The sequence below is a fragment of the Sinohyriopsis cumingii genome, chromosome 14, assembly GCF_028554795.1.
Source record: "Sinohyriopsis cumingii isolate HCF-2022 chromosome 14, ASM2855479v2, whole genome shotgun sequence".
Taxonomy (NCBI): domain Eukaryota; kingdom Metazoa; phylum Mollusca; class Bivalvia; order Unionida; family Unionidae; genus Sinohyriopsis; species Sinohyriopsis cumingii.
The window spans coordinates 128,108,748-128,180,836 of NC_142974.1; the positions used below are offsets into that span (position 1 = coordinate 128,108,748).

The following is a 72,089-nucleotide window of genomic DNA, read 5'->3' on the forward strand; positions in this document are numbered from 1 at the left end:
CGTCTCCTCTTTGACGGAATCAGCTCCCATCGAGTTTGAAATCAAAGGACAACCCGAAGATTACATCGATCTGAATAGCATTTACCTGTATTTGAAAGTGAAAGTGATCAAAACGGACAACACTAATCCAGGAGGCGATGCTAGAGTAGCTCCTGTCAACAATTTCATGCATTCCTTATTTAGCGAAGTGGACTTGTACTTGAATAACAAACTGGTCAGCAGCAGCATGGATACTTACCCATATCGTGCCTACTTGGAAAATCTCTTGACGTAGGGAAAAGAAGCCAAGAATACTCATCTGGATGCTTGCGTGGTATGGAAACCTGACACGGCAGGTGTAGGCACGTTTAGCGACACAGTCCTGACAGAAGATGACAATCCTCACAATGTGGGGTTTAACGACCGTCGTAAGAAAATTCTGCAAGGGCGAAGTTTAGAACTGATGGATCGTTTGCATTTGGACATGTGGTTACAAGAAAAGTATTTGCTCAACGGGGTGGATATCCGTCTGAGACTGAATCGTAGCAGTGCCACTTTCCATTTGATGGCCCATGCCAACGAATACAAAACTATCATTCAAGAAGCCCGACTTTACGTACGTCGTGTGGAAGTGTTACCTAAAGTGGGAAACGACGTCAGTCAGACGTTGAGCAGAACGACTGCCAAGTATCCGATACGACGCGTAGAAGTGAAAACGTTCACCATTCCTGCTGGACAGCGATCTATGATCGAAGATCATCTGTTCCAAGGACAGTTACCCAAACGTTTGATTGTTGGTATCGTCAGGAATTCAGCCTTCAACGGAACCCACGATCAAAATCCTTTTGAGTTTCAACATTACAATGTGTCCAAGATCGAAGTCAGTCGCGACGGCAAGACCTTGTGTACCCGACCCTTTGAGCCCAACTTTGGTGTCGCAAAGAATTATTTGAGATCGTACTTGTCCCTGTACGAAGCCACGGGACAGTTAGGAACCAACACTAGTCACGGTATTTCGTACGACGATTATGCAGGAGGCTATGCTTTGTGAGGTTTTGATTTCACTCCAGACCAAGGCAGCGACGAGGGACATTTCCACCCTATAAAATCAGGCCAGATTCGTGTGGAACTTCAGTTTGCAAATCCACCTCCAGATCACACAGTGAACGTCATCCTGTATGCAGAATTTGACAATACCATAGAAATCAACAGTTTGAGAGAAGTCGTTCTAGATTACTAGAAGTCATGGAAGACTGTTATCCCTCTTTACCTAGTGGAGAAACTTTGGACATGAAATGTGAGGAGACTGTGGAAGAAGAAGTGATCATAATGAAGTCGAGATGGCCAGAACAAGAAGCCCATTTAGTCTCCTGTTTTGCCAAACACTTGGTCGATAAAATGACAGAATTGATCAAGAAAAATTGCTATGGATGTCAAAACGATCATCCCAGTCAAATTCAACACGATAAATGCCTAAGAAAAATTGGACGAGTATCTGGACGAAGCTTGGAGTCTCATCTCAAACAAAGACGTGTTGCACCAGTGGTATAAAGACTTGCGTGAACATTCTTGTCCACCATTAACCACTCAAGAGATCCATCGTATCGAAGCTCTCCTGAATCAGAGTGAGGAAACAGAACGAATAACCGTTTATTCGTCAGACATTTTGAAGCAAAAAGTCAGGATCGAATTGATCACTTATCATTACCTGTGAAGAAGAAAAAAAACACAAATCAATGGATACCTGGGAACTTTATTACCTTTTGAACCATAGTTCGTATACGGCTTCTTGGAATCCTGTCGTCTGTGCTAAAGATGAACTCCCTCATCGCAAACCTAAAGACCATCAAGCTTACGTGATCAACACGGACGAAAGTCATCTCCCAGGAACCCACTGGGTAGCCGTCTACTTTCCTCAAGAAGGATGTGTGGAATATTTCGATTCGTACGGATTGCCCCCTTTGGAAGACGATATCATCGACTTTATGAGAAGAAATGCTCAAACCACCCGATTCAATAACGTGAAATTACAAGGCACAGATTCCTTGGTGTGTGGACAGTACTGTGTGTATTTTCTGCATCATCGCAGCCTGGGCTATTCCTTAGAACATTTAGTGACTCATTTTGATCCTCGTTCTTCTGCTAGAAACGATGTGAAAGTAGATCGATGGTTTTGTGACCATTATGCTTATCTTTTGTCTCAAGCTAGGAAACGTAGTGTCCATCAATGGCCTAATGATTTCCAACAGTGGAAATCACAATTTCATTCACAACGTTGTCAGCCCTGTTTAAAGTAGATTGTCCATTGAGAAAAAAAGTTTGTGATTTGAAAAAATTATTTGATGTTATAGTGTTGGATTATTGTTAAAAATGTTAGAGTTGTTGTTAAGTGTTAAGTGATTTTTGAATAAAAAATGTTGTGTTTTGAAAAAATGCCTTTGTCTTTTGTTTAGCTATAAGAATGTTGAATTGATGCTCTTTCATTTCTTACTATCCCTCTCATGACAATCACTGAACGTTGCGAATCGAAAATCGTGTGGGGATGTTTTCCTTCACGTCCGCGCTTTCACTTTAAGAACCGGGGTTGTTTCCAGTCTAGCCATCCATTGTCGACTCATCCTCCTAAGAAGATGTGCTCCAAACTAGCTAAGCTCAATGAAGCCTACGTGAATTTGCATAGGGTCAGACACAGTCTGATACCGAAGCCAGAAGAAATAGAGAATGTGAGAATGTTAAAAATCACTGAAGACCTGATAGAAGAGCTCTTCAGAGAAGAAGTGAACAGAGAAAAAGAAGAATGGACGGAGAAGTACAGACTTCAGAGACAGCAGCAACAGCAGCAACAACAGCAACAGCAGCAACAACCTGAAGCTGACAGAGGCTTTGTCGATTGCCGTATCGACACCAAAGAGTTCTTCTTCTCTTTCCGAAGAAGCAGACCTATCGCCAGAAAGTCTATCCTCAGAGGACATCGCATTCTTAGAAACTAAAAAAGAATGCCATAGCAAAACAAAAAAACAGCCCTTTTCAGGGCTACCCAATACTCTAGAAAAGAATTAACGATCGATTTGCCAATGTGTGTAGGTAGAGTAGTGTGAAAATAAACACTAACTCTTTATTAATAGTGGAAGTGTATGTGTTTGTGTGTTTGTAAGTGATAAAGTAGGTTGGTGTGGATAGTAGATTAAAATGATGTTTTTTGCTGTTTGAGGTGTATATTTGGGGTTAGATTGGATTGCCTTGTGTATGTGGATAGTCTATTGAAGTGATTTATAAAAATTTTAAATAGTAATGGGTAGCATAAAAAGTGAGTGAGTGTTTCTTTTAGGTCCGCGCGTTGTTGTTTTTTTTGGTCATGATCTAGGTAAGATGAATTTTATGTTATTAGGGGGATGTTTTCCTTCACGTACGCGCTTTCAGTATAAATTGAAACTCGTTCGGCAGTCAAGCTACCCTTGTTGATTGATCAACACCAAAAATGAACACGAGACTTGAGAAACTGTTGGAGCTTCATGTGCATCTGGAATATGCCAGGCGCATATTAAATGAACTGGCCGCGGAAGCCATTGTCGAGGAGGGAAGGATAAGAGAGGAGGAAAGAAGAAACAAAGAAGAGGGGAAGAGAAGATATAAAGAAGAAGAAGAAAGAAGATATAAAGAGGAAAGAAGAAACAAAGAAGAGGAGGAGGAAAAGGAGAGAAGAAATTTCAAAATCCCAGAGAGTGAAAATTGGGATTCTGAAGCAACATATCCTGCCTCTGCTCTCTCCCCTCAAAAGGTAAAAAGTAACTGGGGGATAAGATGTGTATGTGGCGCCAGGCCTGGAAGGTGCCACCATTAACCAGGTGCCCATGAAGTTCCAAACAAAACAGCCCTTTTCAGGGCTACCCAATACTCTAGAAAAGAAATAACTATTAATTTGCCAATGTATGTAGGTAGAGTAGTGTGAAAATAAACACTAACTCTTTATTAATAGTGGAAGTGTATGTGTTTGTGTGTTTGTAAGAGCTCAGGTATGTTGGTGTGAATAGTAGATTATGGGTTTCTTAGCAAATGTGGAGAGTATAGTTAGGGTTATATTATATGAAATGAGAAAAGTGGGATGTTTTCCTTCACGTCCGCGCGATGTTAGGTCATCATCTAGGTAAGATCCATTTTATGTTTTAGGGGATGTTTTCCTTCACGTTCGCGCTTTTCGTATAAGAACCCACAGTATTCGTCGTTCAAACCATTCTGCAAAGAATACAAAGAAGATGGCGTCAAACCAAATGGACAAATTACAAACCTTGCAAGACGTTTTAGACAACTTAGGAATAATGGAACAGATGCTATTAAGACTGGTTGAAGACCATTATTCCTATAGTCCCCATCGTGTAAAGATGGAAATTAACAATTTAAGGAAAGCAAAGGACAAGATTAGTGGTGTAATGAAAGAGATCAAGGAGGAGAAGGAGGATGAAGAGGAAAAGATAAGAATAAGAACATGGAACGAAAAAATTGAAAAAGAAGAGGAAAATGAGAAGAGGAAGAAAGAAGAAGAGGAGGAAGAGAAGAAAGAAGAGAAGGAGAAAAAAAAGAAGAGAAAGAGTGTTGGAGATAAAATAAGAAGTTGGTGGAGGAAAAGAAGAAATTAGAAGCAGAAGAAGAAGAAAACCCAAAGGCCCTTTTCAGGGCCAGCCATATTTCTCGAAAAGAGATAGTCTTTGAATTGCCTACCCCTTTTTTAAAATTTAAATTTAAATTTAAATTTTAAAAAAACTTTTTTTTTAAAAAAAAAATCCCATGTTAAATTCCCCTTGTACGTATAGTATCCCACAATTTATTCCCATGTTAAATTCCCTTGTACGTATAGTATCCCACGATTTATTCCCATGTTAATTCCCCTTGTACGTATAGTGTCCCACGATTTTTCTCCATGTTAAATTTCCATTGTACGTAAAGTGTCCCAAGGGTGTTTTTAATGCTAATTCCCATTGTACGTAAAGTGTCCCCCTTCACTACTGGTGTGTGTAGGAAAGTATGGAGGAGAGGGGTCAAGCTTTGCCAGATTTTTGCGTACGTACTAAATGGATGGCCTCTAAAGCCTAGCTGTGACACCTCCAAGAAGACTTGATAATATTAGCCTTGGTTTGAAGCAGTTTGCATAACCACCAAAAGCAAAGCCTTACAATATCTAGCACATTTCAGATTAAAAGGAATAACTGAATCAGTAGAAGATTATAAATTCTGTAGAAATATGTATAAATCTCTTACAAGAAGCAAACACAAGTAATACAGTATTAATTAAAACAAACATTAGGCTTTTGTCTATAATATACTCTAAAATAACCTTTTATGGCGCCTCATAAAGTATCCAAGTACTGGTAAGCAAAGCAGTATCACGTCTTTAACTTGGTATGAATTTTTTTCAGAATTGTTTAATTTTTCCAGTTCTGTTGATCTGATACAGGAAAATGAAAACATTCAACTAATTCATGAGACTTTATACAGAACAATCACTGAAGAGGAAGTTCGCCTTGCATTAGAGTAAACTGAGACATGACAAATAGATTCATTATCCAGCGATTTCTTTGTATATATGGGCAACATGATTGCTGTGTAACTTATTTATTTCTCATAATTTTCTTTCTTCATTCAGAGGTGTGCACTGTATTTTGACCTGATGATGCATGTATGGTATTTAGTTGGCTACAAACAAAACATTTTGTTGCGAAAGAACATGCACAAAGCGAATATTTAGCCAGGGTATTGCAGTTACGTCAGCATCGTGAAATTACAAAATGTTTCTCCCTCATCATCAAACGGTGTTTACTGTTCAAGAAACGAGACTACTTTTAAGGTCACGTGAACATACTGAACCCCGAAGCTGAATTAAAGGCAATAATAATCCCTGTTTAAATGCCCTAAAGATATGAACAGCGGATGGGGCGGGACCAGTTAGTAAGTGCTTATTGAAAATTAAAGGGCTTTTGTTCAGTATTGCAGTAGCAATAACGTTCTCCTAGACATCCATCATATCAATAGTGATTTTATTAAGGTTTTCACTGTACCAGGTTCATTTAGAAGTGCCACCCATACGCAATAGCAAAAAGGTGATGGACAGCAGGAAAAGAAATATCGTAAATCATGAATAATATTTTTACCAACTTATTTTTAGCTACTTGGTCCAAATAATATGAAATCAAAATCAAAGGATTGAATAAACCCTTTGAAAATGTAATCATGTTTGTTTCATATATGTCTGAAAATAAAATCTTGATAAATCTAAAAAGTATTTTTATACAAATTTTAGCATAAATGCTTATTAATACGTACGTTACAGATACATATGTGATAAAGATATACTAAACAATGGAACACGTGATGATAGCTGGCCAACTTAGCATGCTGAAAGGTGTCATGCTGCTGTCTTTCAATTCTCGTTATAAAAAAACAAACCTCAAGTGCAAAGAGGACAAGCCAGTAAAGTTGTATTGTACTCTATGTACTAAAGCCCACCTACAGGTAAGCAATTCCAATTAAAACTTTTGACTGACACTTACATTTTTATTGGAAAGGAATCGGTGAAAAAGAAAGAGTTGATATCATACCTTAAAATACAGTGACCTCTTTGTTTATAAGCGATGTAATCACTGTGTCTAAAGTACTGATACATATGTTACAGAGCATAACGTATGTATTAAGACTTAATCCAGAACAAAAGTGATTATTATTATAAAATATGAGTACAATTTAGATCTTCAGTTTAGCTCTACTATACAATTATTCTTAAAAACGCCATTAATTTTGGATACATTTTTTAAAAGTGACTATGAATGACATGAGTATATTCGGTAACTATTGATTGAAGGACTAGCATAAAAAAAACCTAATTTTTAGTGCGAAGGTAAGTTACAGACAAACTAGGAAAATAATTCAATGCAAAGGTAAATTAGAAACAAACATGAGTGTAAATATTTATAATAAAAAATTAATTTCAGCTATACTCAATAATTCACATGATAATTTTGTAATGTATTATTGATACTTACGTTATTAGTCCCCTACCGGTGAAACTGGTGGGACTCTAGGTTGGCAGTGACTCATTTTTGTTTAATGTTATGTGTTTAGGCTCTAATAAACAGTTACTAGAAAAAAGTGAAGACAACAAGCTTTGTAAAATTTAACAAATAATTTATTTCCATGAAGAAAAACCCCAAGGTAAATATGAAAAAATGGAACTTAGGGTTTTAAGAATCAAATCCGAAAATAATCCAAGAAGAATCAAAGAATTAAAAATTAGAAGTCCTAAAAAATATAATGTTCTAAAGAAATTTGAGTTCGAGTCCCGTCGAAAATTCAAAACAGAAGGCGATGGCGATACTGTAACTACTATAGTGCTGTTGTGTCTACAGTTCTTTGTTATTCCTCATCCAATAATATTCTGATGTTTTAATTTTGAATAAAATTTAAGAAATGTCTTTCTTCACGAATTCTGTATGAGCACTAAAATATTTCCATGAAAACGAATTAATCTTTTAGAATCCAAATAATTTGAATAAAAAGTAAAATGTAACTCAGAATTGGTCAGAACAAAACGAACACCTTGACATCAAGTGTTTTCAAGCCCAAACTGACTGGATTCTCTATGAACATTGGTATTATACATGACTACAACCGGAATTTCGAAATAGAAGCTGTTTACATCTAAAGTCACATATTCCAGTATGACCTTGACAAAAACCAATCATTTTATTCTAAGAACAAGATAAAAAAAGAAAGTTGTTTACTTGACTCACTGGTTTCTGAATCAAGGTCAGGAACTAGGTCAGCTTTATGTGTTTGCAACAAACATTCAGGTCAAACTAATTTGTGGAAAATGCCAACTCCAGTAATCAAGATTACATTCCTTTAACATGTAATAAACCATTTAAAACGTACAGACAATTCAATGAAATCAAATATACATACACTTGTTGAGTTTAGAATGTCCAAAACAAAAAAAGAAATAACAAAAGGCCTACAGGGACCGCCAGAAGGCTAAAGGTCCAGAGTTCCGCCGAAAAGAGAGAGCTAGGCAAAGGCAATAGTATGTGCCATCGTCACAAGTAATTAAGAAGAAAAGGGAGAAGAGAAGCGTGAAAAACAAATTAAGAAACAGACTTTCACGGCTGAGAAAAGAGAAGGAGAAGAAAGCAACGAAAGCTTAAGTGAACAGACCAGTGGATATGACAGTGATATTGTACCAAGAAATAAAGAGCAGAATGATCACCTAATAGTAAGAATACCATTTATTACTAAAAGTAACAGGGCCTTGAGTGGTTTAAAGCGTGCACCGTTCCGGATCACTGTCATCTCACCTTTGTCTGCGTGGGTTCGAGCCCAAGGCTCGGGTACGTGGGAAAGCCTGCCAGTAGCTTCTCGTGGGTCGGTGGTTCTTCCCTGTGTTTTACGGGGTTCTTCCTCCACCATTTATACTGGCCGCCAAATATAGCCTATCATGTGCTGAAAAATGGCGTTAAACCCTAGAACAACAACAACAACAGGAAAAGGTTTGCAGATGATTAGGCGTAGGGCTCTTACGTGTTCCCACAAAAATATAAATGTTCTGAAATCTGACGTTTCAAACCTGAGACGTAAGATAAAGACAAATGATAAGAAAATTAAGTGACTAAGTAAAAAAACTCAGACTGTTAACAGCTCCTGAGGAATTAACACCAAGCAAACGAGCCGTTGCAGATGTTGAAAATTCATATCTGACCCCAAGAAGATGGAATCTTTTAAGAAGAAAACTCCTTGTATGCAATGCAGTTTTGTCTGTAATAAAGTCGTCAAAGCAGTTGTTTGAACTTTAAAATATTTCCATGTTTTACACTACGACACATACGTTACGATTCTACGTTACAAAATCATTGTATAAAATACATTAGCTATTTTGTTTTGTTTTAAACATTTCATGAATTCACTTAATTAAGCATACAATTTTTAATCATTTTATCTTCCTATAAAATATAAAATAAGTCATAATGATTACAGCTTTTCAAAACTGTGCACAGAATAGGCCGACGTATCGCGAATCATTAAAACACGGAAGTACCCCGTGTGTCTAAAATTAATATTACTTTGAACAGGATATTCTGGTCACAATTGCCTCTTTTCAAATGGTATACATTGCAGTATTTTATTTTCCTCAATAGGTCGAATTCGGTGAGCGTTTTGCTTCAAAACTAGAGAAGGAAACCTTACTTGCGCAGAAATGCCCGACTGTCACGGCATTTTATAAATCCGTTTATTTATTAAATAGTTGTACTTGGGTTTCGTTTTTTGGTGTACAACGATACCCGAACATGATTTATACATATTCTACAATATTTTGAAACGGTGAGTTTGGGTCATCCTAAGCCGCACGTGCGAAGCGCTTCGATGGGAAAAAAGAATACTTCCAGCGCACAGACGATGTATGGCTGCCTCGTCTGTGTATAAATGCCTCACCGTAAGACTAAAATCTTCACATTACGGAACGTCTTGTCAGTGAGCGGTCTACTTAAGGACTTGCACATCTGCAGCTGTAGAGGTATGTGAGTTATTTATTAATTTCTTGTTCATAAGCTATAACTATTGTACTGCCACTTTGTTTTTTCTTTTGTTGTATATTTTCCATTTAGCGTCGGCTTACATAGTATAATGAAAATATTTTCTACTTTTGTTTGTGCACTTTTAAGAAACGTTTATTACCGTATGATTCTTATCGGGCACGGGTAGGTTCACTTCTCAACCTGTTTATTGTTTTGTAACTATTGTGCCGATAATGTAATTTGTATAGCTTACCGTGTATAACGTCATTACGCTTTATCGTAAATGACCGTGTCATGCATAGTACACAGATGTATTTTCAGCTGATTGGAGTCGACATGGTGCTAGCTGTAGGAATAACGGTACCAAATGCGCAAGTCCAGGTGGGCGTGGCTTAAGGTGTAGGGAACATTGTATTTTGAAATAAACAACAAAACTAGATGTGATTGGTGCATTATGCAAGAGTTGTACTTTCTGTTAGGCTTCAAAAAAAGTTGTGCCTCCTGGCAACATGTGAGATTATGTTAATTCCTATCTAGATGATATTTTTGTATTTTTTATGATTTTTAAAAAAATGTGATACACGTGTCTGAAACTGTGTCTGTTATGACTAGATAACTCTTACCCCTGTCTAGTTCCAGCAGAGTTATCTCTCTTAAATGCAATGGAGTACCTGGTTTTGTCCTTGTCAAATTGACAATCTAACACTGCTCTCGAGAAACGTGTGTGACATGCACGCTAAAGAAAGATAGAAAATATATTTATTTCTCCAAACATTAGCATTAATGTCTATGGAAAAACAATTGGTACCGTGATACCTGTAGAGCTAACCTTAGAAGTTGACTATAGAAGTTGTAAAGCTGAATCATAGCAGCCGTAAAGCTGAGTGAACAGTGTTGCTGGTCGAGTAACAGGTGGTCGGGCATTGTTGACCGATTGGTGGGTGCTGATTGCTTGATTGACCAAGGAATTGAATTGTGGTTGGTGACTATATGGAATACTGACTGCTTGATTGACCTGTATGACTGGTTGCCAAGTGTGCTGGTGACGGAGTATGTAATTACATACATGTAATATTTAGCGGTGGGCTAATTTTTGGCTTTGTAATAGCCAGTGTTTTGGGATTGTAAAGATATTTTGTTTATATGTCCCTTTGTTTTCATCACTTTAATCTTTGAGTAAACTACATAATATTCCATTATTTGAGTGAATTCATTTTTACTATTTGAGTAAAACGCATAAAATAAATTTTGTCGTGTGAAAATAATGAATAATTCACCCTTGTCCTTGTACTGTGTAAGATCATTTATTTGTATTTTCATTTGTTGCAGTATTAGGTTCGTGCGCATTATGTTATTTGTCCAATGCTTGGATCTTATACACGCACGTATTAATCATAATTCTTTTCTCATTCAAGCCATTCATCATTAAATATTATATTTGTATCACCATCAAAATTGTTCTGCTATAAATCTGAAATCCAACCGGGTTATCTTGTTACATCGAGAACATTGTAATAATAATATAAACTGTTTCCCATCCCCGACAAACAGCGCAGTTTTATAGAAACTTAAAATATAAAACTAAAAAGGAAATAACTTGCTTTGGCCAGAAGCCACAAACAATAATTATATTTTACAGTTTATTGTGCATTGGACTTTAATTTGTCATTAGAATTGTTTCCACATATAGTACATCCATACTGTAGGTATACGGGGCGCATATAAGCTAGACAATGGTTAACACGGGCATTTCATTTTGATATCAATTTGTATATAAATCTTATTCAGGCAACTTTGAAATATAATATAATACATCCATCTAAAATAATGTGCAAAGTATCCATTCTTTTCTTTTTCTTTGAACTATTTTAGTCCAAACAATTGAATACAGTGTATATGTCCCTTTGTAAGAATCATTTTGTGTACAGATTTGGGAAGGGTCGTGGTTGATGCGTACAAGAAAACGACATGTGTGCTGCAATAAAGAATAGCTGAAATGTAGCATGTTCAGCTAATGAACAATTTACATTCATGAGATAAATAAAACAAAACCGATTATTTTTCCTCATCCCGAACGCCACTTATTGTACCAATCGTTACAGAGCTGCATATCCTTTTCGGCACATTCCCTCAATAAAAAATATACAGATAAGGCACGAAAATATGCATGGTTTAATCTGAGTTGTCTTTTTCTTTCTTCTTCATTTTCGCTCATAAACTTTTTTGATATGTAACAGAATATCGAAATTCCGAAGTCGGCTGCACATCAGTCATTTTGTTTACATTAAATACAGTATACGTGACCATTTTATTTAAGGACACACAGTGCTAATTATATGGAAGAGCTGTGAACCAGTCTAGAAATGCGTGAACAAATAATAGAGTATTTACGGATTTGGTGGTCCATAATTTGTAAATAATGAAACGTAAAATATTAGCAAAAATATCTTTTTAGAGCTTATCCTATCTGTAATTTAAAAAATAGACAAAATTCTATTGATACAATTTTAGTATTTTTACAGACTTAGCTTATGAACATTCACTAGTGAAAGTACCTGATTCATTTGGTGCCGAATCGATAACATGTGTTTCATGCACGTGTAGATGGTTAAAAAAAATCCCCGGCTCACATAGTGTTCTCCACACAGAAGGTTACACCAAGGATAGTTGTACATGGACAAATATAGATCTGATCTTTAGCATCCAGAAATTTTTTGTTATGGAATTTTGAATATGATTGTATTTCCATATGGTTACTATGAGAGTTGAATTAGTACAGTGAGTCCTTAAGGACACACGGTACTAATGATATAGAAAATTGGTAACCAGCCTGGAAATGTGTGAACGTAAGATAGAGTATATATAGGTTTGGCTGACCAGGATTGATTAATAATGTAAGTTACCTTTTTGGAAAAAGAATCTTTGAGAGCTTGTCCTAGTTGAAAATGAAAAAAATAAAGACATTGTTAATATGATGGAATTTCAGTCCTTTAACAGTCTTGAGTTTGGAACACACATTACTAAAATTAGCACCTAACTCTTTGGTGTGGAATTGAAAACACATGTTTCAAACACATGCAGGTCCAGAAAATGCCGCGGCTCATATCCTTTCTTCTACAGAGAAGTTAACATCCAGGTTTCATCTATACTGATAAATATAGGTTTGATCATGAGCACCCAACAATTTTAGGTTATTGAATTTTTAATATCACGGTGTTTGCATTGGTTTACTATGGGAACTGAATTAGTACCGTGAGTCCTATAGACAGCCACAGCAACGCAATGACTCCACATATGCAAGTGCAATTAACTTTACTATAAACACAAGCATATGGTTATATTTGTGGATAACAAACAAAATTAATACCTTATGTAAACCAAAGAGTGACTTTCAGTGGGATATTAAACACATATTCAGATATATTAACTGTTGCAAAGAAGGCGGGGAACAGTGTGTATATTTGACTATGTTAGGTGGAGTGTTTTGCATTTTGGTTTTTATCTAAGCAATACATATATAAATTGTATAAAATTTACCATTTATAGAGTAATTATAGTAAGCAATATGATATTTCCTAGTTGTGTTTTGAAACATAATGCGTAAGATATGATTACTTAGGTCTCTTCCACCATGCTTAATGGTGATGACCTCTCATGACTTTTGCATCCCAATAATTTGTTTCAATGAATATTTTGAAAGTTCATATTTTGCTTTTTAATGGACTTATATCTACCTTACTTTTGTTTTAAATTATATGTCTTCTGGGAGGAATTTTGGTAATTTTTGTGATTTAAATATCTTTTTCTGTAATGATATATGTACATATAGATTGTCACCTTGAGCTTTTACTTATTAATTGCATAATATGACAAGGCTGGTAATATATTTCAGCATTAAATTAAAGAGCGATACATAGTGATATTAAAAAAGATCATTCTTCTTAGACAGCTTAATTTTAATTTAAAAAATTCTGATTTTCTTATACAAAGCTCAAATATTTAAATTTTTGCCTGAAATGCACCATTGCACTTTAGATGGACATCAATTTGCAATATAATTTAATATTCACTAATGTAATCTTTGACAAGCAGAACTATGCAAATTGCTTACTTATACATTGTACTACTATTCCAAGGGCTGTCAAGAAAAACAAGGGTGGATATACGTCACACGGTGCTAATGATATGGAAAAATGGGAATCAGCCTGGAAATGTGTGAACATAAAATACAGTATATTTGGGTTTGTCTGACCAGGATTGGTTAATAATGTAAGTTATGTGTTAGGAAAAAAAAATCTTTTGAGAGCTTACCCTAGTTGTTAGTAAAAAATTTTTTAAAGACATTGTCTTATTGATGGAATTTCAGTCCTTTAACAATCTTGAGTTTGGAACACTCGTTTCTAAAATTAGCACCTGACTCTTTGTTGCGAAATTGAAAGCACATGTTTCAAACACATGCAGATCCAGAAAATGCCGCGGTTCATATTCTTTTCTCTATACAGAAGCCGAAATCCAGGTTTCATCTATACTGGTAAATATAGGTTTGATCATGAGCACTCAATTTTTATTTTTAAGTTATTGCATTTTTAATAACATGGTGTTTGCATATGTTTACAATGGGAACTGAATTAGTACCGTGAGTCCTTAAGGACACACGGTACTAATGATATGGAAAAATGGGAACCAACCTTGAAATGTGTGAACATAAAATAGAGTATATATTGGTTTGGCTGACCAGGACTGGTTAATAATGTAAGTTATGTTTTAGGAAAAAGAATATTTTGAGAGCCTCTCTTATTTGTGAGTGAGAATCTTTGAGAGCTCTTTATACTAGTTGTAAGCGGATTTTTTTATTTTTTAGAGCCATTGTTTTATTGATGGAATTTCAGTCCTTTAACAGTCTTGAGTACGGAACACTCATTACTAATATTAGCACCTGACTCTTTGGTGCGGAATCAAAAGTACGTGTTTAAAACATATGCAGGTCCAGAAAATGCTGGGACTGATATCCTTTCCTCAACACAGAAGCTGACATCCATGTTTCATCTATACTGATAAACATAGGTTTGATTATGAGTACTCGCAAATTTTAAGTTATTGAATTTTTAATATCATGATGTTTGCATAGATGTTTTTGGAACTGAATTAATACCGCGAGTCCTTAATGAAAGGTCACGGTTGACAAATGCCAGTACCTGTCTTAAATATATCGATGATAAACAGGGGACCAGTCTAAGTAGAATCTGGAAAATCTGCTACTTCCGCTTGATTTAGTCTTGTAGAATGACTTTAAAATGGGTAATGCTAAAAAGAAAGATTGATTCGCCGGATTAGATTCATTAGAATTTCGGAGAGTTATACGTTGGTACGTTGTGTGTTGCTTTTTCAGTCTTCTTGGGATTCTGAGGCGAGGAAAGGCTGGGACAGTACCGTCAAATCGAACGCAAGGGTGGGGTCTATTTTGTATACACGTTGTGAACATTTATAGAACAGATAAGGTTATTCTTGGTGAAACAAATTTCGTCGTATTTAATTGAGGAATAAAAACAGTCAGAATCCGTTTTGGATGCACGCATAAAATAAACCATTCAAACGTGAAGCTTGTGATCAGATGTTAAGACAGAACAGGGATTTGATATAATTCGAGGAGTTCTAGCCCTACCTCTCGTAAAAAGAACTCCAAATTATTTACATGGGCGAGGAAGGCGTAGATAAATGTTGATCTTCGTTTTATGAGGTTTTCTGCATTTAAAAAGGAAAATGTTTTCGCTATCAGCCGAATGTGTTGTGGAAAATATCCGATGTCGCCAAAAAAGAACAGTTGTCCTGTGATCAAATGAAAGCCGAGCAAATACGAAGTGTCATGAGATTGACATCTTAATCTTCGTAGCTGGCAGTGTCAGGTGTTGGTACTAAAAGCAAAGCTTTTGCTATTTATTGTAAATAGAAGCTGGTAAGATGTTCAAGCAGAGTAGTGCTATTAAGAGGAACATAGGAATATCCAGTCAGGGGATTGACACGATGATGCATACTGGAGATAACCCATTAAAATGTGCAGTTTGTAATAAAGAGTTTATAAACAATAGTCACTTGAAGAGGCATATGATGATACATACTGGTTACAAGCCATTCAAATGTGAAGTTTGTAACACAATGTTTAGGCACACTTTTTCTTTGAAGAAACACATGAGAGTGCATACTGGTGATAAATCATTCAAATGTGAAGTTTGTTATAAAATGTTTAATGATAGTAGCAACCTAAAGAGGCACATTATGGTACATACGGGAGAAAAACCATTCAAATGTGAAGTTTGTAATAAATTGTTTAGTAAGAGTAGTAATTTAAAGAGGCACACGATGATACATACTGGAGATGAACCATTCAAATGTGAAGTTTGTGATAAAATGTTTAGGTATAATAATGATTTGAAGAAACACATGATGCTGCATCCTAGAGAAAAACTAGGTGATGATGAAACTTGTACGCAAAATACTGATTCTGATATGAACATGATGGAACATACTGAAGATAAACTAGTTAAAGGTGAAGTTTGTGATGAAACATACATGCCGAATATTAATTTTAAATTGCACATGATGGAAAATGAAGATAAACCATTTATATGCGCTGTTTGTGGCAAAATGTGTACTCGGAAAGGTGATTTGGTGAGCCACATGAAGGTACATGTTGCTGAAAAACCATTTGAATGTAATATCTGTCATAAAATGTTCAAGCGATGTAGTGGTTTGAAGCTGCACATGAGACAACATACTGGAGAAAGACCATTCAAATGTGAAGTTTGTAATAAGAACTTTACATACGGTAATTGTCTAAAGATGCACATGAGGTTACATTCTCGTGATCGACCATTCAGATGTGAAGTTTGCAAAAAAATGTTTAGGCATAGTGTTTCTTTGAAGAAACACAAGGTCACACATGCTGTTGAATAACATTAAACCATCAGCATTTGACAGTTGGTGTTAAAGACTGCTTGATTTACATTGCACTGACTTTGTCAGTTGAAATACTTTATTTTGTAATTCATTTATTTTGTGTGAATTAAGTGCAATAAAACCAGAATTATATCAACTGCTGTCATAGGGTTGCCATAATGGAACTGTCACAGAAAAGGGACACTTTAGAGAGTAGGTGTATGTGTATCAGTACTTCGATTTAAGGACCAAAAATGACTGTGTCTGGGAAAAAGAGGATGTATTACAAAGATGACTAAAATCAGTCTGGATATTATATTATTCATGTAAATATTTTTTACTAAATACAGTAGTCTCCCTCTTATAAGGCCACCTTTATTGCAGCAGGGAAGTGGCCTTATAATGAGGGTGGCCTTTCTAGAGGAGGATGACAAATGCCAGTAGTAAATACATACGAAGAGTGTCACAAGTACATTTAATTTTAAAACATTTAATATTTTCATTTAAAAATCACATGCATGTTGTGAAATGTAAAACAAGCTTTCGTAATTTTCAAAAGAATGTTATGAATGACATTGATATAGTTTTAAAACTGTCATTATAATTATGTTACAGATCACATCATCTGACACTATGTTGGTAACAGTTTTAAAAACAAACCAGTCTTGTCACAATAAAAAATATCCTTGCTGTCATATCCCCTGCATATATCGTTTAGTCTTTGACAACTTCATTATCATCAAGGACATAACACTTAATATTGTGTTGGACTTGAAATCTGTGCAACCATCCATTATTTGCAGTAAAGTCGTCATATCCCATTTCAATTGACAAAATTGCTGCTTTTTTTTTGATCATTTGACCGGTGTGTGGAATATTTTTAGCGTGCGCAGTGCAAAAGCATTCAAAAACCTTGTCATTCAAATCAGGATACAAACATATCCTGGCTCAATTTTCTTTCTCCGTCTATTCCACCTTCCTGCTTCTACAGAATTGCTTATATCTTTCACAATATTGTTCATCTGAGTCTTTACGACATCATTTTTCTGCAATGATCCTTGAACCCCACCCCCTTTTCGGTCATTTGAATTCTTTCACTTTCTCTTCTATATTGAGAATTTTTCTTTTCCTCAATGATATGTTGATCTTTTTGCAGTAAGTTAATCAAGTTGCCAGCTACAAGACTGATAAAACAATTTTTATGCATTTAAACAAATTGCCATGTGTTTTTTAAGGAAGTGACATGATTCGTTATTCGTAGTCTGGTACCTATTGTTTTTATACATTTCTTTACACTAAGTGAGAGAAGCCAAAATGGCTTCATTATGTATCATTTAACGTCATGCAGATTTGACCTAGCAGCCATTAGGATTTGTAATCTTGACAATTATTGTCAGTAATAATAGCCACTAATTATCTAAGTGAACAAGCTCAACATCTTACTAAGGGAATCCATGAAGGCTATCAAACGATTTTCCTGCTGACTTGTGTATTGTACATTGATGCTGCCATTTCTCAGCTGTTACTATTGTTCAATAATTGTAATCTTAAAAATTATCAGAGTGACTAAACTGGACATCTCATGATAACACAGCAGTAAAGCTAATCGGATTACATGTACTTACCTTTTTGTATGGATTAAAATTTGAGTCTCTCTTGGCTTTATGGAATAAATGTGGCTTCTCATGAGGCGTAAATGATATTATATTAACCTTAGTGGTACATTTACTTTAGTCAACACTTCTTTAAGTAACGAAAACCTGACATCGGAAAACAGAAACTTAACACACGTTATGAATAAAATACTGGTTCTGGATACATATTAAAATAAAATGCTGCCACTTGTGAGGGGTAAATTTTATATTGTTGCACTAATATGCTGGCCGCTGGTCATGTTAACCGGGTGGCCTTTCGTGAAGAGTACTTTTGAACACAAACTCGTCGGTGCCAATGGATTCTGGCCGTAAGGAGTGGGTGGCTGCTGGTCAGGGGAAATGTTCAAGGGGGTGGGGTGGGGCTACTGTATGTGTATTCTGGCTATGTCAAGGGTCAAGCTTGAGGCAGAGTAGGGAAAGAAATGGAATATATACATGTGTATGTCTACGAGTTTTCATTTGCTTATTTGAATATTGTCATGTAATTCTCAGTATCCAGTTAACATTGGTTTTAAACAATACCTTATTTTCAATTTGATAAAGTCGTGTTATATGTTATTATTATGCTCATGCTTTTTGTAGTTATACTTGTAAGTGTGCATGTTTTGTTTGAGATATACATACAAACAGTAAATTAAATAAATTCGGAAATTATTTTATTTTTCTGAATTTGAAATTTTTCAATTTCCAATAACCAATTTTATTGATAGTACAAGTTTCATACTGTATGTTATGATGAGACATTCAGACCTTATTCTAGTATAGGGTAAAATGCTGTATGATTATACTTGTATAATATTGTTTCTAGGCTTTTGTTTTTATTGGGTAATATACGCCTATACTTACATAACATGGTTCTATCTAACCTTATCTTGGTATAGGGTGAGACACTCTTTGCTTATTCTTGTATAAGATAGACTTTCTAACCTTATTATTGTATAAGGTAAGACACCTGTATAAGATTAGACTTTCTAATCTTATTATTGTATAAGGTAAGACACCTGTATAAGATGAGACATTCTAATCTTATTCTTAAATATGGTGAGAGAACCATGTCTTGTATTTGTAAAAAAATAGACATTCTAACTTTATTTGTGTATAATGTAAGACATCCAATTTTGTTGAATGAGACTTTTTAACCTTATTGTTTGGTATAAGTTAAGATGCACCATTATTATACTTGTTTAAGATTAGACATTCTATCATCATATTAGGTTTCAAATATAACAAACACCATTTTTAAAAATTCATGTTGTATTTATTGATGTGTAACAAATTTCAAACCAGTATCATGTGACTCTTTTTATGCAATTAAATGTGGCAAATTCACTTTAAAATATGTATACTGAAAAATAAAAGGCACAACTCTACACACACACACACACATTCTTTCCAAAAGGACAAATCACTTATATATTCATGCCAGTCCTTGGCGAGTGAAAAGTGTAATCTAAGTGTACAAAAATGTACTCCAAGCAGATAAATAGTAAACCATATATAACATCATAAAAATTCAATGAGCATAATACTCCAAGCAGATAAATAGTAAACTATATATAACACGATAAAAATTCAATGAGCATATGTACAAAATGATTTATTTACCCTTCTGGTCTTTTAACATCAATTACTGTTTCAGGTTTTTAACTGTTGCAATGTTAGCTTTACAAAAGAACACTAATATGTTCCATTTCAAAACAATTTTTTACCAGATGTAACTATGAATGTTTTGCACACTAGCAGAGCACTAAATACTGGGTTACAACAAATCTAATTGAATCTATTGAGTCTAACTATTCAGTGGACACTTGTAAATGCGATTGACACTATTGTAAATGCAAAAGGTAATGGATTTCAGGGTCTGTATGTGACTTTGAATATGGTAAAATATTTGAACATTTAAATATGAAAAAGGATGTAAGAATGATAAAAGTAGTATGGAGACAATCTCAACGAGTACCCCATTGCATGATGACATACATATAATTGATATGAAACTAAATATAAAAGGTTTTAACATAGGTCACTTACATGTACAAGGTATAGTGCAAAAAAATAGACCAGATTTAGTTAATGTTGTCTTCCAAGGAAAATAATATACATGTTTTAGGACTCAATGAAACCAAATTAAATGCAAACCACAATGATGATCAATTAAACTGTGAAGGCTACAATAAACCATTACACAGGGACAGAGACAGTATGGGAAGGCAATTTTGTATATATTAGGGAAGATGCAAATGCAGAAAGGCAACTTGACTTGGAATAACATGAAATTGAGAGTATTTGGGTGGAAATTTCTCAAAATAATGCAAATTCATTCCTAGTTGGTTTCATTTATAGGCCACCTTCCTCCAAAGCAATTTGGAATGATAACTTTTTGAAACAAAAGGAAAATGTTCTTGCACAGGACAAAGAAACATGTATACTTGTTGATATAAATAGGGACCTTCTCAGTACTCATGATACTGGATGTAATTTATTGAATCATTAGGCCTAGACCTGCTGGTAAATGAGCCCACAAGGGTAACAGAAAAATCAATCACTCTCATAGATTACATTTATACCAACCTTCCAGACAATGTGGCTTGTGCTAATGTACTGAATGTTGGTCTTCGTGACCAGTATCCTACCTTTTTGACAAGAAAGGTTATGCAAGAGAAATAAGAAAAATACACATAAAACTATCACTTACAGATCACTAAATTTTTTTAATGAAGAACAGTTTCTTAATGACCTAAATAAAGTTCCATGGAATATGATTGAAAATTTGGATGACATGTACATGAAGCTCTGAGTCTGAGGACTGATTTATGGATGTAGTCTCTAAGCATGCACCACTGAAGTACATCGAGTAAAGAATGAAATCCAACCTAATTGGCTTACTACTGAAATCACAGATGCTATGAAAACACGAGACCAATTCAAGGCTATAAAAAAACATGCACACTATAAAGTATGGAGAAACAAATGACGAGTATAATTAGAAAGCTAAAAAACTTATTATTAATCATTGCTTGAACACAAAAAATTGCATCACAAACTCCGTTTGGAAAGTCTTTAATGAACTCATTGGACGAACACACAAAGATCAGACAACTGAAATTCACTCACTTCTAGTAAATGACACCAGTCACTGATGACACTGACATTGCAAATTTGTTCAGTGATTTTTTCACCAAAATTACCACAAAGTTAAAATAACCAGTGATAAAAACAAATAAACTGACAAAGTTCTGCAGCAGCAAAATCTTTAAGGAGGTCTGTTTCTCTATCCCACCAGTATCAAAAAACTTTGATAAAAATGTCTCAGTGAACTTGATATAAAGAAAGCTAAAAGACTTGATCAGATTGGTCCACAACTCATTAAATCTTCTGCCTCTGCTATTTTAGATATAACGGTCGGAATCAATTTAAGTATTTCAATCTCATCTGTCCCCAAAATATGGACAACTGCAAAAGTAACTCCTATTCACAAATGTGGTTCTAAGGATGATGTTAATAATTACCGGCCAATCTCGTGTATAAAAAAAAACATAAATCAAGTTTCATGTACATATTTATCACTATTCCTCCTGTGGCTGCACTTCCAACTCTCTCACCTCATCACCTAAGAGACAGCGGAGCCTTTTGATCCCTTTTAATTCTTTTTCAACATTTTTCTTTATTAACTGAATTAAGTTATTGTTTTCCACAATTACACCATTTTTTACTTGTTATTTTGAGTCACTTCTGGTATGGAATCCTCCAACAGGGCTTCTTTACAAAAATCCACCAATCTTTGCTGAATATACTTTGTCGACATGTGTAAATCTAAAAAAAGAAAATAAATTTCATCATTTTATTTTAATATTGACTGAATCTAGTATATGTAATGTCAACTGAGCACAATTTTTACAATCTATTAATTCATTTATTACTTATTTTTTTCATTTAATAGTTTTATTTTATTTTTCTTAATTTATCCTGTTATAAACTGTCAGTTGCCAATGCACAGAGCAAATAATGCAAGATAAACTCAGAAGAAACTCAGATGTCATAAATGCTATTATTTATAGTTTTATTAAAATTTGTATTGTTATTTTGTTTGTTTAAAATATATATACTTTGTTTTAGAGCCTTATTTTAACTGATGAATTCAAATGGAGTGCATCGGCTACATAGCTATTTATAGAAAAGGGGATTATCCATCTGCACAGTAATAGCTATGTCGACATAGTAACATAACATAAAAAAAATGCAGCAGTGATTAATGATTTAAAGCTTGTAACATTCCACAGTATGGTCTTAATCTTTTACCTAAATTGGCTTATGTGATCTGAGTAAACAATTAACATTCATAGCAAAATATGTGTTACTTTGTTTGACATACAATTGACTCTTGGATTTGATATTTTCATTAATTCATTTGTGACTTGGCCAAATCATTATTGTCTCTTAAATTTATTCCTTAACATTTTAGGCTATCTACAGGGGCTACTTTACAAATGAAAATAATACTCTCATTAAAAAAAATGGTTTGGTGCCCAATAGTAAACCAGTATAATATGTTCACCATGACATTTACGAAGGAGGAGTAGCAGGATTTTTACCCCCCCCCCCCCACATTGTAACGATCAAGGACGGCTTCTTACATTATAGGATTGTGAATCTAAATATTATAATGTTAGTCTTTGAACCCTCCTTCTACCAATCCTTATATCAATTTACCTATATTATTTTAAAATTAGTTTTAATGAGCCAGTGTGTCTCAGATTTATATTACATATTTACGACCTAAATATGCAGTGATGTTTTTCTTCAAATTCTGTCTTTTTGAAGACCATTTTATGTAATAATTCTTCTGTGAACAGAGATGAATTTATTTACTTCTGCTAGTGAACATTCAAATCATGTTATATATATTGTTGATTCCATGTTACATATATATCGCCCCTCCCCAACCCAACACGACACACACATGCTATCCACTGAGCCCATTTTTTGCCAATTTGCTTTCATGAGTAAAAAATAAAGGCAACCAAAATGTTAAATAAAAACAAAAAATAACAAAAGGTGGGGTTAACATTTTTTTCCATGATCGTAGCCAATCAGTAAGGATAATATGGCACAATAATGTCCTGGGCTTATTTAGACCAATCTGAATTGCATAAAGCGATATGTAAACATGTGGAAATATAAAAAATGTGAGAACTATACAGACTATGTGATAAAATGCCAATATGTTAGAAGTGATCGTATTTTCCAGTGTTTTCTTGAAATATACTCAATACATGTTAATTTTTCTTAGTTAAAAAAATACTTTCATTTCCATTGTCATAAATGAAAACCATTTTATCTGTTTCATGTGTAAACTGTAACACCTAACACAGGTGAGCAATTGGTGGGTTTTGATGTACGTGGACAGTTAATTGTTTGGATTCATTTTAAGTTTACTTTAAACAGATTATTGGTTATATAATTTCAAGTAACTTTCCCAATGATGGACAGAGGTAATAAACCCAGAGTGGCCTGGATTAATATTGAAATATTAATTATTCCAGTGACAGGCTATACAAAATTTTTGGTTTCATTTGCAACTATTTCTCTTAATGATTTTTTTTATATTTACTACAAATTACAAACTGAATACTTGTAAATGGGAATTTAGAAGGGTCAGTAAGATTACAAAATAAACTTTTTGTCACTTGGTGTGTCACCTCCATTTTTAAAAAAATACAATCCTGTGCAAGTCAATGAAATTAAAGATACCTAAAAAATCATCCACTTTTTCAGCATGCTCTGGGTACAGCATTTTTTCCTCTTCCCAAAAGTTGCAATTTGTTCGTTTCTAAATACTTCCTCCAATTTCCTCTTCCACTTCAATTTTTCTGTTTCTGTTGTTACATGCAATATTGATTTGATATCAGCAGAAACCTTCCTTAGGTACATAACTAACCCCTTGTAGACTTGTAAGATTTGTTATATATTATATATGTGTTGTATTTAAGTAAATAAACATGAGACATATAAAGTTAAAATGTTCTTTTTTTTTGAGAAAGATCAAAATGATTCATTTATCATTTATCACGTTAATAAATTTTAAATCACATCTTTTGCAATCATACTTATTTATGAATTTAGCTTTAATATTAATTTACAAAATCATAAAATTGTATGTACACTAAATTAATTATGGCAAGTAATGAATTATATTTTTAATTACTTGAATTGTATATTGACTTCTTATATATCATTCATGTATTAAAGTTCATTAATATTATTATTTTTATACATTACTGTCAATGGCTATGTTAGATTACTTTATTAGTTTTCAAATTGAACAGTTTTCATTTCATTTCATGATCAAAAAATAAAATATATGATACTGAGGCAAATAGACTTGCTATATAAAAATAATAATAATTATTAAACAAATTGAGTTATATTTAAACATTCCTAATATTGACACTTTAATAAATTTTACAATTAATATAAAACTAATAGGCCTTACTTGCACAGGAAAACTTTTTTCTGGACCATTTGCTTTTTTGTAAAGTGTCGAAGATGTTTATCACTTCTGCAAAACATTCCTCTGACATGTTTGCAGTATTGGCAACTGTTGTCGCACTTGTTGCAGGAGCATCCTATTATATATATATAGTTTTAAGCAATGGAGTTACTACATCTATTTTCAGTTTAATTCGTGATATAATGTCATTCAAGAAATTATGAATATTATGAATGAATCATTGTCTATTCTACTATATATTTCATGAATCAATTTAAATTAAGAAGAAAAAAAATAAAATATTAATGTAAAATCATGAATATTGTGAATGTATAAAAGCAATACCCTAATTAATGGATCTGCTTTTTAAAGTCTCTTCAATTTTTCCAAGGTGATCACTATTTTCAGACAAGTAATTACCTCCACCAGGGGCCCCCGAGTCTAAAGTCTAAAGCTCTCTCCGTTACGGATCACTGCCATCTCACCACTGTCTGCATGGGTTCGAGTCTAGGATTTAGCCAATGTGGGTATGTGAGAAAGCTTGCCAGTAGCTTCTCGTGGGTCGGTGGTTCTTTCCGGGGTTTTCCCGGGTTCTTCCTCCACCATTAATACTGGCCGCCATGTATAGCCTGTAGTGTGCTGAAAAATGGTGTTAAACCCTACAACAACAACAGCAATTACCTCCTCCAACTTTCTTATTTCAATTTTTAGCAATGACTATTAAGACTTAAAATTTATGAACCGTATATTCATAAGTTTAATTTATCAGCATCTTTAAAAAGTACTGCCATAAAGAAATTAGATTTTTTTTAACTTTAATTATACTCGGAATGCATTAAATGAGTACAGAATTTAATCATTTATTATGATGCCCTTCGCCATTTTTGTCTTACATTCATCTCCATATCAGTAAGCATTCATGCAATTTTATACACACCTCTGTCATCAAGCTTCCTTGCTTGGTATACCTTGTCCTGGAAATAAAGTCTCTGTAATAATGACATCAATAATAACTCATATTGGAACATAATTATCTAAATGCAATACATAATTACATTATCAAAGAATGATAAAATTGATGATGTTCACACACTGGAAATTTTATTTGCACTAGTTTTATTAACACCTATATATTTGAATATACGTCTTTGAAAATTATTTAATCTACATATTCATGACACAATACCTTTATGAAAGGTAATGAAATGACCTTCATTATTTGAAGATAAGATTTGAATTTACTGACATTTTTCTTTACAATATTAGAGTTAAATGCTAAATATCGATATAAGAATAAAATCATAAAGTGGACACATAAAGATCATTTTTGAATCATCTAATGATTAATATGTTCATTAAGGAACACCTATGTTAATGTTATAATTGTTCCATCATTATGGTATCATGCCATGTAAAACCTATTGTGTTATAAATGCTTATTTGATATAGCATACTATAGCCAATGGTTAGCAGTAGCAGCCTTGATGGATTGACCCATCAAATGGCTTGACTATAAAAAGTGTCAGATAAGCCTAGCAGATGTAAATAATATCATAACCATAATTTCAATTGTGTATATATATATATATATATATATATATATATATATATATATATATATATATATATATATATATAATATTACATGTGCTAGCATTGACATTTTCATGTACATTATACAGATAAACTATATACAGATCACCATACATTTACCATTTCATTATACACCCATCGATAATTATTAATTTACATAATTTGTCAGGGTAGTGGTTTTATGATAGATATAAAAATGGCTACTCCCCCACAGATGTACATGCATGTCCTTGCTTAAAAAGGATAAAACTTGTTAACAACTTTGGTTCAGTTAAGAAAATTTGTATCTCTTTATACATAATTCACAATTGAAATAAAATGTTAAACTAAAGATTGATCTTTATAAAAGTTTTCATTTATATTATTTGTTATTATTATTTATTTTATTTATTTCATTTTGTATAGTTATCATCAATTGCTGCGATTGCTATACATAATAGTGTTTATTGCCTTCCTTGAATTTTATCATCTCCCCAAACATACATAAACACGGTAATTTTTATTTTTTTAATAAAGATTCACCCTTTCTTTAATAAATTTTAATTAATGGCAATTAATTTAATGATTAATATCTATGAAACATAATTCATGAAATTATTTATAACAGTAGTTAATAGTTTGTGAATTGTATCAGAAACACTTTTTATGTTTACATATTTCACATGATATAAAAAACATAGAATTAAATATATATTAATTAAATTTTATTGCAATAAGGGTGAATATTTATTAATAAAATAAAAATTACCATTATGTTATGTATGTTAGGGGAGATGATAAAATTCAAGGGAGGCAATAAATAGCAGTAGTAGCAATTGCTGATAACTATACAAAATGAAATATCAATGGCTGGTCTACCAAGTCACTTTCCAACTTTCCTCATTGAGACATCGTACATTGGCAGAGATGTGGAACAATTTCCACCCGTCTAAACACAGGTGTCCCAATGCGATGTCATAGTCGCCGAACAATCGCAACTGGCGTTACATTCTATGTTGGTACATTGTATTTACCTTACTGCGGTGATACAGATTTAAATATTTTAATGCATTAGTGTGTGTTCGGTTTTAGTCCCACTTATGCACTTAGCCTTTCATACAGGTTGTTAGGACATCCCAGACCTGCTGCTTAATTAAATAGTGCTCCTTAGATCACAGTAATACGTGGGGGACGTGGTACCATTCCGTCAACTGCGATTAATTAAATAGCCTGTATAGCGTATTAACCATACGCACATGTCCTTCGAGGACGCAAATTACTCACTTAAATATATGTGTAGCTAAACATTAGTACCCGTTGACATCATTTCATTTAACACTCGTAAAGTAATATAATATATTGGTTCCGAGTTTGCATCACATGCCTAGCTACGATGTCGTATCCTCATCTTGATTTTTTATTGGTTGGTTCACGCGGTAGGAGCAGGGATTCTAATATTAGTACTATCTGACACTGTAATACCTTAACGTGTTCATCCCATGTATGTGTATAAACAAAGATATCATCTATGAAACTGTCGACGTTTTCCATACCGTTTAACAGTTTGCGTATGAAACGAACGCACGACGCACCGGTGTTGACTAAACCGAAAGGCATAACTTTAAATTGATAAAAACTTTTGGGTGTCTCGAATGCTGTTAACTCGCGGGCATTATCAGCGATTGGTATCCGCCAATATCCCTTGGTAAGGTCTAATTTAGAAATGTATTTGTGAACTGCCAACTTTGAAACTAAACTTTACATGTCTGGCATTGGTTCTGTGTCGAACACGGTGATTGTGTTCAATTGCCAAAAGTCAATGCAAAAACAGTTTGTCCCGTCTTTCTTTCTGACTTACACAACGGGGGACGAGTATGGGGAACTGGAAGCTTCGATCACTTCCTGGTCTAACATTTTCCCCACTTCTTCTTTCATTGTCTCCCGCGCATTAAAGTGTATTGGATATCCTTTAATCCTAATCGGCTCAGAGGTATTCAACTTGATCTCGTGTTGAATCAATCCAGTACGGCCCGGTTTGCCCCTAAACCTCCAAAATCTGTGTACGCTGACCCACTGATAAATCCGGGATAAATTGATCTGGTCAATAACTTCTTTCCCTAACTCATTGGGGTATTCAATGGGCATTTCTGTATTGGAGATGAATTCCGATTTGTCACACAACCTATCTTCTACCACCGCTACACATACTACATTCAAGACCCCTTTATCAGTTGTTTGTTTAGGTCTTTCTACGTAGAGTTTAAGCATATTGGTGTGAAATATCTTGGACTTACCCTCCATGTCAATGATATAGTCCATTTCTCCTTTCACCTGTTTGACTTAGTGTGGCCCTCTCCATTGGACTATCAGCTTGTTTGTATTCATTGGGAAAAGCACCAACACTTGATTGCTTACAGCAAACATTTTACTCCGTGTTCCTTGGTTGTAGTATTTCGTGTACTTACAACTAAATTTCGCGAGTTCGTCTTGTGCCTTTCGACATGTACTCCACTCTTTCGGGCAAATATACCATGTATTGTTAAGTGGTCTTAACTTCTTCATTCGCGACCTCATCTGACCACAGTTCACGTAGAATACGCATAGGACTACGAACTGTCCTACCGTACAATAGTTCAAATGGGAAGAAGCCTAGCTTTCATGAGGAACCTCATGATATGCAAACAGAAGAGCGTTCATATACGTATCCCAATCCTTAGGTCTTTCTGCACACATCCGTCGCAACATTTGCTTCAACATCCTGTTGACTTTCTCGACCAACCCATTGCACATAGTGTGGTAGGGTGTCTTGCTCAACTGTTTTAGGGACAACATCCTACTAATTTCTGCCATGAGATCTGAGGTGAATTGTGCTCCACAATCCGTAAGAACCTCTTGCGGTACTCCGACCCTGCTAAACATGCCTACGAGCGCTTCAGCTACATGTTTGCTTTCGATCGATGGTAAAGCTATGACTAAGGGGTATCTAGTAGCGCAATCTACCGGCATCAAGATGTATCGGTTTTTCCGATCTGTATGTGGAAATATAGGTCCTACAATATCAACAGCCACTTTTTTAAACGGAGTATCTATCAGGGGCATCTGACCTAATGGTACTCTAGTTACCCTACCTTTTGAGACAGTCTTCTGGCAAACATCGCACGAGCAACAAAACCACTTTACGTCGCTATTGACACAAGGCCAATAAAATTCTCTTAATACCCTATCTGTTGTTTTCTTCAGACCTAAATAATCCGCCATACTCGACTCGTGCCTGACCTTGAGTACATGTGACTTGAATTTCTAGTTGCAAGAACTTCCTATCAAGTGTAGAGTATTTCCTATCAATTAAACCTTTTCGAGTAAGGAATTAAGAGTTACCAGTAGTGAATAGGGGCGATTCAGGGACTAGGGCAAGTACTATTAAAAAAGTGAATATTGAATATAGGGACTATGTAAATTAACATTAGGCAAATAACATTAGTTTTCCATAGTCCTTGAAAATTTTTCCTATACGGCATAGGCATTATAGGGACAAGGGGAATTTAACATGGGAAAAGAACATTAGTTTTTCCCATTGTCCCTATAACTGGACAAACAGGACAAACATCATAGGCATTATAGGGACAAGGGGAAAATGGAACAGGGTCGGGACCCTATTTTAATACGGTCCCGACCTTATGGGTCTATGGAAATTGAACATGAGAAATTTAAACAGGGAGGGGTCTCTATTTAAAAAAAGGGTAGGCAATGAAAGTCAAGGTCTTTTCGAGGCATATGAAGGGGCCCTGAAAAGTGCCTTTGGTTTTATGTTAACATATACTACTGTTAACATAGAGGGAATCTTTGAGATGTTCTTCTTTTCCTCAAACTACGTCTGACTTCAGGGCCGTAAATGAGAACCCTCTTTAGGCATCCTTGCCTCTCCACGTAAATCCTTCGTATCCATAGGCTGGTTTCTGTCCTATGGACAACAGTCCACTTGGATCGGACATACATCGGTATGTCCGTCCGGAACATCATGGAAGAGACAAGAGTTGATGATTCCACTGTGGTCCACATGTTGGGGGTGCCGAGAACAGGTGAAGGAATGCAGTGAACTGCGCTTATTTATAGGGAGAGGAAGGATTGAAACGGATTGAGTTCATTGACCAATCCAAACACGCGTTACAAAATTCAGTCAGCCCATGTCCAATCAGAAGAGAACAGTCTGTGATGTCACATTTCCTATATAGATTCGCTAGCGCCTGTGCGCAGTCAATCCATGCGAGTTTTTCAACATGATGGAAACTCAGAAAACAATAAGTTGGGGTGCACCAGCCGTGAAGACTACCCAAGGGAACCCGGACTTACTTTCAGAATCGCTGATCTGGATATTTATTAACTGCCTCATATATGCTATTTCGTCATAACATTAGTTTGAAACTGTAAGTGAACCAGTAGGCCTAATGGGAAATAATGGCAGACTTCGCTAAGTCTGGGATGTACCAGTTTATTAGATTGTCTGCTTTCTTAAATCATCGGGCAAATATATTCAGAAAAAATAAACAAATCATTGAAACCAGAGCATGTGTATTATTTTATTAAAGATTTCACTTTAAAATGCAAATTATGTAGGTCAGAAACGTATGGGACAATGCTATGTTGCGGAATTTTCGAGATGCACTTTAAGGTCTAAGCTGTTTTCTGATTTGACACGTATTTGCAAAAATACGGTAAAAAAACAGCAAATCAGATACCATTTATTTGCCTAAAATTACTACAAGTACGTATACAAATAAATAAACCATAAATTTGTGATCCTGTGAATGGACTGTTGTAATGAAGCTATAGTATAGTGAGTGATTTCATTACGAAAACCTCTCCATCTAAAAATTGATGCACTCACATCTGTGTTGATTCTGTCGGAAAGAAGGGACTGCAACTTTTGATGGTGAGACTATTTTTACGAAAATGGAAGTCCTGGACTCCTAGTTTTAAAATCCTAGCGAGTCCTCTGCACCCATTTACAAAATATCCAATACCTAAAGTCTGCATCATCATTAATGATTAACTCATTTGTAAGTAACACATTTCATTCAAATCTTTCTTGTTCAATAACAACAAGTGTTACAAAGCCAAACATGATGAACAAAAAAAAAAAACACTTTCGTCCAGAATGAACATAGTTTGCTATTTATTGTTCAACAGCAACGATGGTTGCTAAGCTACACAAGATCAATGGCAAGGCAGACCTTTTGTTGTGGGCAGACTCTGTAATGAGCAGAGTACGTTATGGGGAAATTTCTTAATTAAATTTGTATGGATCGAATCTGTATTGACCCAACTTTGTTATTGGCCAACTCCATTATAGGCCGAGATCTCCATTTACCGTTTTCAAGAGAATTGCGTATTTGGACGCAATTTTTTAAAACTGGGAAGCAGAAAATCACTTATACAAGAGTCCTCCATATGCACATATTTACAGTAGAGCAAATTCAAGGGCTTGCCAGTCCTGCTTCAACCATCTACTGAGTGGGAAAATGTGTTGATCAAATGATCATTTTTGCTGTGCTAATATGTACAATGAGAAATTTCAGTGGCTTAAAGACCCCCAGATGTACATGTAGTCGTTGTAAGAGTAAATCTGGAGATCATGACCCAATAGCTTGGCAGCAAGTCCAAAGGCTTGACTAGATGCAGAGAGGTGGGAAAATGTACTGATATTTACAATGACTGAATACAGAGACAGAGTATAAGAGTACATCAAATGAACAACAATACTTTTCATTATTGTGTTCATTTCCTAGTGTAGCCAAATAAGCAGTTCATGTGATTTCGAAATAAATCAAGACATGTTGAGAGTTAGACAAAATGCTGTTTGCAGATTTGGATAAGTATTTGGGGGCAAATTGGTGAAGATTGTAATGGGATGAAACAGAGTTCTAGAAGTTGCTAGAACTGATATTTCACATGGAACATTATATGTGTGATGCTTTGCTTAGTGCATGGGGTAAGACATTTCCTTGGCCTGTCATAATTCACTCTCACTTTAATGGACAAACAAGAATTATTTATCAGTGTTGTAAAGAAGTTAGAAAATTAAACTCAATGGCAACCACTGGTTCTAATCATCTGGACATTTAGCCACTTCAGGTATGCCCAACATGCTTCTGGTAGAGGACTACAACCTTTGCTGGTGGGACTCTGTTTTTTTTTCAAAATAGGAGTCCTGGACTCTTAGTTTTAAAATCCTAGTGAGACCTCTGAAAAATAATATACAGAAATCAATAGTCACCATTCTATATAAAGGTAATCTTCAGAACTAAAACTGAAATGTTTATGCTGTGAATGCTTATTCACTAATCTCCGTAATATGTATAGCCATGTGTCTTTTCAGTGCACCATTATGCGTAAACATTTTGTCGCAAACTTCACATTTGAATGGTTTCTCTCCAGTATGTATTCGCATGTGTATCTTTAAAGTCCCATTCTGCGTAAACATTTTCTCACAAATTTCACATTTGAATGGTTTTTCTCCAGTATGTATTATCATGTGCCGCTTTAAACCAATGTTCTGTGTATACTGTTTATCACAAACTTCACATTTGAATAGCCTTTCTCCCGTATGAAGTCTCATGTGCCGCATTAAATGTCTTTTGTCTGTAAATCGTTTATCACAAACTTCACATTTGAATGGACGATCTCCAGCATGTATTCTCATATGTATTTTCAAACTCTCTTTCTCCTTAAACATTTTTTCACACAGTTCACATTTGAATGGTGTTTCTCCAGTATGTATTCTCATGTGCTGCTTTAAACCACTGTTCTGTGTAAACTGTTTATCACAAACTTCACATCTGGATGGCCTTTCTCCCGTATGAACTCTCATGTGCCGTATTAAATGACTATTGCGTGCAAACAGTTTATCACAAACTTCACATTTGAATGGTTTTTCTCCAGTATGAATTCTCATGTGCTCTGTTAAATGATAACTGTATCTGAACCGTTGATCACAAACTTCACATTTGGACGGACGATCTCCAGCATTCATTCTCATGTGTAGTCTCAAATTACCATATTGGTTAAATAGTTTATGTTTATGACTGATTTTACATTCAAACGGTTTAGCTGCAGTATGTATTTTCTTGTGGCTGTTGAAGTCATCTTTCCATTTAAATACCTGAGGGAAAAAATTTACATTTGAATGGTTTGTCTCCACTTTGTATCATATCTTGCATTCCCTGTCTGGACATCATCCCATGCCACTTCAAATCATTGCTCTGCTTCAACATTTTACCACCATTTTCACATTAGACTAGTTCATTTCACGTATGTATTCTATTGTATCTCTTCAACTTATTATACGCGTAAATATTTCATCACAGTCTAATTCACATTTGAATGGCTTATCTCCAATAGTCTGGAACGCTGTATCGTTCTTATCGGTAACTGTTTTGCTGTTGATGCTTCCATGATTGTACGTATTTCTATTCTTATAGATCATTTTCAGATACTATTTTTAGCTGGCCAAAGCAATCCTATAGCCGCATCTGGTACGGTCATGCGCATTTGACATAGGGCAACTCGAGTGACCCACACTACTTACTTGATTAGAACTTTCATCCTGGAAGACGACGAATGCCTCGAATAGTTCCACCCAGTGGCGTCGCTAGGGGAGTGCGGCGGGTGCGGACCGCACCGGGTGACACCATCTCAGAGGGGTGACACCAAAAGGAAAATTTTAAATAAAGTACGTTTAATGTAAAAATAACTATAACTTAACGTTGTTACAGTTCTTAAATACTTTTACCTTCTGACCTTCAATTAATTTGTTTTTGTTCTTGTCACTTTTATACTGTGGACTTATTTTAAGAAGACGAAATCCATGGTGGAAGTCTGGAGGGGTGACACCATGAGTTTTTACCGTACTGGGTGACACCAACCCTAGCGACGCCGCTGGTTCCACCCAATATTCAATGTAAAAGAATTCGCCCTAACGTAAGTAGTGAAGTGGGTTAGTTTAGCCTCAATGGGAATTAGCATTACAGACCCCCCATGGCCTGTTTAGCCTCAATGGAAATTTAACATTAACCACCCTGGGCCTGTTTAGCCTCAATGGAAATTTAACATGGGCAAAAAACCCTGGGCCTGTTTAGCCTCAAGGGAATTTAACATTGGAAGAAAAAGACGTTTGGGCCTGTTTAGGCTCAAGGGGAAATGGAATAGGGTTGGGACCCTATTTTTTAAAGAAAAAAAGGGTAGGCAATGGAAAGTCATTCTCTTTTCGAGACCTATGAGTGGCCCTGAAAAGGGCCTTTGGGTTTATGTTAATGTATCCATTAACATAAGGGGCACCGCATTGGTCTTCTTCTTGTCCTTAGGCTGCGCCTCACTGTAGGACCGTAAATCAGCACTCTTTTGAGGCATCCTTCTCTTTCTACGTAGATCCTACGTATCCACAGACTGGTGTCTGTCCTGTGGACAACGGTCCACTTGGATCGGACATACATTAACATGTCCGTCCTAAACATCATTGAAGACAAGGGTGGATGATTCAACTGTGGTCCACATCTTGAGGCGACGAGAACAGGTGAATCAATGCAGTGAACTGCGCTTATTTATAGGTAGAGGAAGGATTGAAACGGATTGAGTTCATTCACCAATCCGAACACGCGTTACAAAATTCAGTCAGCTCGCATCCAATCCGAAGAGAGCAGTCTGTGACGTCACGTGGTCTATATAGATTTGCTAGCGCCTGTGTGCAGTCAATCTGTGCAACAGTGATTCAACATGACGGAAACTCAGAAAACGATCCATTGGGGTGCACCAGCAATGGAGACCGCCCAAGGGAACCCGGACTTAATTTCAGAAGAGGTAAATTGGGATTTTGTGGATTTTCTTACCTCGCAAGGATTTGTTCCGGAACCTTCGTCACCTTCTTCATTACCGCAAGTGGAGAATTTTAGACAGAGACAGAAAGAAGAATTGGAGAAATTTATACAACGACAAAAGGAAGCGGAACAAGCTTTTCTCCTACAGCAACAGCAGCAAGAAGAAGAGGTAAGAAAAAAAACAACAAGAAGAAGAAGTAGCAGCAAAGAAACAAGAGGGTGAAAATCAAACGGTCACGGTACTGTTAGACTTTTCAGTGGAGTTAAAAAGTCTGAAACAAATGTATCAGACTTCTTTATTACGACCGAAGAGAATACGACCTTCCCGAGCTAAACACGTCAACCCTGTGACTAAGCCTGTCGTACCACCCTTAGTGATTTCAACCAAATCATCATCATCATCATCATTACGAGTCCAGAAGTAGGCCTTGGCCGTGGCAAAGGCTTAAGGCAGTTAAAGTTGATTGCTTAAACTCACCCCTTCACCAAAAAAGGCCCTTTTCAGGGCCACCCACGTTTCTCGAAGAGATACACTTTCAATTGCCAATAACTCAAAAAAAACCCCATTTTACCCCTATAGTACGTGTATATGAGTGCTTGAGTGTAGCTTCTTATTTTAAAATCAAAACTCAAAGACACTTAGCTTATATAATTAATGTATTCTTTTCTCAATAGTTACAATACAATTCACAATTCACAACAGAACACTTTAAAAAGTTCATAGACTTCTTCTATCTCATTGTTTACTCTCTCTGTTTTTTCAATTTCTTCACCCTCATAGTCTTTTCCTCCTCTTCCTCCTCACTTTCTTCCCTTCTTCTTTTCTTCTCCTGTTTCTTTTTCTTCACCTGGCTGCTTTCTTGCTCTTCTTCCTCTGAAGAATCCCTCTCTTCTTCCTCTGAAGAATCCCACTCTTCTTCTGACTCCTTTTGTTTCTTTTGTGGGCAATCTGGAGACCAATGTCCTTTTTCTTGACAATAATAACAGGTATCTTGACTTTTGTCTTTTCTAGCCCCTTTTTTTCTTTTTTGATGGTCTGGACACTCTGAAGACCAATGCCCTTTCTTCTGACAGATATAGCAAGTATCTTGACTTTTATCTCGAAAGGAAGGAGAGTAGTCCGTCGGCTGGTCTGAAGAGAATTTTCTAATGACCCCTCGCAAAGCTCTGATGAAACATTCGATTTGGCTAGTCTCTTCCATCGTTGTGCTCGGTTAGAGAGTGAAATGAATAGTGAAAGGACAAGACACACACCCTTTTATATACGCTGGTCTGCCATGACTATAAATTAGCACATGGTGTTTAAACTTGAGTCATTTGACGTTTTTCACTCAAGATGAAACGATCCTATTCATTCGAGAAGAAAGAAGAAGAAAGTAAGAGGCAGAAACGTGATCTATCGCCTCGTACCAGAGCTGAAGTCTTGGCACAAATTCATGCCAGTGATTTTGAAGAGGACATGAGTGAACCAGAATCCGAACCCTCTAAACAGAGTTTGCCACCCTTAGTCAACCCTGAGAAGTACTATTCCATTCGAGAGACGGAAAAGCGCTCCTCTAGAAAATTTAGAACCACGGCTTACAAATACACAGTGAAGTTTAAAGATTTCAAGGCTGAAGTACCGTTAGAGAAAGCAGAAGGGTTCATCACTGGGGTGTGGGATTCTTTGCTCACCGCAGTCAAGCGACAATGTCAACCCAAAGAAGACGATCGCTTGAGACTTTCCATACAACACGACGGTTTGAAATCCCCTGTTTGGATCGAGTTTAGCAGACCCGCAGAACTAACTGCTTCCAAAGTCATGGACAAGATTCAACACGTGCAACAATCCAATGGCAAGTTTGACATCACCGATGGAAAAACCACATTGGACATGACCCACGTCTCTCCTCCTCAAGGGACCGGACAACGCAATAAGGTGTTACTGGTGAACGACCTTCGCAGCACCAAAGAGTCTCGTCCAAATTTACAATTCTCAAGACCAGATGTGTTTAGCCCGAGCCATCGTGGTGGGACGAACCTATGCCAACAAGAACGACACGACAGAATGGAAAAGAGCCTGGAAAACTATTCGATAATCGGACCGAGCCAAACAACGAAACGAAGCAGAACTCCTGTTACAACAAGCCGACTTGCCCAAAGACACACCCTGTGGCATTCCTGAGATGCAAAAATTGCAAGATGTCCTAGCTCCACGCTACACCTTGAAAGTGCACCCTCAAGAAGTGCGCGGACCTCTGTTGTTTCGAGGGAAAGACTTTAAGGACGGAAAATACATTCATGTCTATTATCACGATGACCATTTCGATACCATTACCAGTATCACTGCATTCCTGCGATACAGTTATTACTGTGAGAAATGTGACTATGGCTATAACAATCGAGAGCAACACAAACATTGCGGATTGAAATGCTCAGGATGTTTGGCTCACCACCCTGTCTGAGCGAAGGACAAGAAAGAGTACATTGTCTTGCTTGTCTGCGTACGTTTGTCAGCCCTGCCTGTTACCAACAACATCTCAAGGTGCAAGGTTCACAGCAGAAATGTGCTTGTCAACTCCTGAGATTGTGCCCTACGTGTGGACAAGGTCTACGTACCAATAATGCCAAGACACACATATGTTCAGGAAAAAAAAATGTCACATTTGTCATCACATCGTAGACTTGGAACACCAATGCTACGTGCAAAAATACCAACCCCCACCAGAGAAAGAGGACGGTCACAAGAAGAAAGGCAATTTCATCTTTTTCGATTTCGAATGCATGCAAGAGACCCGCATTCACATTCCTAATTTCTGCGTGGCTCATCGAGCGTGCGAGAAGTGCATTCAAGAACCTATTTTCAGTCATTGCCCTCACTGCAGCAAGATTCCTGGAGGGCGTGAAAAAATCTTTCGAAGACCGAACACGTTAGCCGATTTTACCCAATGGGTCTTAGACCCCATCGACAAGACGTGGAGCCAAGAAAACATCGAACGTTACGGAGATTGTCATCGTCATGCCACGGTGATGGCTCACAATTTCTCCGGATACGATGGACAGTTTCTTTTGAGGTACTATACGGAACATGGCACCGAACGTCCTAAAGTGACTTTGAACGGAGCCAAAATCATTTTCATGCAAGTGGGACAAGTGCAGTTTAAAGATTCGATGAGTTACTTGGCCATGCCTTTGAGCCGAATGCCTAAAACGTTTGGAATGACAGAAATGGCTAAAGGGTACTTTCCACACTTTTTCAATACGGAAGCCAATCAACTCGCCGATCTACCCCATTTACCTGAGGCTCACTATTACGACCCCGACAACATGCGTACCGAACAACGAGAAGCTTTCTACGCTTGGTAAAAGGCTCACGCCTCGGACCCTTTCGACTTTCAGGAAGAAATGCTAACGTCTTGTCATTCCGACGTGGACATTTTACGACATTGCTGTGGAAAATTTCGAGAACTATTCATGGAACACGGAGGGGTCGATCCTTTGAAAGAAGCTTGCACCATTGCCAAAGCGTGTTCCTTAGTGTATCGACAACGATTCATGCCTGAAAACACCGTAGCTGTCATCAGCCCTCAAACGACCCACTATGTCAAACGTCAATACTCGGTCAAAGCCCTACGCTGGTTACATTACTTGTGCGACGAGGAAGACAAGTGGATTCAGCATGCCCGCAACGGAGGGGGCGAAAAGACCATCGGAACGCATTCGGTCGATGGCTGGGACTTAGAAAACCCCAAGATCGTGTACGAGTTTAACGGTTGCTTATTCCATGGATGTCCCGTCTGTTACCCTGACCGTGGCACTAAAAATCAGTTTTTACAACGAACCATGGAAGACTTGTACCAGGACACTTGTCAGCGACGCCTAAAGTTAGAAGAGGAAGGATACCAAGTGGTGGAAATGTGGGAACACGAGTACGATCACCGTTTGGAAACCGATCCCGAGTTTAAACGCCTCGTGGAAAGTTACCAGTTCATGGACCCGCTGAACCCGAGGGATAGTTTGTACGGAGGAAGAACCAATGCCACCTGTTTGCTGTGCCAAGCCGACGAAGAGAAAGGAGAAGAAATCAAATACTTGGACGTGTGTTCGCTGTATCCCTACGTGTGCAAATATTGTCGCTTTCCTGTAGGGCACTCGCAATTGTTGACGGAACACATCGACCTGAAAAACATTCGACAATACGAAGGCTTGATCAAGTGTAAAGTTTTGCCTCCCACGAACCTATATCATCCCGTCTTGCCTCACCATTGTCAAGGCAAACTGATGTTTCCATTGTGTCGTACTTGTGCCGAAACGTGCAACCAAGATCAGCCTTGTCAGCACACCCAGGAAGAACGGGCCTTGACGGGAACCTGGGTTAGCGTAGAATTGTTCAAAGCTCTGGACATGGGATACCAACTGTTAGAAGTGTACGAAATTTGCCACTTTCCCAAGACACAACAATACCACAAGGGTGACCCCACTCAGAAAGGCATTTTCGCTGACTACGTGGATCCCTTTTTGAAACTAAAACAAGAAGCCAGCGGCTATCCTTCCTGGTGTCACACTCCCGAAGACCAAATACAATTCAAAGAGAAATACTATGAAAAAGAAGGCATCTCTTTAGACCACATCGAGAAAAACGAAGGCAGGCGATCGTTTGCCAAAGTGATGTTAAATTGCTTGTGGGGAAAAATTGCACAACGTCCGTGTTTACCCAAGACGGAATATTTGACCGAACCTTCCCGCTACTTTCAGATGATTCACGACAAAACCAAATTCATGAAACACGTGGACGTCGTTCGCGAGGATTTGATCTTGGTCAATTACGAAGAAGATCTGGACTTTGTACAAGACGACCCTTTTGGAAATGTCATCATTGCGGCTTACGTGACAGCCCATGCTCGCTTAAAATTGTACGAAGCTTTGGAACTGTTAGGGGAACGCGTCCTGTACTTTGACACGGACAGTTGCATTTACATCCATCACCCGAGTCAACAGCACTCTGACATCGAAGGAGACCGTTTAGGAGCCTGGACAGACGAGCATCCCGACGACAAGATTCTAAGTTTCGTCAGTGGCGGTCCGAAAAATTACGGCTATTAATACCGGGACAAACAAGGAGAAGTGCACACGACGTGCAAAGTGAAAGGATTGATTTTGAATTATCGTACCAGTCGTGTGGTCAACTTTGGGGTATTAAAAGAAGCCTTGCAATCGGGAGAGGATGATCACTTTAAAGTGACCACCTATCAACCGAAAAAGATTGTACGTTTACCCACTCACCACATCGTCAGTCGACCCTTGGAAAAAGTCTATCAAATCGTGTACCAGAAGCGAGTGCGACTACCCAGTCATTTCACTTTGCCGTATGGACATGTTGGTATAAAACTTTGGTTGTAAGCGGATAGCCATCCACTAGAAGGATGACTTCGTCACAGCAAGAATCGAGTGAGAAACCCGATGAGAACTCCAAGTTCAAACCCTACCATTTTCCAGTCTTCTTACCTGACTATTGTGATTGTGCCTGTCGATTGGACACGTTTCAAGCATGGCCTACGGATAGGAAAGGATTACCTTCTTCGCATATTTTAGCTAGAACAGGATTTGTCTACTTGGGACCTGAGTCAGGATTGGGATATGAAGTACAGTGTTTCGCTTGTGGCCTGAAGTTATGAATGGATCTATGTATCTATAAAGTACAGCTATTCTGGAACATACTCGATGGTCTCCGCACTGCCCTTACCTTTCTATGGCCTTTCCACCCATGATATTACGGTACAATGATGACGGTACCTTAGAGACGGTACCTTCCAAAACAAGACATAAAAAACATAAAAAAGGAACGATGTACAAGCTTGAGACTGCATTGCGACTAGTATAAAAAAGGGGCTATGGTCAAGATCGATAGTTCATTGGGACTACAAAGACCGAGCGAACAAGATGAATACTTTCAGAGAAACACAAAACAAGTTTAGACAGGCACAATTCAAGTGTGGGGCTTCGGAAGTGGAATGCGATTGTGAGCCTTGCGATGGGTACGATGCTGTACGTTGTGACCTTAGCGATGCCGTAAAGCATCATGGGAACTTTGTTCTCACTACCCCTATCATGGAAAGGGATGCTGTGCGTGTCAAACCTGAGGGATGAGAAAGCGATGCCGCTCGTCCTCTTGGACATTTTACTGGGTTTCGTTTTAAAGGGGAATGTTCACCTTTACGTCTATCCCCCTACGGATGTCATCCAGCCCTGAGCAAACTCCTGTTCATGTCACCCAACTCTCATCGAAACGAACCTGTGAAAGACGAATATTCGTTTTCTGTGCGTTTGTCGGAATACTGCGACTTTGAAAATCGTCTTCAATCGTTCAAAGGAAAATGGCCTAAGTATCTGGAAGGACCGACCCCCGAAGAATTAGCCAGAGCCGGATGTTTCTACTTGGGCGGAGGAGATAAAGTCAAGTGCTTCAGTTGCGGTGTGTCACTTCACCACTGGGAACCGCAAGATTCGGCCTACGTAGAACATGCTCGATGGTCACCGAATTGTCATTACTTACCCTTAGTGGGACTGAGACATTAAAGTAACTTGCCATGTCGTTGACGAAGAAGAAACCAGTTTGGCTAGGAGTCAAATGTTGGATATCACCGAGACCAGTATTTAAATTTCATTTCAAAAACGATATTGAATCATTACCTAAAGAACTACAAGAGAAGATTTACAAGGAAGTTTGGCAGGGGTTTGCCAGAGTGAAATCTCAATGGGTCACTGTAGAACTTTTGTGCCGAGAAATTCACAAGAGGAAAGTGAAAAATGTCAACCAGTGTGTTAGATTTCTTTGGGTCAAGTGTGCATTCATCCTATTGTATTACTCTAGACCGTTTACATCAAAAGAGTTCAGTGACATTCTTGGACGTTACCCTGAATGGCAGTGGCCAGAAATTACTCACTATGTGGATTACTTTTGCTCTAGAAGAAGATTGTGAATTGTACGGACTGACCTATTCATGGATACTTTGCTAGAGAACATTCGTGCTTTGCCTGTGGAGTTGAGAGAACGCATTTACCGAGAACTGATCAAAATACAAGTGAAACGCAAACGCAAAGTTATTCATCCGTTTTTAAATTATGCTCTGTTCCAAAGTATAAGAAGACTGATTATGAGTGGATATTACATCAGCCACAAAGGTAAACGAGGCTATTGGCCACCACCCAAGGATTCCAAAAACAGTGTATATACTTATGGATACTTTACAAGAGAACATTTTGGGCTTGCCTGTGGAGTTGAGAGAACGCATTTACCGAGAGCTGGTCAAAATACAAGTCAAACGTAAAGAACAGTTGCATCCGTTACGTCACCAGATCTTTAACCAGTGGTACCTGAATGGTATAAGAGGACTGATTCGTCAGAAATTGTTTCAGTGGTCAGACCTTGTTGAACACTTTCAGTTAGTGAATGAACTAAACGTTCGTAATTTTGGTTACTTCGAGATTCACTTACTGCAACGTATTGAGGAAGACGAGTTAAAGGATTACTTACATATTTTACGTGGAATCTGCTTAGCGGAAGACGAAACATCTAGACAAACTCTGACGTTTCGGTTACAGTATGCAAGATTTAGATCCCCTACTGGAGAACGAAAATGTCTAGTTAGAAATTACCTTTATTGCTTCCGAAACAAAGAGACTATAAAATCAAGCTGCCATGCCACGACTTATGTCACAAGTGATTGAACAGATTCCGTGGAAGGAACTCAATGACCATATTCAAACCGTGGATCATTACCATCAATTATTACAAGAACTGTATCCATTCAATTTGGGTCGACAAGTGGTGTGTGTCTTAGTGACTTGTTTTCTGGGATTTCGTTTACCAGCCGATTCTTTGTGGACTCTTTACGAACAGTACTTACCACCCCATTCAACATGAAAGTGGTGCCTTTAAATGTTCACGAGAGACTCCTTTTGCTCAAAGCCTTACGTTTTCATCTGGATACTTCTCGACCTCTACGGGAAAAAAAGAATCGTCAACTTTTAGCTACCCAAGACATGTATGACGATGTGTGTGTAGCTTGTGACTTACACCCCCATTGGACAGATGTCCGTGCCTGGAAAAAATGGGATTTTGAGGCTTGGACCCAAGAGGTGGCCCAGTATGCTCGAGAGTTGTGATCCTTCCTTTCAACGTCCAAAGAAAAAAAGTTACTTTTCAACCTGTGTTAGTGACGGTGCGAGAAGAACCCGTCACCCAGGACAGGACTGTCGTGGACAGGCCTGAAAGACCCTTTCGGGAGGACACTTATGTGACCTTACCCCCTATAGAACTGGTCAGAACTTTACCCAAAACATGTTGTACAGACACTTGTTTTTATTCCACGTTAATATTTATCATGTGCCTTTTATCCTTGTACTTAAGCCTTTGGCTTTTATGTATTTTTGTCTTTCGTATTCATGTTTAAAACATTCAATAAACGTGTTCTGAAAAAAAGTATATAAACTCTTGTCTTGTTTGTTTTCGTGTCACAAGTGACATTCCTGACACTATGGCTACTTCTGCTGTCTCTGCTCCCTCTTCCTCTACTGTCAAAGTCATCGACGAACACTTAGATCGTGCCAGTTGGGAGGCTTTGTATCTTCGTCATCCCTTTAACATGCTCATTGCTGGACCTAGCGGTTCAGGCAAAACCGAATTCGTCAAGCATTTGATCGAACATAAACATCATTTGATCGATCGGCCACCGCAGCGGATCGTGTTGTGTTACAAAGAGTGGCAATCGGCGTACAGCCTCTTGCGAGAAAGTCAAGGCGATTCCATCGTGTTTGTGGAAGGCGTTCCTAAAGAAGACGACGGCATCGTCTCTGACTCCCGTCAAACCCATTTGGTCATTTTTGACGACATGTTAGGAGAAGACGAAGAAGAAATTAAACTGTGGTTCACGCGCAAAAGGCATCACCGTAATGCCAGTGTCGTTTACATCACCCAAAATTTGTTTCAACAAAGTAAAGCCCATCGCACCATCAGTCTCAATGCGCATTACGTGGTCTTGTTTAAAAGCCCTCGAGATAAATCGCAAGTGCAAGTCTTAGCCAAACAGTTAGGAACGCCTTGGCTGACTCAGGCGTACGACGATGCCACTCAAACTCCACACGCCTATTTACTCGTCGATTTGAAACCTACGACCCCCGATGATTTGCGATTTCGTACCCACTTGTTTCACCACTGGTGCCAAGACGGAGGGCCTGTCCTGTACACGTCTCCGTCCTCGACTTAATTTCACTCCACAAAAAAATCGATAAAAACCTCAGACCCTTTCCGTCTGTCTCACACACATTTTGAACATGACGTCCCTTCAGTCGCATCTTCCCGTCAAATTGATTCGTGCCTTGTATGGCATCAGTCGAGAAAAATCCACAAATACGAGCTCGTGTCTTAGAAGCTAGTTTCAAAGAAGTCTTACGATGGTTCACTGTGACGGCACGTCAATTACTCCAAGGAATCATTCAGATTCCTCATCAAGCCAAACGCTTTTTTGATCGAAACAGAGTCGCTTTGACCCAACTGGCCGATCCCCGCGTCGACACTCAAACCAAAAAACAAATCATTTTGAAACCTGGAGGGAGCGGTACTCTAGGAGGGGTCATCATTCGCTCTCTCTTAAGATGGGATCCTAATGCCCCCAAAGTTCTCCCCAAGAAAAAAGTCAAACGAAGCTCCAAGAAGAAGAAAAAAACCAGGTCCCCAAGGAGAACTTCTCCAGTGGCGGGACCCTCCTCTTACCAGACACCACCCCGGAAAAAGAAAAGAAGCCCCCAGAAAAAGAAACAGAGAAAAAGTCCCCAGAAAAAGAAAAGCCCACAGAATAAAATTAGTCGCAAGAGAGGCACTTCGGCCAGGACGCAACCTTACACTCGCAAACCACGACCTGCAAGGACGGTGACCGCGTCTCCGGCAGCCTCACGTTCATCCCTTTCTCCGTTGATGACACCGAGAACTGAATAGTACTTGGAGACGTTGATCACACCAAGAAGTTATCCGTTGATGACCCCAAGAACTTCCCCAGTGGCAGGACCCTCCCATTTAGTGGCAGTGGCTGCTGCTCACAAAATACCTTCTCCCAAAATCAAAGTCCAAGAAAGATCGGGCATGTTACAAAGTTTACTGGATTTGTCCAAGCAAGAACTGGCTCGATTTAGTCCGTTGCGTACCCCTACACGACGTGTCATGCCTGTCCTCAAATTGATAAGACGTAAAGACAATCAGTGGCGACGCGCTCCAGTATAAAAAAGGCCTGTGACCAAGTCGGGGTATTAGTGTTTTTGGTGCTCCTGAAGACTCAAAGATGTCACCCTCCAGAAAACAGCCCTTTTCTAAACAACCCCAAGGAAAGAAAAGAAAAGGACTGCCTCCTCGTTTAGTCAAACATGGGGATATGTTATCTGTCCTGTCCAAAGCTTCTCCACCTCTACGAAAAAAACTCATTCAATCAGCCTCCAAAGAGGTCATCGATACCGTGTGCGAATGTTGTTTGAACGTCTTGAAAGGCACGATCCCTTTGTCCAAACACCAGAAACAATGCTTAGGGAAACATCGTCACGTTCTTCGCCAAATGGTTCAAAAGAAAATTCCCATTCGTCAAAAGAAGAAGATGTTGGTCCAACGTGGAGGCATTTTACCCCTCCTGTTAGGTCCCTTGCTGAAAGGAGTCTTGGGAACCATGTTGGGAGGACTGGTGGGAGCAAAATAAAAAGGCCCTCGGATGTCCCAAGATCTAACAATCGACCCCTGACAACCCCATGGAAGGACGAAAACTAGCTTTAGTGCCTTACGAACGATGGATGGAATACCATCGTTGGCAAGAACAACGCACCCCGCATTTATTTCCTAATCCCAGTTTGAGCGAGATGTCCCAGTTACAACACGAATTGCAGTCCTTGATGGATCGCCAAGATTTGTCCGAAACAGAAAAATCGCAAAAGTACGGTCAACTCTTGAAACGACTGCAACTCTTTCACCAGAAAGCTTTAGACGAAACAGCTCTACCCACTCTGAAAGATTTTAAGACCTTGATGAAAAGTCCAGCACCATCACCAGTACCAGTACCACCACTACCAGTGACCAAGACAGAAAAAGGAGAAGAAGAAGAAGAAGAAGAAGGGTTTCAAACTCCACCAGAAAAAGTACGCAAGTTAACTACATCACCTACCTCCAGAACTGGATGGATTAAAAAGATGATGGCCACCCCTTCTTCATCACAAGAGAAAAAGAAAGTGAAGACAGAAGTGAAGACAGAAGTGAAACAAGAACCGATATCCCCTGTTCAGACATCCTCCTCCTCGACACCTATTGCCGGTCGCACACGCAAAGCATTGGAATCCAAGAAAATACCCCAAGAGAAAAAGAGTAGCATCCTCCAAGAGTGGGTGCCTTATTAACACACAAACACAAAAAAAAAATGGAAAAAGTCTTAGCCAGCATTTACTACGATCCCTCGCATCCTCCAGGTTACGCAGGAGTTCAAAAATTGTATCGTGCTGCCAAAATGCGACTGAAAAGTCTCCGTTTACCTTAAGTGCATCGATGGTTACAAGAACAAGCTACCTACACTTTACACAAACCCATTCGACGCAAGTTTTCCAGAAGTCGCACCCGAGTGGAAGGCATCGATCGTCAATGGCAAGCCGATTTAGCCGATGTCTCTCATTAGGCCAGCTACAATCGTGGGTACAAATATTTGTTTTGTGTCATCGACGTCTTTTCCAAATTTGCCTGGGTCGTGCCCTTGACTTCCAAATCGAGCAGCGAGTTAGTGCGAGCTCTGCAACGAGTGTTGAAACAAAGCGGTCGTCACCCTCTTCGATGGCAAACGGACAAAGGCACCGAATTTCTGAACCAAGCTTTCCAAAAAGAATTAAAGAAACGTGACATTCATTTTTTTACCACCGAGAATCCCGGAACCAAAGCCAGCATCGTGGAACGTTTTCAACGCACTTTGAAAGAACGCATGTGGAAATATTTTACGCATCACCACACTCTGAAGTACATCGACATCTTACCGCACCTGGTACAAGCGTACAACCAATCTTACCATCGAAGCATCGGACGTGCCCCGCAAGAAGTGACTCCTGAGAACGAAGTGTTGGTGTTTGAGGGCCTGTTTGGTACGTCCCCGACGAGGGCTGTCCCCAAGAAAAGTGGAGAGTTGACCGTAGGAGATTGGGTGCGCATTGGCAAAACCAAACGCACTTTCGACAAAGGTTACTTACCTAACTGGACCACCGAATTGTTTCGTGTCACTGGACGAGTGCATGGCCGTCATCCTGCCGTCTATAAATTGGAAGACATGAACGGAGAAGTGATCAAAGGAACGTTTTACTTACCCGAGTTACAACGTGTCACCAAAAAAGAAGACGACGTGTACGACATCGAAAGCATTCTCGAACGCAGAACCCGTAAATTGGGCAAACGACGTGTCAAAAGAAGTCCAAGTACGTTGGAAAGGATATCCATCCAGTTTTGATTCTTGGATCGACGCTTCGCAAGTCATCGACTATAAAAAGAAGTGACCATCATGCCCTTTCACACAGACGCAGCAACGTCGACCACTCCTTCACCCAGTTCTTCTCTGCAAGATTTACAAAAACAACCCTTGTGGGTGTGGTGTGGAGAACGTGTGCCTAAAACGCAATTCGTCTTTTTCTGCCAAATCTTCGTGGTGTATTGTGTCATCGGGACAGCCATCGCCAATTTGAGTTTGCAACAAGGAGACAAACAATTGTGGACCATTTTATTGAGCAGTTGCATCGGTTACGTGCTTCCTAATCCCTCCCTGAAATTCACCTCGAACGGGAGCCACGGGAGCCTTGTGTCCAGTGCCAGTGCCAGTCACCACTCCAACCACAACAATAACAACCCCATTTTAGGCGGAGACACGCCTCTGACGTCCAGTAACCCCTCGGACAGCCACAGAACTCTGGAATTATGAGTCACCAAAACCAATTTTACTTAACCTTACCCAGTGACAGTTCCATAGAGGTGTTTCCCCACAACACTTTGTGCTGTTACACGGCCAAATTACCTCAGGCCATCCCATTAGAGTACGAAGCCCATTGGGAAGTGGCTTTGGTAGAAATGATTTACCCAACACAAATCAAAAACATCACTGAAACTCAAAACACTTTTGACGTCGAAATTCTGGACCCAACGGTGCAGCAAACCATGACGAACACTCCTCAACATAGATCATTTCTTGCGAAGGACCCAATACCCCGCAGCAGCAGTGACACTTCTCCTCCTTTTTACGTTTATCACTTTAAAATTAACTCAGGCCATTATTTTAGTGGTCAACATCTGGTGGAGGCCATCGCTGACAAATTTTATGCAACATTTGACAAAGTTCTGACCGGACTAAAAAAACGTGTCACCATTGAGTACCACAAACTGTCTCATCGTCTACTCATCAAATTTGAAAGTGAGGAAAAAAGTATACGTATTAAATTTTGCCCTGAATTGTATGACATTTTGGGTGGAGACCTCAATTTGGTCACGGATAAAAAGACCAAAAAGATAGAGAAAGCAGAGATTGACAACAACGGGCATTTTGCAAGGTATTTTCGTTTCCCGGTAGAACTGAACCAGGGACTGAATTTGATGTTTGTGTACTCCGATGTGGTGTAGTACAACGTGGTGGGACACACCTCCGTGCCGTTACTGCGTGTCATTCCTTTCAAAGTAAATTCTGCCACTAACACTGACGAGGAAGGTGGAAACACTTACCACGTCCACAGCGAATTTGTCCATCCTCACTATTTGCTTGTCAGCAAGTCGTATTTGGACACGGTCAACATTGCTATAAAAGGAGATCTGGGACAAAATATTCCATTCACCAAAGGTAAAGTCACGGTGAAACTCCATTTTCGAAAACGGTTCTCTAGCGACTCGTAAGTCATGTATCCAGTGTACCGAGGTGCTGCTCGACAGCGAGGACACGGTTTAGGAGATATGTTGAAATCGGCCTTTCGTTTGGTTTCTCCGGTGTTGAAACCGATGGTGACACGCGGATTGCACGCCTTGAAAGATGCTGCACTGACACAAGGCAAAGAATTTCTCCAAAATGTCATCATCGACAAACAAAACCCCTAAGAAGCCTTCATGAGGGCAGGCAAAAATGTCTTGCTACAAACGGGTAAAGAACACACCTATAAATGCCCTGCACGCTACCGAGTCAGGCATTCAGCAAGGACAAGGCAGAAAGAGACGACGAAGAAAACACCCTTTCACCAGACTTCACACGTCTAAAGCTAGAAAGGCAAAGAAAAGAAGAACCGTTCGAGACTTAGACGTTTTCGATTATTGAGACACAGAAAAAAAAATGATGCACCGAGAATCTTCCGCCTGTTCCAAGTCGGAACTGGATCTGTTTGCCATGACCCCCACCATGATGACGATGCAAGAATCCCAATGGGTGGAATTTCACCCCGTCTCTACTTTGACGGATTCCGCTCCCATCGAGTTTGAAATCAAAGGACAGCCCGAAGATTACATCGATCTGAATAGCAGTTACTTGTACCTGAAAGTCAAAGTTCTAGATAAGGATGATGGTGCAGTAGAAGACACTGAGAATATAGCTCCCGTCAACAATTTCATGCATTCCTTGTTCAGCTCAGTGGACATGTACTTGAATAACAAACTGGTCAGCAGCAGCATGGATACTTACCCTTACCGTGCCTACCTGGAAAATCTCTTGACGTACGGAATAGATGCCAAGAATACTCATCTCAATGCTTGTGTGCTATGGGAACCTGACGAAGCGGGCAAGTTTGACATAATAAATAAAGACAATGACGGCTTTGAGGAAAGACGAAACAAAAACAAAGATGGACACAGTTTAGAACTGATGATCGTTTGCATTTGGACATGTGGTTGCAAGAGAAATATTTGCTGAACGGTGTAAATGTTCACTTGAGACTGAATCGCAGCAGTGCTGCTTTCCATTTGTTGGCTGATACTGCTGCTGGCAAACCTAAAAGCAAAATCGAGGAGGTCAAACTCTACGTACGACGCGTGGAAGTGTTTCCCAAAGTGGGAAACGACATTAGTCAGACATTGAGCAGAACGACCGCCAAATATCCCATACGACGCGTGGAAGTGAAAACCTTCACCATTCCCGCTGGACATCATTCCATGATCGAAGATCATCTGTTCGAAGGACAGTTACCCAAACGTTTAATCCTTTGCATGGTCAAGAATTCAGCCTTCAACGGAGACTTCACTAAAAATCTTTTTAAGTTTAAACACTTTAAGGTGAAGAAAATCGAAGTCAGTCACGATGGCAAGACCTTGTGTACCAGACCTTTCGAACATGACTTTAGTGACACGAAGATGAATTACTTGAGATCGTACTTGTCCCTGTACCAAGCCACCGGCCAGTTAGGAACCAACACCAGTCAGGGCATTACGTACGAAGATTACGCAGTAGGCTATGCTTCGTGGGCTTTCGATTTCACTCCAGACCAAGGCAGTGACGAGGGACATTTCCACCTTATAAAATCCGGCCAGATTCGTGTGTAACTTCAGTTTGCAGAAGAAGTAGTGAACGTCATCCTGTATGCAGAATTCGATAATACGATAGAAATCAACAGTTTGAGAGAAGTCATTCTAGACTATTAGAAGCTATGGAAGACTGTTATCCCTCTTTACCTAGTGGAGAAACTTTGGAGATGGAATGTGAGTAGACCGTGGAAGGAGAATCCCAAGACAAAGACGAAGAAGTTGTCATGATGAAGTCGAGATGGCCAGAACAAGAAGCCCATTTAGTCTCCTGTTTTGCCAAACACTTGGTCGAAAAAATGACGGAATTGATCAAGAAAGATTGCTATGGATGTCAAAACGATCATCCCAGTCAAATTCAACACGATAAATGCCTGATGCTGAGTCAAGAAGAAAAATTGGACGAGTATCTGGACGAAGCTTGGAGTCTCATCTCGGACGAAGTCGTGTTGCACCAGTGGTATAAAGACTTGCGTGAACATTCTTGTCCACCATTAACCACTCAAGAGATCCATCGTATCGAAGCTCTCCTGAATCAGAGAGAGGAGACGAAACGAAGAAACGGTTATTTGTCAGACATTTTCAAGCAAAAAGTCAGGATCGAATTGATAACTTATTATTACCTGTGAAGAAGAAAAAAAACCAAAACATGGATACCTGGGAACTTTATTACCTTTTGAATCACAGTTCGTATACGGCTTCTTGGAATCCTGTCGTCTGTGCTAAAGATGAACTCCCTCATCGCAAACCTCAAGACCATCTAGCTTATGTGATCAACACGGACGACATTCATCTCCCAGGAACCCACTGGGTAGCCGTCTACTTTCCTCAAGAAGGATGTGTGGAATATTTCGATTCGTACGGATTGCCCCCTTTGGAAGACGATATCATTGACTTTATGAGAAGAAATGCTCAGACCACCCGATTCAATAATGTGAAATTACAAGGCACAGATTCCTTGGTGTGTGGACAATATTGCGTGTATTTTCTGCATCATCGCAGCCTGGGCTATTCCTTAGAACATTTAGTGACTCATTTTGATCCTCGTTCTTCTTCTAGAAACGATGTGAAAGTAGATCGATGGTTTTGTGACCATTATGCTTATCTTTTGTCTCAAGCTAGGAAACGTAGTGTCCATCAATGGCCTAATGATTTCCAACAGTGGAAATCACAATTTCATTCACAACGTTGTCAGCTCTGTTTAAAGTAGAGCGTGAATTGAAAAAAATGTTTGTCATTTGAAAAAAATGTCTGATGTTATATTGTTGGATTATTGTTAAAAATGTTAGAGTTGTTTGTTACTGTTAAATAATTGGGAATAAAAAATGTTGTGTTTTGAAAAAAAATGCCTTTGTCTTTTGTTTGGCAATAAGAATGTTGATTCATGCTCTTTGACTTCTTACTATCCCTCTCATGACACTCATTGAACGTTGAGGCTCGAAAACCGTAGAGGGATGTTTTCCTTCACGTCCGCGCTTTGACTTTAAGAACCGGGGTAGTTTCCAGTCTAACCATCCATTGTCGACTCATCCTCCTACGAAGATGTGCTCCAAACTAGCTAAGCTAAACGAAGCCTACGCGAATTTGCATAGGGTCAGACACAGTCTGATACCGAAGCCAGAAGAGATAGAGAATGTGAGAATGTTAAAAGTCACTGAAGACCTGATAGAAGAGCTCTTCAGAGAAGAAGTGAACAGGGAGAAAGAAGAATGGACAGAGAAGTACAGACTTCAGAGACAGCAGCAACAGCAACAACAACAACAGCAGCAGCAGCAGCAGCAGCAGCAGGAACCTGAACCTGACAGAGGCTTTTTCGATTGTCGTATCGACAGCAAAGAGTTCTTCTTCTCTTTCCGAAGAAGCAGACCTATCGTCAGAAAGTCTATCCTCAGAGGACGTCGCATTCTTAGAAACTAAAAAATTGCCATAGCAAACATAAAAACAGCCCTTTTCAGGGCTATCCAATACTTTAGAAAAGAAATAACAATCCATTTGCCAATGTGTGTAGGTAGAGTAGTGTGAATATAAACAATAACTCTTTTTTATAGTGTGAGGGTATGTGTTTGTGTATAGGATTGTGTGTTTGTAAGTGCTCAAGTACGTTGGTGTGGATAGTAGATTAAGATCATGTTTTTTGCTGTTTGAGGTGTGGGGAGAGTAGATTTGGGGATGGATTGGATTGCTTTGCGTATGTGAATAGTATATTATTTGTTTAATAAAATGTTTTAGAATAGTGATGGGTAGTATAAAAAAGTGAGTGTTTCTTTTAGGTCCGCGCGTTGTTTGGTTATGATCTAGGTAAGATCAATTTTGTTTTAGGGGGATGTTTTCCTTCACGTCCGTGCTTTTAGTGTAAATTGAAACTCGCTGGGCAGTCTAGCTACCCTGTTCATTCGTTGACAAGACAATGAATACCAGAATTGTGAAACTGCTAGAACTCCAGATGCACCTGGAATATGTCAAGCGCATAGTAAATGAACTGGCCGCGGAGGCCATTGTCGAAGAGGCAAGGATGCAAGAGGAGGAGGAGGAAAGAAGAAAAAAAGAAGAGGAGGAAAAGGAGAGAGGAAATTTCAGAATCCCAGAGACAGAAAATTGGGATTCTGAAGCCACTTATCCCGCCTCTGCACTCCCAAGAAGAAAGGTAAAAGGAGACTGGGGAAGAAGATGTGTGTGTGGTGCCAGGCCTGGAAGGTGCCATCATTAACCAGGTGTCACTGAGTTCAAAAACAAACAGCCCTTTTCATGGCTACCCAAACCGTTAGAAAAGAAGTAACAATCGATTTGCCAATGTGTGTATGTAGAGTAGTGTGAATATAAACACTGACTCTTTTTTTATAGTGTTTGTGTTTGAGTTTGTAAGCGCTGATGTAGGTTGGTGTGGATAGTAAATTTGGGTTTCATTTTAATGCTTTGCGTGTGTAAATAGTAGATTAGGGTTTGTTTATTGAAGCTTCACGTATGTGGATAGTAGATCATATGAAATGAGAAAAGTAGGGGATGTTTTCCATCACGTCCGCACGTTTTAAGTGCTAATCTAGGTAATATCAATTTTATTCTGGGGGATGTTTTCCATCATGTCCGCGCTTTTCGTATAAGAACCCACAGTATTCGTCGTTCAAACCATTCTACAGAGAAGATGGCTTCAAACCACCTCGATAAAATGCAAACATTGCAAGACGTCCTGGACAATTTGGGCATGATGGAACAAATGCTAGTGAGGCTAAACGAAGATCACTATTCTTATAGTCCCCATCGAGTGAAGATGGAGATTAACAACTTACGAAAAGTAAAGGACATGACAAGTGATGTGATGAAAGAAATAAAGGAGGAAAAGGAGGATGAAGAGGAAAGGATAAGGATAAGAGCATGGAATGAAAAAATTGAAAAAGAAGAAGAAAATGAGAAGAGGAAGAAAGAAGAGGAGGAGAAGAAGAAGAAAGAAGAGAAAAAAGGAAGAGAAGAAAGAAAAGAAGAGAAAGAGTGTAGGACAGAAAATAAGAAGTTGGTGGAGAAATAGAAGAAATTAGAAGAAGAAAAAACCCAAAGGCCCTTTTCAGGGCCACTCATAGGTCTCGAAAAGAGAATGACTTTCCATTGCCTAACCTTTTTTCTTTAAAAAATAGGGTCCCAACCCTATTCCATTTCCCCTTGAGGCTCAACAGGCCCAAACGTCTTTTTCTTCCAATGTTAAATTCCCTTGAGGCTAAACAGGCCCAGGGTTTTTTGCCCATGTTAAATTTCCATTGAGGCTAAACAGGCCCAGGGTGGTTAATGTTAAATTTCCATTGAGGCTAAACAGGCCCAGGTCTGTAATGCTAATTCCCATTGAGGCTAAACTAACCCACTTCACTACTAACGTATCTGGAGAAGTCGCCCCAGAGTGGTTGGAGAAGTCGCCCCAATGGGTGGGATAAGTCACCCCAAAACTTTTCACCCAGATAACCTTTTTATAACAGAATTAAATCATCTTTTATGTGATTCATATATATATATATATATATATATATATATATATATATATATATATATATATATATACGCAATCACAAAAGATATATTAACTGGTAACCATAAAAAGCAATATCATAGTAATATTTCTAAGGACGAAATTAAGTCTGGGGCACTTTAGAGACAATGGGAAATTAACATGGGACTATATTTTGGGTCTGTTGAGCGACAATGGGAAATTAACATGGGACTAGAGTGTGGGTCTGTTGAGCGAGAATGGGAATTTAACATGGGACTAGAGTGTGGGTCTGTCTAGGGAATTTAACATGGGAGAAAAAAAAAACAATTCTAGGGACAAGGGACAAGGGCAATTTAACATGGGATTTTTTAAAAAAATAAAAAAAATAAAAATAGGGTAGGCAATTGAAAGTCTATCTCTTTTCGAGAGATTGGAGTGGCCCTGAAAAGGGCCTTTGGGTTTATGTTAATATACCCTTAACATAAAGGGCACCTGCAATATCTTCTTCGTCTTAGGTTTCGTCTAATAGTAGGTCCATAGACTAAAACTCTTTTGAGGCATCCTTGCCTCTCCACGTAAATCCTACGTATCCATAGGCTGGTGTCGGTCCTATGGACAACTGACCACTTGGATCGGACATACATCGGTATGTCCGTCCTGAACATCATCGAAGACACAAGCGTAGAAGATTGAACGTCGGTCCACATGTTGAGGCGCCGAGAACAGGTGAATCAATGCAGTGAACTGCGCTTATTTATAGGTAGAGGAAGGATTGAAACGGATTCAGTTCATTGACCAATCCAAACACGCATTACAAAATTCAGTCAGCCCACGTCCAATCGGAAGAGAGCAGTCTGTGACGTCACGTGGTCTATATAGATTCGCTAGCGCCTGTGTGCAGTCAATCCATGTGACAGTTTTTCAACATGACGGAAACTCAGAAAACGATAAATTGGGGTGCCCCAGCAGTGGAGACCACCCAAGGGAACCCGGACTTACTTTCAGAAGAGGTAAATTGGGATTTTGTGGATTTTCTTACCTCGCAAGAATTTGTTTCGGAACCTTCGCCACCTTCTCCTTCATTACCGCACGTGGAGAATTTTAGACAGAGACAGAATGAAGAATTGGAGAAATTTATACAACAGCAAAAGGAAGCGGAACAATCTTTTCTCCTACAGCAACAGCAGCAAGAAGAAGAGGTAAAAAAAAAACAAGAAGAAGAAGAAGCAGCAGCAAAGAAAAAAGGGTGTGAAAGTCAAACGGTCACGGTACTGTTAGACATTTTAGCGGAGTTAAGAAGTCTGAAACAAATGTATCAGACTTCTTTATTACGACCGAAGAGAATACGACCTTCCCGAGCTAAACACTCCAACCCTGTGACTAAGCCTACCGTACCACCCTTAGTGATTTCAACCAAATCATCATCATCATCAACATTACGCAGTCCAGAAGTAGGCCTCGGCCGTGGCAAAGGCTTAAGGCAGTTAAAGTTGATCGTTTAAAATCACCCATACACCAAAAAGGGTCTTTTTAGGGCCACCCATGTCTCTTGAAAAGAGATAGTCTTTCAATTGCCAACATCCATTCAAACTGAAAAAAACAACCCATTTTACCCCTGTAGTACGTGTCTGTGTATGAGTGCGTGAGTGTAGCTTCTTATTTTAAAATCAAAACCCAAAGACACTTACCTTTTATACATAATTTATTCTTTTATAAATATTTACAATCCAATTCACAAATCACAAAATAGCACTTTAAAAAGTTCATAGACTTCTTCTCTCTTTATTTCCTCTCTCTTTTTTTCAATTTCTTCACAGTCACAGTCTTTTCCTCCTCTTCATCCTCACTTTCTTCACTTCTTTTCTTTTCCTGTTTCTTTTTCTTCACCTGTCTGCTTTCATCCTCTTCTTCTTCATCTCCAGAATCCCTCTCTTCTTCTGGCTCCTCTTGTTTCTTAGGGCAATCTGGAGACCAATGTCCTTTTTCTTGACAATAATAACAGGTATCTTGACTTTTGTCTCTTCTAGCCCCTGTTTTGCTTTTTTGACGGTCTGGACACTCTGAAGACCAATGCCCTTTCTTCAGACAGATATAGCAAGTATCTTGACTTTTATCTCGCAAGGAAGGAGAGTAGTCCGACGGCTGGTCTGAAGAAAATTTTCTAATGACCCCTCGCAAAGCTCTGATGAAACGTTCGATCTGCGTAGTCTCTTCCATCGTTGTGCTCGGCTTGAGAGTGAAATGAATAGTGAAAGGACAAGACGCACACCCTTTTATATACGCTGGTCTACCATGACTATAAAGTAGCCCATGGTGTTTAAACTTTAGTCATTTGACTTTTTGCTATCAAGATGAAACGATCCAATTCATTTGAGAAGAAAGAAGAAGAAAGTAAGAGGCAGAAACGTGATCTATCGCCTCGCACAAGAGCTGAAGTCTTGGCACAAATTCATGCTAGTGATTTTGAAGAGGACATGAGTGAACCAGAATCCAAACCCACAGACATTACACCTAGTTCAAGTTCACCAGTCAATCCTGAAAAATACTATTCCATTCGAGAGACGGAAAAGCGTCCCTCTAGAAAATATTGAACCACGGTTTACAAATACACGATGAAGTTTAAAGATTTCAAGTCCGAAGTACCGTTAGAGAAAGCAGAAGAGTTCATCACCGAGATGTGGGATTCTTTGCTCACCACACTCAAGCGACAATGTCAACCCAAAGAATACGATCGCTTGAGACTTTCCATACAACACGACGGTTTGAAATCCCCTGTTTGGACTGAGTTTAGCAGCCCTGCAGAATTGACCGCTTCCAAAGTCATGGACAAGATTCAACACGTGTAACAATCCAATAACCAGTTTGACATCACCGATGGAAAAACCACACTGGACATGACCCACGTCTCTCCTCCTCAAGGGACCGGACAACGCAGAGAGACCTTATTGGTCAACAACCTTCTCATTACCAAAAAGAGCCTCGTTCAAATTAACAATTTTCAGGACCACATATGTTTAGCCAGGGCTATCGTGGTGGGACGAACCTATGCCAACAAGAACGAAACGGTAGAATGGAAAAGCGACTGGGAGAACATTCGAAAATTGAACCAAGCCAAACAACGAAATGAAGCAGAACTTCTGTTACAACAAGCAGGTCCGTCCAAAGTCACACCCTGTGGCATTCCTGAGATACAAATATTGCAAAATGTCCTAGCTCCACGCTACACCTTGAAAGTGTATCCTCAAGAAGTGCGTGGGCCTCTGTTGTTTCGAGGCCGAGATTTTAAAGATGGAAAATACATTCACCTTTATTATCACGATGAATATTTCGATACCATTGCCAGTATCACTGCATTCCTGGGATACAGTTATTACTGTGAGAAATGTGACTATGGCTATAACAATCGAGAGCAACACAAACATTGTGGATCGAAATGCTCAGGATGTTTGGCCTCTCCACCCTGTCTGAGCGAAGGACAAGAACGAGTGCATTGTCCTGCTTGTCTGCGCACGTTTGTCAGTCCTACCTGTTGCCAACAATATTTGAAAACACAAGGTTCACAGAAGAAATGCGCTTGTCAACTGCTGATATTGTGCCCCAGGTGTGGACAAGGCTTATGTACCAATACTGCCAAGGCACATATATGTCGAGGAAAGAAAAAATGTCACATTTGTCACCACATCGTGGACTTGGAACATCAATACCACATGCAAAAATGCCAACCCCAACAAGAGAAAGATGACGGTCACAAGAAGAAGAAAGGCAATTTCATCTTTTTTGATTTCGAATGCATGCAAGAGACTGGCACTCACATTCCTAATTTCTGCGTGGCTCATCAAGCGTGTGAAAAGTGCATTCAAGAACCTATCTTCAGTCATTGCCCTCACAGCAGCAAGATTCCTGGAGGACGTGAAAAAATCTTTCGAGGACCCAAGACGCTAGACGATTTTGCCAAATGGGTCTTAGACCCCATCGACAAGACATGGAGTAAAGAGGACATCGAACGTTACGGAGATTGTCATCGTCATGCCACAGTCATCGCCCACAATTTCTCGATACGATGGACAGTTTCTTTTGAGGTACTATGCGGAACATGGCACCTAACGTGCTAAAGTCACTTTGAACGGAGCCAAAATCGTTTTCATCCAAATGGGACAAGTACAGTTTAAAGATTAGATGAGTTACTTAGCCATGCCTTTGAGCCGAATGCCTAAAACGTTTGGAATGACAGAAAAGACTAAAGGGTATTTTCCACACTTTTTCAATACGGAAGTCAATCAACATGCCGTACTACCCTATTTGCCTGAGGCCCACTATTACGACCCCGACAACATGCGTGCCAAACAACGAGAAGTTTTCTATGCTTGGTACCAGGCTCACGCATCGGACCCTTTTGACTTTCAGGAAGAAATGCTAACGTATTGTCGTTCCGACATGGACATTTTACTCCGTTGCTGTGGAAAATTTTGAGAACTGTTCATGGAACACGGAGGGGTGGATCCTTTGAAAGAAGCTTGCACCATTGCCAAAGCGGGTTCCTTAGTGTACCGCCCACGTTTCATGCCTGAAAACACCGTGGCTGTCATCATTCCTCAATCGACCAACTATGTCAAACGTCAATACTCGGTCAAAGCCCTACGCTGGTTACATTACTTGTGCGACCAGGAAGACAAGTGGATTCAGCATGCCCGCAACGGAGGGGGCGAAAAGACCATCGGAACGCATTCGGTCGATGGCTGGGACTTAGAAAACCCCAAGATCGTGTACGAGTTTAACGGTTGCTTATTCCATGGATGTCCCGTCTGTTACCCTGACCGTGGCACTAAAAATCAGTTTTTACAACGAACCATAGAAGACTTGTACCAGGCCACTTGTCAGCGACGCCTAAAGTTAGAAGAGGAAGGATACCAAGTGTGGAAATGTGGGAACACGAGTACGATCACCGTTTGGAAACCGGTCCCGAGTTTAAACGCCTCGTGGAAAGTTACCAGTTCATGGACCCGCTGAACCCGAGGGATAGTTTGTACGGAGGAAGAACCAATGCCACCTGTTTGCTGTACCAAGCCGACGAAGAGAAAGGAGAAGAAATCAAATACTTGGACGTGTGTTCGCAGTATCCCTACTTGTGCAAATATTGTCGCTTTCCTGTAGGGCACCCGCAATTGTTAACGGAACACATCGACCTGAAAAACATTCGACAATACGAAGGCTTGATCAAGTGTAAAGTTTTGCCTCCCACGAACCTATATCATCCCGTCTTGCCTCACCATTGTCAAGGCAAACTGATGTTTCCATTGTGTCGTACTTGTGCCGAAACGTGCAACCAAGATCAGCCTTGTCAGCACATCCAGGAAGAACGGGCCTTGACGGGAACCTGGGTTAGCGTAGAATTGTTCAAAGCTCTGGACATGGGATACCAACTGTTAGAAGTGTACGAAATTTGCCACTTTCCCAAGACACAACAATACTACAAGGGTGACCCCACTCAGAAAGGCATTTTCGCTGACTACGTGGATCCCTTTTTGAAACTAAAACAAGAAGCCAGCGGCTATCCTTCCTGGTGTCACACTCCCGAAGACCAAATACAATTCAAAGAGAAATACTATGAAAAAGAAGGCATCTCTTTAGACCACATCGAGAAAAACGAAGGCAGGCGATCGTTTGCCAAAGTGATGTTAAATTGCTTGTGGGGTAAAATGGCACAACGACCGTGTTTACCCAATACGGAATATTTGACAGAACCTTCCCGCTACTTCCAGATGATTCACGACAACACTAAATGCATGAAACACGTGGACGTCGTTCGCGTGGATTTGATCTTAGTGAATTGCGAAGAAAATCTGGACTTTGTACAAGCCGACCCCTTTGGAAATGTCATCATTGCGGCTTACGTGACAGCCCATGCTCGCTTAAAATTGCACGAAGCTTTGGAACTGTTAGGGGATCGCGTCCTGTACTTTGACACGGACAGTTGCGTCTACATCCATCGCCCGAGTCAACAGCACCCTGACATCGAAGGAGACCGTTTAGGAGCCTGGACAGACGAAAATCCCGACGACAAGACTCTAAGTTTCGCGCGTGACGGACCTAAAAATTACGGCTTCGAATACCGGGACAAGCAAGGAGAAGTGCACACAGAGTGTAAAGTGAAAGGATTGACTCTGAATTATCGTACCAGTCGAGTGGTGAACTTTGGCGTATTGAAAGAAGCCTTGCAGTCTGGAAAAGATGATCACTTTAAAGTGACCACCTCTCAGCCAAATAAGATTGTACGTTTACCCACTCACTACATCGTCAGCCGACCGTTGGAAAAGTCTATCAAATCGTGTACCAGAAGCGAGTGCGACTTCCCAAGCACTTTACGTTACCGTATGGACATGTTGGCATTGGTCTGTATATAAAAAGGGACAATGTCCAAGCTCGATAGTTCATTGTGACTACCGAGACCAAGCGAACAAGATGAATCCTTTGAAAGAGACAACATTTCAGTCTGGGGATTGTAAGAAAGTTTTATCTTCCCCAAGTGTGACTAATATTGGATGGATAAGATCCATGCATTGCGACGGAAAATGTCCTGAAGGAAACTGAAAGTGTCCATGCTGTTAACATTATAATTGCGTAAGAGAGTTTGCAGACGAGTGCGATTGTGAGCCTTGCGATGGGACGATGCTGTACGTTGTGACCTTAGTGATGCCGTAAGGTATCATGGGAACTTTGTTCTCACTACCCCTATTATGGAAAGAGATGCTGTGCGTGTCAAACCTGAGGGATGCGAAAGCTATGCCACTCGTCCTCTTGGACACTTTACTGGGTTTCATTTTAAATGCGGATGTCAACCTTCACGTCTACCCCCCTACGGATGTCATTCAGCCCTGAGCAAACTCCTATCAATGTCAACCTGCCCTCATCGAGATCCAGTGAAAGATGAATATTCGTTTCCTGTGCGTTTGTCGGAATACTGCGACTTTGAAAATCGTCTTCAATCGTTCAAAGGAAAATGGCCTAAATATCTGGGAGGACCAACCCCCGAAGAATTAGCCAGAGCCGGATTTTTCTACTTGGGTGAAGGGGATAAAGTCAAGTGCTTCAGTTGTGGTGTGTCACTTCAACAGTGGAACCACAAGATTCGGCCTACCTGGAACATGCTCGATGGTCACCGAATTGTCTTTACTTACCCTTAATGGGATCGAGACATTGAAGTAACCTACTATGTCGTTGAAGAAGAAACAAGATTAGTTAGGAGTCAAATGTTGGACATTACGGAGACCAGTATTTAAACTGCATTTCATAAACGGTATTGAATCATTACCCAAAGAACTGCAAGAGAAGATTTACAAGGAAGTTTGGCAGGGACTTGCCAGAGTGAAATCTCAATGGGTAACTGTAGATCTTTTGTGTCGATAAATTCACAAGAGGAAAGTGAAAAACATCAACCAGTGTATTAGATTTCTCTGGGTCAAGTGTGCATTTATCCTGTTATACCGCTTTAGACCGTTTACATCAAAAGATTTCAGTGAGATTCTTGGACGTTACCCTGAGTGGCAGTGGTCAGAAATTTCTCACTATGTGGATTACTTTTGCTCTAGGAGAAGACTGTGTATTGTACGGACTGACCTATTCATGGATACTTTACAAGAGAAAATTCGTGCTTTGCCTGTGGAGTTGAGAGAACGCATTTACCGAGAACTGGTCAAAATACAAGTGAAACGTAAAGAACAGTTGCACCGTTACATCACCGCTGTTTGAACCACTGGTACCTGAATGCTATACAAGGACTGATTCAGTTGAAAGTGTTCCATTGGACAGACGTAGCAGCAGGGAGGGCGAACAGACCTAGGGGTTCCGACAAAAAATAAACCCTCCACAGAAATCCAATCCGGAGAAAGGTTCTATTTACCGAATAAAGGCTTCCTGGAAGAGTTACATCTTTATTGACCCTCAATCTGATAATAAAACCTTAGTTCGAAGATCTAGCAGCATAATAACCTGTTCATGATTTTTTGTATTTATTGATTATATTTTTGTCGACCGACTATTGGTAGGCGCCCTCCCTGCTGCTGTCGTGTTTAAATGGATTTTAAGATTTCAATTTCAAGATACAAAATGAAAATAAAATAACATGGATGTTGGAGAATCACTTAGTTCAAGAATAGCACGAGAGCGATTAAAAGCAATAGAAGAGTATCTGCCAGTGCAAAAAGAAGTCAAGAAGAAAATACAAGCTGTTCAAGAAGCAAAAAAAGGATTCGCTGAGACAACACAGGAATTATTTAAACCAGTGACCAAAGCAACCGAAAAAGCTTTCTTAGGCGATATAAAAGATCCCGAGGCGTTGAAAGAAGGAATTCTTCCTGTGTTGAGAAGAACTGGAAAACAAACCATTGCTAAGATCCGCACTGTTAATAAATTCACCGATGATGGCGTAGCGAGAATAAAATCAATAAAGGATGTTAACGATCTTGCTGGATTTACCGTTAATTCGTTTCTTCGGTGAAGAAATCTTTTAAAACCCGAATATGTTGATGATGTTCCTGGTTGTGAAAAATGGTATAGATGGCTCTACTATGTGTATAACAATGTTGATAAAGCGGGTTCTAAGGATCCTGGGTATAATATATATCTCAATGCGATAAAAGATTTAGGAAAACAACCTACACAACGGTTTCAATCTGCAAAGTTACCTATGCCACATGAGATACTTACCGAAGATACTCTTCAAGAAATCAAAGATAAGGATAAATTGATCGAAATAGCTAAAAAAATACAAAGAGAGAGATAAATATGTAAAACCTGAATATGCTAAAAGGATCTTATCAGCTGATTGGGTCCCCATATTATATTTTGCTTCTAAGAGATCAGTAACAGATTCAACTGATCCAGATTATTTAGAATTTCTTAAGGAATTACAACCTAAACCTAAGCAGGTAAAATTATCTGAGGCCGGTGCATGGATGTTTAAACCTGAGGCTATTAAGTTTTTAAGAGATCGTAAAAGAATCACTGAGATCGCTGCACATGATTACAATGAAAGAGATAAATATCTGGCGCAGGGTTATATTGATCAAGTAAAATAACATGAATGGACTCCTGCGTTATATTTTGCTTTTTATGAGGATAAAAAATATGATCTAAAAGATTCAGATTATAAAAAATTTGTTGAAGAGGTAAAATCAGAAAAATTAGGTCCAGAGGAGGAGGAAATACCAGCACAACAATCTGCAAATGTTCCAGTGGATAAATCAACGTTGGAAGGAAAAAATCCTACAGATTTTTTCCTTTCTACTGTTTTTAAAGATCTCGCATCTAAAATGCATCGCATTGCTGCATTCGAATACGACAACAAAGAAAAATATTTGAAAAAGAAATATCTCGATACAGTCACTGAGGATGAGTGGATTCCTGTGGTATTTTTTGCTCAAAAGAATGCTAAAATTGATCTCGCTAACGAAGAATACAAGAATTTTAGAAAAGAAATATACAGATACAGACAACCCTCAATACGACCACAATCACCAGAGGAGAAATTCCAAGATGCACCTGAAGCTACTGATGTGCTTACATCGCTTTTGGGTGGTCCAAAAACAGGTAGCGGATATACCATCAGTCCTGATAGCGTCGTTAATGATGTATCTCGGCTTGAGGTTCTTTTTGGAGGGAAACGATCTGGAAATAACTCACACGGGATAGTTAATGAAGCAACCGACATCTGTTGAAGATTGTTTCAAGGAAAAATCATTGACGTAGATATTTATCGCGATATTATTGATGAGCTTGTCGATGATCATCACAGTGATTGAATAATTGGATTATAAAATAAAATGATCATACATAAGAGTCGTCAGAGAGCGATACAGGCTCGTATCATGAATTCAAGGTTAACTGTTTATAAACTCAAATACGGATCGGGGATAGGTGATTCAATCATTAAATTTTTCACTCGAATAGGTTGGTCCGTTAGCTAAGCAACTATCGTCGAAAGACATAGGTGTTGTTCGCGACAAAGTCATAGGCACTGTTGGTACTGCTACCAGCAAAGCATACGACGCTATTAAAGATAGAATACTGCGATTGGTGAGGGGAAAACCAAAACCTGCGGATAAATTGCCTGTTACGGCTGAGATGCCTGGCGACATCAGCAAGATTATAAATGACGCGGCTAATCAAAAACTAACGTCGCTAGCGTTAGAACAGGTACAACAACCACAACAAGTAACTAGTACCTCTGCATTCGGAGGACGTCTTCGTTTTAGACGATAAAACCATTTTATTAATAAGCATGTTTTCGCGGACATCTAATGAAGCTTTTAAATTGGATGAACCAGCAGAGAGAGACGACTCAGTGCGAGACTATCAGTATTATTCTTACGACGCGATAACACCAGACAGCAGCAGCAGAATCGAATTACAGGTACAGGATACAACAAGATATTTTCTATCGAGGTTGTTGGTAAAATCGTGAAAAACAATAACAATAATTACGATGCAGGAGTCAAGGTTGGATTAGTCAACAACGGCATTATGGCGTTATTTAAGAGTGCCGCATACATGATCGATATTAGAGAAATCGAATCAATCAACGACAACGTCGATGTAGCAACCACAATCATAGGCTTAGCGAGATACTCAGATGATTTCACCAGATCGGCCGGTCCTAGCATGATGTTTACCAAGGATAATTCAGATACTGCTGAAGATACACATTTTCTCGTGAGAAAACCAAAACAAAACAGATAATACCGATGCTGATGTTGAGAGTATGATTATAACTGAAAACGTTGGCTACAATCTCGGATTTGCCACTCGTACAGCTATGTTATCGGGTGACAGTAAAAGATTTTCATGCGCTATCCCGCTGTCACACATCTTTGGTTTTTGCAGAGATTTTAGAAAGGTCATATTTGGAGCTAAACACACGGTTGTTTTTTATCGAAAAGTCGACAGCAACGACGCTATCTGGAGGACGGGACCTGACGGCGGTAAGGTTGTGTTAGAAAAACTAACGTTGTGGATGCCTTCGATGACACCATCGATAGAAGAAGAGAGAAATTTGTTATCGTTTATGAATCAAGGTGGTAAATCAGTGATGTCGTGGCTGACGACGTTCACAGATAGCATCCAGAATAACATCAACGGTAATTTTACCTGGCATATAGCGTCTCAGCAGGGTGTATCTGCACCAAGACATATCTTTGTAGCTCTTCAACAAGCGAATCGAGTAGGTGATCAAACTCGAACTCATATGATTTTCGATCATTTTAATGCCAGTGATGTATCATTGAGGATAAACGGACATCAAGAACCAGTTGAAGAGATTCAACTAAATTACGCAAATAACTCAGTAGCACGTGGTTATCATCGTTTGTGGAGCTATATGGGTCGAGATCAAAATATTGATACTGGATTACAGATATCTCAGTTAGATTTCAAAAATTTCTATCCTATCTATTATTTTTCACTGGAACACATGGATTTGATAAAACAATCTGTTGTTGATATACATTTTAAGGCTAGAATAGTTAACGCAGCTGCTGCTGCGTTTAGAGCCATTGCTGTTATACTCAGCGATAGAACCATGATTCTCGAGGGTATCGAGGGTAGAATGAGGATCATCAACGCTCCTGTAGAGAAAATGTGATTTAAATCAATCGTAAATTTTATAAATGTCGTATGAACATGCCAGTGTGACTCTGACTTCGGGTCAGATAAAAAAGCTACAATCAGGATTAGCGAAAAAATGTGGGACAAAATTAACGCTGAAACATAATCAGAATCAAGGTGGTCCAAATAAAATATCGATAACAAAAACGCAGCAAAAGCATTTTAATAAAGCTAAATCATCTAACACCGGAGTACAAATTGCGCTATCTCCAGCTGCTATCAAAGATATGGTTAAGGTAGGTGGATTTTTCCCGTTATTATTCGCGTTACCAGCATTGATTGCAGCAAAGGCAGCTGCGTTACCCGCATTAGCCGCCGCGGCCGCACCAGCTATCGCAAAGGCTGTGGCACTTGGTGCTGCTGGTGCTGTGGGTTCGAAGGTCATTGATAAAATCACCGGCGGCAAATACAACTAAAAATGGACGAGGACTCCGATTACCAGGAACACCTCCATGGTACTACGGGAGGGGTACCAATCTGCCAGGAACTGCCGCGGTGTGGTACAGAAGATAACACCGATGTCAAACTACGATCTAATTAACGCTGATAAAAAACAAAAAATAAAATTTTTCAGAGGCGTATTTATGCGAGATCAATTACCAGCTCGTCCGAATAAATACGAAACGGGGATCATAAATCTCGATAACAACGCCGGACCAGGTACTCATTGGGTAGCGTACGCCATAAATCCACGTGAGATTATCTATGCTGACTCATACGGGTTATCCCCACCTAGAGAGTTTTTAAAATATGTAGCTCAGCTAAATACTCCAACGTGGTACTCTACGCTACCAACTCAAACACTAGCCGATCCACTGATATGTGGTGATGAAGCAATCAATATTTTATCAGCGATATCCAGGTCAAAAAAACCCTATCATAAAACGGTCCACGAGTACACGTCAGATAAATTAGATCAAAAACAAAGAGTATAATGGTTGACATTTACGGTAGATCTCTGTTAACAAGAACAATAAGAAAAATATTAGAGAGAGAAAAATTTGATACCGGTGATTTATCAAGATACGCTACGAAGGACGACGTTAACAATATTTTATCGCTAGCAGAAGCAGATCCTGGTGAGGTTGCTGTTTTTCAGGATGAATACGGAAAACTAAAAACTAGCAACGTAAAGATAGGTGATATAATCAAACGAAACGAATACGACACTCACGTGGCTGATTTTAACGTCGTCAAAGAAGATACCAGGAAAAATGCTAACGCCATCGAGAGAAATAGCGGATACATCAAGATCATGTCTGAGCAGATGATTCAAAAGGCTGGCGTAGATGAAACAGATAAAATAAATAAAAAACTCGCTATCGTTAACACCTCAGTCAATGGTAAAATCGATCTTAGTAAAATTCCATCAGCGATGAAGGATTTATTCATCAATCTAACGCCTTTTATTGCATCAGGAGTATTCAAGTGGACGAATGTATCAAATGTTTCTTTCAATTATACAGCATCTGTCACTGGCGCGTACAGAATAAATAATTTTTCCTCAGACAAATTCAGAATCAGCTGTGAAAAATATAAATGGAGACACAACGCAGATAGATTTCTCGGTACGTTAAATATTTTGTTAAATAAAGATGTCGAAGAGACATTTAGATTCGAACCAGCTGATCCAAATAAAATACCAGTACCGGAAACACCTATATGGTGGTTCATAGAGTTTCTCTCTGAGACACCTTCTTCATTTAGTTTTTGATCGATAAATATAATGGAACACAAGTACAGTCAGGCTCGTGCGTGGCAGATGTCGTTGAAGAGTATCATCGACGTCTATCAGGTAAAAATAAAAAAATATCAACGCAGATTAGTTATTATTGATGTTGCTGTTTATTCTGTTTCAGCGGTAATAACTGGTGCTGGAATAATTCTATCTGCGTTAACGATGATAGCCCTTGTTGTTATCACGGTGATTGTTTCTACAACCACTACGCTAGCTGGTGTATTCGGCATTATAACAAAAAAGATATCTTCGTGTACCAACACGAAATTAATCGCGTACAAAGATAAACTAAATACAGCATCGGCAGCGTACTCTAAATTATCTTTGCTGCTATCAGAGAGTCTCAACGACGGCGTTATTTCTGATGTAGAATTCGCGCTGATATCTAGGATTTATAATCAAACGATTAAAGATATCAATATAAATAATGACCGAGCTGCTGCAACAGATTGCAACGAACACGACGGTGACAAGAACAACGATGATATCAGCTAGTTCAACTAAACCCGAATTCAGTATTATTTTTCCTACTCCTATCTCTATCGACGAGATAGCACTGGCTCAGTTACGCGTTTATTACAGTTGGCCAAATATCAGATCAAAATCATTTGGTGGACTGCATTCAAACAATTCATTGTTTTTGCTTATAAAAACAAAGATGATGGTACTCCTGATTGGAATGTGGTTGGATTACCAGCGGGTAGTTACCAGATCGATCAGATCAACGATGAGCTGATACACAGAATAAAAAATATAACAGGATCCGATCCAGGAATAAAGATAATTGTACACGAACCAACATCAAAATCAATCATCGAAATAAGCTCGAATTATCAGGTAGATATCTACGCAAGTTCAGTAAGAACAGTATTAGGTTGGCCAGTAATCAAACCACCAGAACAACCAGTACCACCAGAACCTTGGAAGGGTTATTTTATTACGAGTGATAAATTAAGCCGCGGAGTAAATCTCAGTTTCATAGGAAAATTAAATGATTTAGAGGAAACAAAAAGATTTGAATCCTATGAAAGAAATCGCAACAATGGATATATTTTCCGAGGAAAGGATGACATGATGTGGACTTTTCGAGCTTCGCGGAATAGATTCCAAGAAAACGTGGATGAATTTTCTCTTGAATTTGATGACGTCGTTAAATGGTTCAGAGAATTCAACGAAGAACATGAGAGACAATTACAAATGCTGCGGCAATTTTTCGATGAATGTATCTTTGATTCAACAGCTTCATGTGAAAAAATTCGCGATCAAATACAGAGGTTAAATTATCTATCAAGCATGATGATTGTTGTTGTGGTTGTTATGGGGTTTAACGCCATTTTTCAGCACACGATAGGCTATATATGGCGGCCAGTATTAATGGTGGAGGAAGAACCCGGGAAAACCCCGGAAAGAACCACCGACCCACGAGAAGCTACTGGCATGCTTTCTCACATATCTACATTGGCTGAATCTGAGACTCGAACCGGCGCAGACAGAGGTGAGATGGCAGTGATCCGTAACGGCGAACGCTTTAGACCACTCGGCCACTCGGGGCCCAGCATGATGATTAATATCAACAATCTACTGAACACCGTGATATTGCGCGATACCACCCCTTCTGTGAAGGAAAAATTTATTGATGCATATTCAATGAGAGAGGGTAACATAATAATTCATCATAAATTTCCTGGATTTGATGGAGACATGATGAGAAATTCGGTTGCTGATACCATCAATAAAACGTTTTCCGAGTTCCATGACGCATGGAGAAAAAAACTACCACCACCAGCTATTCTTAAACGCGACAACGCCGAAGATGGCACCGGCAGACATCTCTCACCTGAGATAGTTAATATAACCACCACCATCGCGGTCAATCTCAATTGTGATATCGTCGAAAACAGCTACATCGCTGATGCATCCGTCTCTGATCAGGCAAAACAAGGGTTCGTTTTGTATTCATTTTCATTGAAGGATCCACCAGGATTTCTGCTGGTACAAGAACCAATTAATCCTGTTTATCTTAGGTGTCATAATAGATTGTTACAGCATGTAAATTTTTCACTGACTGATCAATCTGGACATCTGTTAGATACACGCGGAGAAACACTGAGTATAAATCTGTTAATAAAATCATGAAATAAAAAATATTTTTTGTAATCTGCAGATTTTTTTGTGGTAAAATTCAGTGAAATTTGACTGTTTTGATCGTTTTTTGACCATTTTGGTCGTTTTTTTGACCATTTTACTCATTTTGCTTATTGGATGAGTTACCCAACCTGGTCGTTTCTCTAATTGATTTCAATTAGAAGAAATACAAGAGTCAACAAAAACAAGTAAAAATCAACCAAAATCAACCCAAAACAGGCAAAATTGACTCAGAAAACAGTAAAAAAACAGGCAAAATAGTAAAAAATCAATGGTTTTTGTTGACTCTTGTATCATCTCTAATTGAAATCAATTAAAGAATCGGGTATCCTACTCAACCTATCTAATGAGTGAAATTGACCAAAATGACCAAAATGGTCATTTTTTCTTCCAAAATAGCCAAAATTCACTGAAAATAACAGAAAAAAATATCTACAGAAAAAATAAAATATCTACAGAAAATAAAACTAGTTTTCAATATCTATCAATCTCCGCAGTTGTCGTGCACGTGTATCTATTTTTTTTTGGACTCGTATTCATCAGATAACGATGATCGAATCTTTTCAACCACACGTGCTAACGGAGCAAAATCACATATACCAGCTTCTTCAATGTTGATGAGCGATTTATACATCGCAGATTGTATTTTTTTGATGAATCTGTATTCAGACGACAGTGTGTATCTATTTTCTTGTTTGTGTTGCATGATAGTATCAAAATCCGCGACGATTTTATCAGAATCTAAATTATCTGATAGCGGTACTTCTTTGATTTTTAACGTCTCAATAGACTTTATTATTTCGTTGATATTTTCTTGATTCATATTCATAAATGATTTATTTGTCCAATATGAGGGGAAAATAACTGAATTTGATCCAGCTACCGGATTTATATGAGAAGGTTGATTTTTGTATTCCTTCTGCAACAAGCCGTACCGAATTGGGATTGATGCTAAAATATTTTGCAGCTAGATTCATTGATTGAAAATATAATTCCTCGTTTGTCTCCGTATTTATTGATTTTACTGCCTTAGAAACTTTACGCCCACCACCTGCGTTTCCCTTCCTCAGATTCTCACTCTGGGTAATTGCTTGCAGATTTTCTGTAGAATTATTGAGTTTGTTTCCATCAATATGATCAATAACTAAACCGCGCTCAATTGGTCCGTGAAAACATTGAAACACAAATCGATGGTTATAACAAATTTTACCACCGATGCTGATCATGAGATAACCGGAGTTACTGACGTTACCGAGTGTTTTTTTCAATCTGCAATTTCTGATGGTACCATCAGCTGATGCTTCGTAGCTATGGTAGATTGGATGTTTCATGAATATGGCATTCATTATATATATTCTATTTGTCGAAATCAAAGTTTGTCTGAAAACCTACTCAAATAATCCTCTTCGCATTTGATAGCGATATTGCTATTAGGAGATTTTTTTGTCATAATGCCGTTTCAACTCTCTGTATCTTTTTCCACCACATTCTGCACATATTCTAGTCTTTCCCCGAATTCCAATGTTGCATCTGATGCATCTCGTGGGACCAACTCCACCTCGTTTTATATAAGCTAAATGTATTCCACAGTAATCTCTTCTACACAATCTATCACAGCAAGTAAACGAACCAACCATGAGCCATTTGCAATTGTTCATATTTATTTAAAGATATACTTGTTTAAAATATAACAAAATGGTCTTTGATCTCGACGAAGCAGAATATATCATTCCTGAGCTAGATCAGGCTAAGAAAGAGTTTTACGATGACGGAGCAGCTCATGTATGGTCTACGTGGAGAGCAGCTGATATCGATAACACGATGAACGATACAAGAGCTAAAAAAATAATTAGCTCACTTAGCAACGATAAATATGTATTTAGAATAAAATTCATTGTAAATAACGAGAACGATGTTTGGATCACTCGTGATAAACGCGATCCAGTGACAAATGGAAAAAAAGTCTGTCACGGTGAGTAATAATTCTAAACCAGGATTATTGACA

The 72,089-nt window shown here is 38.7% G+C and overlaps 1 protein-coding gene and 1 long non-coding RNA gene across 2 annotated transcripts; both read right to left on the minus strand.

The window, feature by feature from the left end:
- Positions 1-19,357: 19,357 nt before the first annotated feature.
- LOC149784822 (uncharacterized) lies at positions 19,358-26,661 on the minus strand. The gene is made up of 2 exons (XR_016413965.1): positions 23,873-26,661; positions 19,358-21,934 (listed from the first exon to the last, which is right to left on the minus strand). It is a non-coding gene; the product is annotated as an uncharacterized LOC149784822 (long non-coding RNA).
- Positions 26,662-30,747: 4,086 nt separating this feature from the next.
- Positions 30,748-33,766, minus strand: LOC149784823 (uncharacterized). Its single transcript, XM_089932826.1, has one exon. The coding sequence runs from the start codon at positions 33,217-33,219 to the stop codon at positions 32,515-32,517; it is 705 nt and encodes a 234-aa protein (XP_089788952.1). The 5' UTR covers positions 33,220-33,766; the 3' UTR covers positions 30,748-32,514.
- Between the last annotated feature and the right edge of the window lie 38,323 nt (positions 33,767-72,089).

Excerpts from the sequence above, each read along its gene's own strand:
- LOC149784823 (XM_089932826.1), bottom strand. The coding sequence starts at position 33,219 with ATGAGAATGAATGCTGGAGATCGTCCGTCCAAATGTGAAGTTTGTGAT.